Below are 72,089 nucleotides of genomic sequence, written 5' to 3'. Positions count from 1 at the left end.
ACCAAATTTTTAACAAAAATTAAACATTTGCCGCTTTTCTTAGCTCCGATTTAAAACTATTCTTCCCTACACTCACAAGTGCACATAAACCCATACATATATGCTCACACTTATATGTGCATGCATGTATTCATACATGTCTACTATGCATATCTAAATATCTCTATATATATTTACATATATGCCTCTGCATTTGTGTGACTCAAATATGTTTTGCATATATGTGCGTGCATGAGTGTACACATATATGTTATTATAAGAGATTAAAAAAACTGTGACTGTAAAATAAGAATAGTAAGAAATTGCTGAAAAGGTGTCTCAGCAGTTAAAAACTCTTGCCCCACTCACATGGAAGCTCACAAGCATCTATAACTCTAGTTTCAGAGTATCTGACACCCTCTTCTGGCCTCTGAGTGCACCAAGTGTGCACATAGTACACACAGTACACTTACACACATGCAGGCTAAACACTCACACATATAAATGAAATAAACAAATCTTTTTTTTAAAAAAAGATTAGTGCAAAAGGGAAGTTCTTGATGCCATAAAGCATAACAAAAAATTAACTTCAATTGGAGGACATTGTAAAAAGCAAAACCAAAAATAATTTCCTAAATTAGGCCAACCCCTCCTCCCCCCAAAAAAGAAGACATGAAATTCCATGGAAACTAGAAAAATTTAAGAAATCCAAAATTTAGTACGTCTTAGCTTAGAAGAAAAATAGAGAAAAACAGAAAATCAGAAACTGCCAAAGAAATACTAGAATAAAGACTCACTCTTAGGACTGACAGAAAGACCCTGCCGGTTAAAAGCATTCCAGGAGTATCCATTGCTAAAAGTGGGATTTTCTGTGATTTTCAGATTAGGAATAAGGAAAAGATTTTTTTTAATTTCACCACAGGAAGCACAGAAGAGCCTGAAGGCAGGATAGTAGCCGATGTCTGAAGGCTAGCAGAACCCTGGGTAGCTAAGGCATGCTTCCAACTCTCACTTCCGAGTAAAAGAAATCCTGACTGCATTCTGTAGTCCCCTGGGATGTCGAGAATGAGGGCCTGGCACGTGACTGAGGGGTTGATGGAGTGTGGAGCATGCGCTCATAAAATCAGGCATGATGGCACATGTCCATAATCCCCGTACTTGGTGGGGGGTTGATGCAGGAAGATTATTGAGTTTGGAGTCCTTCTTGGTTATAAAGTGCATGGTCAGCTTGGGCTACATGAGACTGTGTATCAAAAAAAACAAGTAAAACAACCAATCAGGATGAGAATGAAGTGTCCATGATCATAGATGATATCAGAACCTATCTGTCTCAACACAGCTCTGTCCCACTTTCTAAGTAGTTATGGAGGTTTTAGCTAGGGCGGGAATCATGGAAGCGGATAAAAGAGTTTCTCTGTGAATAGTCACTAACCAGACAGCAGCTGGTATTGGCTGACTGAGGACAGAGAAGCCTCCTAGAGCAGCACTTCCTCCTGCTGGTCTTGAGAGAGTGAAGTGCCCTTTTGAGGAGAAACCACTTGTCTGGGAACAGCAGGTGTCCCTCAGGAGCTCAGAATTGCCAATAACAGCTCCCAGGGGGGAAGCCCATAAGAGGGGGGACCATAGGCCTAAAACTGCACATCCTACAGGAGGTGCTGTAGCCCCAGATGGGATTGGAGCCACAGAGAATACCAATAATCTCCTGTGCAAAAGACACAGCAGCCAGTGTTCCTAACCCACGGGGACCATGACGGAAAGTTAGTGGCATTATAGTGGCTGAGGTGGTAATTTAATATGCAGAAATAGGAAAGGGCGCATGGCCACTTTCCAGTGTCACCTGGAAGAATCTACTTGTCATGGAGACACAGTTAAAACGTCTGTCTTCTTCAGGCTCGCGCTGACATCCCAGTACAAAAATGACCTCTTTACATTTCTGCAGGATTTTCTTTCATGATTCTCCCTGTTTTCATCACAGCTGTTAGAGTCTATGTATTTCTCCTCCTGGATCATAAATTCCTTGAAAGCGGAGGTGGCATTGCTTATGAACTTGTGGAGACATTTCAATAAACCACTGAACCAAGAGTGTACTTCTGTCAGCCGGTAACGCTTCCCCCGGCATCTAGGAGTTAAGCATCATCTGAATTCAGCTTCACCCTGGCTTGCCTTGTGCTTGTGAGTAGCTAGGGCTAACTTAGCGCAGTACAGATCTGGAGAGCTGGTGGCCCCTGTCACCCAAAGGGAAATTCCTTAAGGATGAGCAACATACATGCTCATCGTCATTGAGATCCACCTTTGCAGGCCATTAGAGACAGACATCCACCTTTGGGAATTTGCAGACAAGCCAGACAGCATCTCTAGTCGCTTTGGGCACTGTACAGGGTCTGATGTTGGTTCACACTGCACAGTGGCTGTCCGGATTAGTCAGTTCATACAACATCCCTGTGTCTCACACTTGTGAGCACTCAGGTGGGTTTAAATAGTAAATAAATACCCCCGGAGCCCAGGCTTAGAAAAGAGCCTCTGGCAGTAGCAGTAGTGCAGACATTCCAGCCAGATTTGGTTAATTGAAATCATGCATTGAACTAAGTCGTCAGTCTGATGCGATCTGACAAAAATGATCATAGGATGAAATTGCCTCTCTGCTGATCCCTACCTATCTTACATTTCAACTTACAGCAAGATTGAAGCAAACTGCTCCAATTTACTGCTCCCGACCTGCTGATAATGGACACTTTGCTGTGCTCTCTCTCCCTTCATTACCGCTCAGGTCAGGCCTGTTAACAGGGACTCTTGCCACTTTTGACAGATAGTCACTACCAAGATGAATGGCGGCAGCCACATGACCACTTAGGACCAGGCCTCCCCTCTTCAGCACCTTCAAAATGCCTTTAGAAAAAAAATAAATAAAGATAAAAGGCCACACTGCTCTGTTTAACTCTTTATTAACTATGAATCGATAGACACCAGGCATCTGTGACCCTGTGAGTCCTTCACTGCTCAGAGCTGAGACTATTTCAAAGCCACCACTTAACAGTATCTTTAAAAGAAACTTTTCTAGCAAGGCTGCCTGGGTCACTTTGTCCCCATAGGGGTGGAAATTGGGCTATAGATTGAGGAAGGGTACCGGCCAAATGTCTCAACTGTGCTAATGACTGTGAAACAGCAGTTGGTGGTCAAAAGCTTAAGTGGGGTTATTTAAGAACCCAAATCGTTTATTAGGAAAACCACGTCATGTTCAATACCAGTGGAAGGAAGCCCAAGAATTGACTCATTTCTTCCTATGTTCATGATAGCCTTTCCGGAAAATCCTTTTTTTTCATCATCGGAACTTCCATATTTATCTTACTTATGTTTAGAAGAGGCAGATATACGTATGCTTCCATGCTGTTGTCTTGAGTGGACAGGCTCTGCTTTAGAGGGTGCTGTAACAAAGGCATTTTAAATGGAAGGGCAAAGAGGTGGCTCAGCAGAAAAAGGCGCCTGTCTTCACTTCTGACAGCCTGGACTTGATCATGTGGCCACTTGGTGGAAGGAGGGAGCTGACCCTTACCGGCCATCCTCTCACCTCTTTCCATCCTCTCACCTCTTTCCATGTTCACACACACAATGCAAAAGTGTAGCAAACATTCTTAACAAAGGATTTAAAAGCAAGGCAAAGACTGGGTCCATGCCCTTACATTTCCTCAAGGCTATGTTACTTTGTATATGAACTAGCCACAGCTTATATAATGGGTTTTGTTTTGTTTTGTTTTGTAACAGACTCCTGATATGTAACATGAACTAAAGACAGTTTATATAACTTTTTTTTTGTAACTGACTCCTGATAGGTCCGTTCGCTTTTCCTTTCGACAAACAGTCGAATGGGCCCCCACAGCTCTTATTAGATTTACATCACATTGTCTTGTTCATTTTACCTCACGAAATCGGAAGAACTATTAAATACTGTAATCTGTTAACCACCATTAAAATTAATTGATTTTTCATGTCACTTTAGAAGGAATGAATTGTCTGGCAGGAGTCTCAGAAACAGCACACCTTCGTGGGAAAGCTGTTTTATTCTCCATCATTTCTAGTGAGGTTCAGCAAGGTGCTGGCTCTGCTGGTTTTTCTTTCCACAGAAGTCTCAAAAATGTAATTATTCTAACACCATTATTTTTATTGCTTTATGATTATGCTTGCAAATGGCATGGCCATATTCAATAATTAGACAAGTTTGGATAAAAGCCATATTCATGAAAAAGGATCTAAAGATGTGTAGAATGCTTCCTGCTGTCCAGGGAGAGAGAGGTTCATCTGCCACCTAAGTACTTTCCCAGGTACAGTATGGTCCTGCCACCAGGTTACTACAATTTCAATGGGCCTGTCACTAAAAAGACATAAAGTACCACGAAATAGCAATATTCACAACTGAAATGCATGCACAGCAGTTTATTGTGTTTCCTGGGAAAAAAGAAAATATCTTATTTTCCATTTTGCTTCCAACATTACAGAGCTAGGTGGCAACGATATTGAATATTTACTGGAAAATTCTTAGGTTCCAGGCACGGCACAAATACATCCAGCAAGCATCATTTTCGCAGAATCTGCAAAATGCTGCCAGGAAGCAGGCTTTAGTTTTAGCCTTCATCTCCCAGATAGGGAAACTGAGGCATAAAGAGACCGTGCAGCTTGTCCAAGTTCACACAGGTAGTGATAAAGCTGTTGGTGTCTGAAGCATCGCAGTCATACACCCATGCCAGGCTCCTGACAGTTGCACACCACGGCCATTTGGTCATCTTAAAGAAAAAGAGTCACTGTGTCACTTAGCATGAACCATACACAGGCTTAATTAATGGTTCACTGTTTCATCATTTTAATGTTTACTGACAAACGGTTCTGGAGCTGGGGCTATGACTGTGTGGTAGAGCCTGGGTTTGCATACATGAGCCCAGAGTTCAACCTCCAAAGCAAACAAGAATTATACCTCTACTTATGTACTACTGGTCCATGCAAGGTAGATAGATCATTGCTGGTTTAAAAACTGTCTGCCAACATCAATGAAGTAGCTCCAGAAAATTATGCATGTTATGTGTGCTTTGTGTTTATGTACATGCATGTGCGTATGTTGTGTGGGCTTGCGCATGGAGCCCAAAAGTCAGATGTCTGTGTCTTCCTCAAAGGATCTCCACCCTATTTTTAAATTTTTATTTTTTGTATATTGTGGATGCATATATATATTTGGATGTCTTTCTCAGTCTTAGTAGTGCTCCCCTTTGGTTTTTTTGTTTGTTTTGCTTGTTTTTTTTTAATTTTAGGATGCATCCTTCTCTGTCCCACATAGAGTTAGAGCTACACATGTCTTGTGGCACCTGGCTTTTTACATCTGTGTGGGCCAGTGGTGTTATACTCCTTTAATCCCAGCACTCAGGAAGCAGAAGCAGGTGACTCTGTGAGTTTGAAGCCAGTCAGGTCTATAGAGCTAGTTCCAGGCCAGCCAGGGTTACACAGAAAAACCCTGTCTCAAACATGCAAACAAACACATAAAAATTTACACCTGGGATCATGGAGATGGCTCAGTGGTGTAAAACCCTTGCTACATAAACCTGGAGACCTGAGTTTGAGTCCTACTCACATCTCTCTCTCTCTCTCTCTCTCTCTCTCTCTCTCTCTCTCTCTCTCTCTCTCTCTCTCTCTCTCTCTCTGTCTCTGTGTGTGTGTGTGTGTCTGTCTGTCTCTCTCCCCCTCATACATACATACACAAATAAATAAATAGATATATATTTTTAAAATTATACCTGGGGGCTGAAAAGATGGCTAGGTAGGTAAGAGAATTTAACTGTGAAAGCAAACCAACCCCAGTTGGAATCCCCACCATTCTTGTAGAAAGTAGCATACAATCTCAGTGTTTGGGAGTGAAGACAGACTGTGCCAGCTTGCCGGCCAGCCATCCAAGCTCTTGAAAGGGCAAGCTTCATGTTTGGTGACAGACTCTGCCTCAGACCATAAGGTGGGTAGTGATAGAGAAAAATGCTCTCCTCTGGCCTTTGCATGTGTGTCCATGGGTGTGTGCACCCGTACACACACTTCTGCATACCCCATTCACACATCCAATGCACACACTATGCACAAGAAATGCTGTTCTAATTATGACTGGCTAGGTGAAGTGATGCCTATTTATAATCTCAGCATGCAAATGGAAGGAAATCACAAGTTCAGGGCCAACCTTGGCTTGATGGTGAGATCTTGTTTCAAAAAACAATAACAAAATTTCATCAACATGTGTACAGGTTTCTTCATCATTAATCTCTAAAGTTTTGTTCTTTTGCATGGCATTTACATTAGATATAATAAACACAGAGGTGGTAAGACGGTGTTTGATTTAGGTTTTATGAGATATTTTATGTGAGGAGATGAGGATCTGGGGATCTTGGTGTCTATGGAGAGTCCTAAACCACTCCCCAATACTGTGTGGTAGCTAGTATATTGAATGGATGGGTGAAGCACAATTATAACTAATTCATTTATCCCGACAATTGAAATTGATACAATTTGTCATTGTTTTTTTTTTCCAGCCAGCAGTACAGAGTATCTGAGTAGAGGACTCTCAGTAACTATGTACTGGGTGGATGGGTGGAGGACGGCTCAGAGTCAGAGACCAGGGTCTGGTCATCTTCTCTCCAGCCAGCCTGCACAACCCGTGTTATTGATTCCCCAGAACACAGAACCGTTGAGCCTGAAGGGTAGGACCTACTTTCCATAGCAAATAGAAAACCATAATAAAAATGCCACCCCTTTGTGTGCTTTATCTGCGTGGAACTGTTTCTTATCCAGCACATCTTCCTGCAGTTGCAGCTGACTGAGAACAAAAATAAATACCAAGAAAATTGACTGGGAGGGGGGCACAGCTCTGTTGCAATAGTTACTACCAGATACACCCAAGACACTCGGTTCTGTGCCCAGCACTGCATCAAACGTGTGTGGTGATATAATGTCTGTCATCCCAGAATGAAGAGGATCAGAAGTTCTAGACCATCATTGACTACATAGTGAACTGAGGCCATTCTGAGCTGCGTGGATGATGGGGGGACGCCCTTCTGTATGTATGTTTCTCTCGTTGGTTGATGAATAAAACACTGTGGCCAATAGAGTCAGGGAGATAGGCGGGCCTAGGAGGTGAGGAGAATTCTGGGAAATGTAGTCAGATGCATAGGAGGTGAGGAGAATTCTGGGAAATGTAGGCAGATGCAGTCACCATGTAGGCAGCCAGAGGAGTTAGTAGGTCTAGACCCATCTCTCCAGTAAGGTAAGACCACGTGGAAATACTTAGATTAATAGAAATGGTTTAATAATTAAGACGGAGCTAGCCACTAAGAAGCCCAAGCCATGGACGGGCCAACAGTTTCATATTTAGAATGTCTTTGTGTGTTTATTTGGGGCTGACCGCGGCTGTGGGACCAGGCTGGGGGAAAAGAAGTTCCAGCAACACATGGAATCCTGTCTAAAAAAAAATAATTCTTTCTATGTAACAATAACACATCTGAACATATAGTACACTTCTCTAAAGTCTAACGAGAGGTGCATGACACCCTGCTCTGTTGAGTGTAGTCTTCCTTGTCAGTCACTTTGGTTCCCCCCACACCCTCAACAGCTGCTTGGGCTCTGCCACAGTTGCAGTCCCCCAAATAACACACAGGACGCTATATTAATTATTAAGCCTGTGCCTGGCTGCCTGGCTTCTACCCAGCAGGTAGTAGTGTGGTAACAACGCTCTTCCACCATTTGATAACCAAAGCTATCCTCAGGGTTTGAGGATGTAGCTCAAATCTTAGGCTGTCTGCTTAGCAAGCCTAAAGTCCAGAGGTCCCTCAGAAAATGGGGAGGGGGTGGAGGGAGCAATGATTTCTACAACTTGCCAGAGATGACTTGGTAACTGAAGTCGCACTTTGCTGAGGATTTGGTACTTTGTGCAGAAGTCTTGCTGTAGTGGTATAAGGACCTCAGTTCAGATCCCCAGTATTTATGTGAAAATTTAGCACGGTCATGTTGTGCCTTTAATCCTAGTACTAGGGAGGCAGAGCCAGGTGCATCCCCTTGGTACACAACCTGGTGTAACTGAAAAAGGAAGCCCCAGGTTTAGTGAGATAACAGGTCTCAAGAAAAAAATTAATGTAGAAGACACCTGAAGCAGACTCATGGCACACCTGCACACACACCTAACACACCTGCCTGTACACCTGCTTGAACACCTGCGTGCATGTGTGCACACTACCATGTCTGTTACTTGCACAATTGTGCTTGGTTAACAATCATCATCCTACCTGCTCAAGGTCAAGATTCTGGGTGACCGACTAAACGGTGGCCAGAAACTGAAACAACCAACACTGTTGCCCTCTTACTACTCAAAGGCATTACGCATTTCTTCTTGTCCTATGAGGTCAGACTCAATGTGCTCATTCAAAATCCAGTTAACGTGACAGCAAACACTGTTGTTTTTGTTTTTCCCATCATCGAAGACAACCTGGGGTGCCCCCACCCCCTCCCTCTCTGCATCGGATGATCCGTAACTCTACAGATCATAGGAGTTTGGGTTTACTTTTGAAGGTCTCGTTAAGCTTTGTGCACCTTCAGTTTTGACTCAGAATGGACTCAGTGGTGTGAAGGGGGTCTTGACAGCTTAGTGGGGAGGCGGCCCGCACAATGGCTGCAGAGGCTTGCCCGGTTTTCAGATGGCAGACAGACGAACACGAGTTGTGCCTTTGTGGCTTTTTCTTCTCCAGTTCCGCAGCAAATGTCCAGTGTCACTTAGTGAAGGGGCTCTTCCAGTCAGGTTTCCTCTAACAGCATGCATCACTAACCTGAAGGCAATGTGTGGGGGGGGAGGGGGAACTCAGCAAACACATCCTCTGTGTCAGCACAACCCAGACTGTCCTTCTTTATCTTTTAAGAGAGACCAGTCACACTGACTGTCTCCATCTCCCTCTAAAAAACACATGCTTTTTTTGTTGTTGTTGTCTGGGGAGCGTCCTACTGAAGTGGCTGCTTCTACACCCTTCTCCACCCCACGTGAGTACACTGATTCCTCAGAATCTCTAGGGCAACTCAGCAGCTTACGCTTTTCCTAGTTACCAGGAGACTAGGTGACAGCACAGATTGAGCACAGAGTGAAGAGTTCTAATGCTGACAACCCTTGCTGCTTCCCCGCCAGTACCAGGAGCATCCAGGAAAAGACCTACCTGTGTCCACCACCACAGCACCTGAAGAAGCAGGAGGTTCTTGGTGGGGATGTCCCCAGCTGGATTAAAGTGGTCCATGACTTCATAGATTCCCTGATGGGGGAAAACACTGGAGTTAAGTCCTCAGCCTCTGCACCAATGCCAGAATTCTCCATAGCTGGCACATGTGGGGAATGGCCTGACTGATGGTGCTGGGCACAGCCACATGGCAAGAGTATCTGCAGACCCATACCGACATATATGCAAGGGAGCTCCCTTGGGGGAGCTGGGTCACAGTGCAAGTAGGCTAAGTCAACACTAAGCATTTCTTCCCCCTTCTAAAGCCAGCACAGCTGCAGCTCCCCCTCCCGGGGAGCTGGCTGTGCAGAGGAACACAAGGGGTCAAGTTATGCATGAACTCATCCAGTTGTCTAAAGCAACCGCGAAGCTAAGCGTGCGTGCGTGCGCGGATCCCTAGGGACGTCAAACTATAGGCTGAGAAAATTACGCATGCACCTGCCACCTGTTGCTTGGTGCCTTTAGGGCATCTGCTGAAATGGATTCAGAAAAAGAACCATGCTGCCATTATTGCCTATTAACACAATAAGGAGAAACCAGGTTCTAAAATGTCTTTGAAAAGCCAAGGAACCTGGCTTCCTTAAGTTTCTTGGGGGGGAAAAAAAGTGTTCTGTTCCTACTGGTTTCAGTACATTGGACACAAGCAGGTCTTAGGTGTTTATAGATTTCTGCACTAAGAGGCTGTAGTAGACACCCCCGACCATGCTGAGGAGGAAAGACAAAAAACAGCTTCAGGCAAAGCAAGCAAGCAAGCAGGCCTGTGTGGATGCAGGCTGGGGGGCACTCGCTTTTCAGTGAGGACCAAAGAAAGCAAAACTGGACCATGTGAGTTGTGTGCTCTATTATGCACAGTTGTGGACAATATTTGGAGGGGAAGCACCTCCACGTCCTTCCTGCTAATTCCTCTACAGATGGCTTCATAACAGGACTCCAGGTCCTGTGGAAGGCTTATGGCTTCCTTAGGCTTGGACCAAGTTTCTTTGGTTAACTAGTGCCGAATGCCTGCAGTAAATACTGCTCAGCACCGGATGACTTCTGAATGTTTAGAAGTAGAACCTGTGTGGAGCTGACAGTCCAGCAGGGGACTAACAAGATGTTCTGGGCTCTTCCCCTGGGCTTTAAGCCTCTGTGCTGTTACATTATTTCAATCCAGTCCACCAACCTTGTCATGAAAATACTGTTGGTCCCATTTCACAGGTGTGGAAACTGAGGCCAAAGCAAGATGCCTGGGGAGCCTGGACTCTGGAGCCGGCTGTCACAGACATGGTCTTTCTTCTAGAGGACTGAGGACTCCAGCATCTACGAAGGCAAGGCAGACTTCGGTGTGCATTTGGAGACACTGGTGCCAAAAAAAAAAACAAAAAAAAACGGTAACATCTAAGGGTGGTCACTGAACACCTCTCCTCCCCCTGCACAGCACCTGTGTCCGCTGGCCAAGGAGACTGTGTTCCCTCGTTATGCCCTCTGATATAAATCTGACACTCTACCAGGGAACATAATCTGTTCACTCTGTGCCTAGGGAGGGGAGTTTTGTTCCCAAGGCCCAGTCCCTGTAGGAGTCCCTTCCTCAGGGGAACCTGTTTATCAGGAAACAAGGCAGACAGAGTTTTACATGCTGTCCCTGCTGCAAGGGAGAGTGTCAAGGAGCCAGGGAACTTTGCAAAGGGCTGAAACCGAAGAGCCTGTGCTGAGGGTGCCACCCAAACATCAACACAGGCTATCTATTTCATGTCCAATAACAACAACGAAAACAACAGAAATGACCACACACAGCCAGAGGTATATGTTTGCAGTGAGAACAAAGGCAGCCATAAATATTCCAGGGAGCCAATAAAAGACGATGAAGAAGGAGGAAAGAAAAGGAAAAGAAAAAAAGAAAAGAAAAGAAAGAAAACAGCCCAGAAGAGGTTAGCTCTCCAGCGTAATGGGCTCCATAAAAGCTTTCATTGTTAAGGGAGTGCTTTAGTAAGAGGTATATGAAGCAAGCCGAATGAATGTGAAAAATTGCATGCAATAACCAGAGCCCAAAGATGATTATCAACCTCTGAATCCTGTATTTTGGAGGCAGTCAGTGCCGCTATTAGAAGATTGCCATTGTAAGTTAAAGAAAAAGCTTCTGTGGTCCTTCCTCCTCCTTCTGGGGAAGCAGAAAGTCAATACAGGCTTCTCCCCTGCACTACGTCCATTTGTGTGAGCAATTATTGTGAAGATGTCATCCAGTGTCACCGTGCTTCCCAAAGTCTGACTTCCGTAAACTTCCCAGCAGAATCCTGGGAAGCTCTTGCCCAACCAAGAGCTGACCGGATTCCAGAGGAACCTCTTCCTTCCCTTGCCTACCCTCCAGCCCAATCTTCAGCCTTCTCTTTGCTTTGTCCCTGGCTGTTGACAGGACAGTGGGTGACATTTAAGAAAGCTGACCCTGTCTGCATCTCAATCACTCAGAGATTAGTCAACTAGGATTGGAAAAAAAAAGAGAAACACAAACAAACAATCCTGGAAAACTGTTTTTGTTTTTGTTTTTTTCTTCTTAAATATCAGGCTTTTAGCATGTTTCTCTTGTATTCGACGGGAAGAAAGCTTCCCTCTGCTTTTCTCAGCAGATGGTGGCAGCAAGGTCTTGTAGAATGTTTGTGTGTGAGGACTGGGTAGATGGTTGGGAGGCGACACAGCTGAGCAGGAAGTTCCTGAAGTTCTGTTGGATGCAAATGAAATGTCCCAGGAAAACAGTCGCCTTTTCTCACGTAGCCCAAGCTGGCCTTGAGGTTAGGCCTTGACGACCTTGGAATCCAGATCTTCCTCCCTCCAGCTCCATCTGCCCACGCTGTGGTTCAGGTTTGTGTCCCACACCTGGTCTGTGTCTGTGCGTGGGACAAAGCTAGGCTTCCTCCACACTAGGCAAACTCTGCCTCTACAGTTGTTTCATTCCCCACTGAAGTTGCCCCTGACTGGGAGTCTCTCAGTACCAGAGACCTGAAGGCCCTGTCACAACACGGCTGGAAGCCTGATTGGTCCATGTGAAATCGCGATGAAACGTATTTGCTCAGATAACCCTGGGATGGATTGTTTTCAAATCTCTAACAGCTCAAAACAGCCAGGTGGCTCAGTGGTTACCATGCTTCTGGGCGAGACAGATATGTCTGGAGTCTCCTGATACAGCGGAGGGAGAGAACCACTGTCGGCAGTGTCCTCTTACCTACACAGATGTTTGTGCACACACATGCACACCACACACATACCACACATGCACACAACACATACACATGCCACACACACACCCTACACATACACCACGCACACGCACACACATACACCACACACATGCACACCACACACATACCACATATACATACAACACATACACACGCACACCATGCATACACACACACATAAACCACACACAAATATACCACACACACAACGAACACCACACACACACATACACCACACACACACACCACACACACACCACACCACAAACACACACACACACACACACACACCACACCACAAACACACACACACCACACACACATACACATGCACTATACACAAATATACACACACCACAAACACCACATACACACACATACCATACACACACACACATACACCACACACAAATATACCACACACACCACACACATACACATATACCACACACCACACACACACATATACCACACACACCTTACACATACACCACACACACACACCACACATACACACACACTACATACACATATACCACACACACCGTACACACACACATACACCACACACATGTATACCACATACACCACAAATACCGCACATACACACACCACACACACATATACCACACACACACCACACACATATACCCCCCACACACACACATACACCACACACATCACACACACACCACACACACACGTGTAATTAAAACTTTCTTGATTAAACAATGAAAGCACTTGTGCGGCTTCCCCACCACAGATCCCCATGTGGGACTCCCGACCTCTCCAGCACCCTATAAGCCTGAGCGAAGGAAGGACTCTGAGGCCTGAGGGCTCTTGGCTTCACCTGAAGTCTGCACTTGACTAGTTCTTAAGTGGTGGGAACCCAAGACAGCGATGCAAAGGAAGACTTTATTGATGCTGAGGAGGGATGGAAAGAAGTTAATCAGGGGTACTTGATTTCCCAAAAGGGGCAAGAAAGGTCTGGGTGATACAGCCTTGTGGGGGTATCAATAACAATTATTATACTGTGCATTTCAGAAAGCTAGAAATGCACATTCTTAATGCTTTCCCCACAAATATATGATAAATGAGGTTGGAGAAGTGTGGACCCCAGTCAGTAGACTTTCTGTTTAGCATGCATGAAACCCAGCTTCAGTCTCCAACACCACGTAAAACCCAGAGCTCACACCTGTAATCCCTGCAACCCAAGAGACAGGAGGATTCAAGGCCATCCTCATCTACATAGCAAGTTCAAGACCAACCTAGGCACATGGACAAAACAAGAGAGAGAAAGAGAGAGAGGCTAGTTTTGCCCTGGCCTAAACATTACACGTGTATACATGTACTAAAGCAGTGTTGGGTAACTGATAAATATATACAACGGTTATAATTTTACTGTCAGCTAAAAGCTAGCTATGAGATGAAGTTTCAGCTATAGAAATGAAGGTAATACGCTAGGGAAAGGCCCCAATAAAAGTGACCTGGCTGTGGATTCCCTTGTGAAATGTGGCATGGAGAGGGTAGGTGGGCAATGGGAGCTTACTTTAAAGGGGATAATGACACAGGCTCTTGATGGTGGTCCACTGGGAGGAGGCAGACTTAGGAGAAGAACGAGGGATGGCTGCTGGGAAACACAGTGCCTCATTTCCTTCCTCTCTTGGATGTCAGGTTAAGCCTATGTGGCAGACATGTAAGTCTACGAATCCTAAGGAGTAGGTGCTTCAAGTACCTCAGGTGTGTGCATGTCTGTCTGTCTGTCTGTCTGTCTGTCTGTCTGTGTGTGCCTGCCTGTTTGTGTATATGTAGAATCGAGGGCTGTCCACACGTTAGACAAGTGACTTGAGCTATATTTTGAAGGCAAAATAAGTAAGATTTGCTAATGGGTTGGATACATGTGGTGATATCTCTTGCTTGTACAAATAAAGCCTGTGGGAGGGTCAGAGAATGGAGCTTGCCACTAGCTAACCATAGAGGTCTCGAGGTCTGTACGGACAGGCAGGAAGTGAGGTAGCTGGGCAGAGACAGGATATAAGCAGGGAGAAAGAGGAAATCGCTCTCTTGTCTGCCGAGACGCTAAGGAGGTAAGATGTGGTTGTGGCTTGCTCCGGCCTCCACCTCCTCCAGCAGACACATGCTTTGGAAATAAGATGTGGAGTCCAAGGAGAACACTTGAAACTTCTGTTGATGGTTATTGACAATTCAGTACACCCATCCCCTATGTCTCCCTGTTAACTCCCTCTGAATCCCCTCCCAACAGCATTTCCCCTCTCCCACTACCCTCCTGTTTGATTTGATAACCCACTAAGTCAATTAGTGATGCCCACATGTGCATGGGTGTGGGGACGTCCATTGGAGCCTGGCAACCTACAAGCGGCCACACCCTCAAAAAACAATGATTCTTTCTCCTCCAGCGGCTATCAATTATCAGTAACTCCTGAGCGAGGGGTGGGGCCTGAAGATCACTCCACCCCCCCACCACACATACACACACACACACACACACACACACACACACACACACACACACACTAATGCTGGAATTTTGGCTGGCTTGATCCTGTACAGGTAATCACAGTTGCTTTGACTTCATGAGCGTCACAGTCATGTCAAATCTAGAAGACAGCATCTCACTGCACTCCTCCACGTCCTATGACTCTTACATTACTTTTTTTTTAACCTGAAGCCACAAAAATATGGGGGTGCCATTTGCAGGAATAAGGGAGTTGGGAACATAGCTAGGGTGGGGTGGGTTGAGATAAACCTCTAAAAGGGAGCCACCAAGGAGGTGTTTGTATGCACGCATCTGGAGCACAGTAGGAAAAAAATCCAGAAAGAAGAGCATGCTGGGTAACAACGGGCTCCAGGAACTGGAGGCAGGGCCTAGGATGAAGTTTGCGTCTTTGTTGCAAAAATGCTCTACCCTGGCTGCCGTGTGGTCCCCAATATGAAATCGCTGTCATGGTGAAGAACGCGTCCACTCTGCTCCGGTGGCCAGCACTAGATGGTGGCATGTACGAAATGGAGAAACTAAGAGAAGACATTCTAACCCTGAACCATGGGCGGTCCTTGTGGGAAAACTAAGCCTCGATGGGCCTGAGAGCTGGCCTAGAGCATGCGCAGTAGATATTTCCTGGCAGCCAGCCTAAGTCAGCCGGAGAGCCTTAAAGACGGCAGAGGAGAGATGATCTAGAGACCTATGATTGATGGACCTAGGGACCTAGGGTCCTACGGACAGTGACCACGTCAACTCAGCATCTGCCAGCTCAGTGGATCTCCTCGCCTGGATCAGGGTTGGGGCGTATACAAGGCTTACCCCTTCCTGGAATAAACTGAGTTTGTTGTTTCAACTTGTTCCCGATGCCTGCTTCGTTGGTGTTGCGCCTACTTTCCCCCACCCCCCAAGGGACACCGTCGTCGGAATCCTGCAACAGGTCCTGTGTTGAGAGTTTGGGAGACGAGAAGCCAAAGAGCAGGGTTTCAGGAAGGAGGGAGTTGTCTCTGGCAAAAGCTACTAGCATTGAGTTTGGCCATTTGTGAGCCTTGTGACCTGGCGGAAGCAACTCGGGGTGGTGCGGAGGAAGAAAAAAAAAAAACAGCCTAGAGTGCGTCAGAACCACCCTGGCCCCTCCAAATAGCCGCACCTGGAGGCAGGCTGGCTCTGGCAGCTGAAACCCCCGTATTAGAACTTTTAGAATGCGCTTGGAGCCTTTGAATTAAGTACCTTTCAGGTTCGATTGGTGTCAGCACTAGAAAAGAATCAGATGGGTCTTTTGGCTCAAAGGCCTTGGAGGAACAGAGAGGAAACCAACCTACCTCCATCATTTGAAAAGGTGCTTAATGCTCTATACAAATCCTCCCTGTCCTGCTAATTGCCTGTTTCCTGTGGTTTAGGAATAAAAGCCAGAGCCTTTCATCCAGAGTCAGTGACCGACCGCCCTTCATTTTGTGTACAAAGTCGTGGAGGATGTTTTCTGGTTAGTATCTGGACTCGAGGGTTGCTTCTCACTGCTCTATGTAATAGCAGAAAGGGACATCCGCTGTGAGATAAATTCCATCAGGGTTCTCCATTTTTAGAGCCTCATTTCTAGGCAAACACGTCAGTGTAATATTTCCGCAGAGGCAGAACTAACTGGTTTTTGCTATGATGGGTCAGTCACTCATCCAATTAAAAAACTGGCAGAGGGGCTGAGGGGTGGGACTCAGTTGATAGAGTTCCTTCCATCCTCAGCATCTCGTGAACTGGGTGTGGTGCTATAGGCCTGTAAATTGAGCATCGGAGTGGCGGTTGGTGGCTGGGGGAACGCAAAGGCATCCGTGTGTGTGTGTGTGTGTGTGTGTGTGTGTGTGTGTGTATAGCAACTTTGAGATCAACCTGGGTTACTCGAGACCCCCGTTTCAAAAGAAAATCCAGACAACAATAACGGCAAAGAAGTCATGGGAGGTGAGGGAAGTATTTCCAGCAATACAGCACCAGAGAACACGACATGGTCTGAAAACAATTTATGTAACTAAGGTTTACGAGGCTGGCAGCACAGGCGGGGCCTACATCTCTAAGGGCTTTAGAGGTGACGTTGAAAGAATAGGTTTTATCCTGAAGCCACAAAGGAGTTTAAACTTAAGGGACATCTTGGCATGATTTTTTTTTTTTTTTAATGCTTGAGACAGAAGGCCAAGTTCAGGGAGTAATTACTGACTTTAATGGTGCAGGTGGCTAGGTCAGGGCAGGGTGGTTTTTGAGATATCACAGAGGAGAACTGGCCAGGCTTGGTGAACAACCAGACGGAGGCAAAGGAGGCAAGGACTCTAGCTCCCTTGGTCGCCCTCCCAAGGGATCACTGAGTCTCACTCCTTTCCAGTCAGCTCCTGTCACCAAACACTCCAGCAGTATGGTGCTATCAACAAAAGGGACTTGGTTCTTAAGCGCTAAACGCTGGCTTCCAATTAATGACCCTGCTGATTCCATGTTTGCTTACAGTCACTTTCTGGTCCAAAGGTTGCACCGTCCTGCTGGGACTTTACCTGGTCAAAGTAGCAAGGGATCCCTGTGGGGTTCTTTCAATAATGTCGGGGAGTGCAGTCCATAGAGGGCTCTGTGAGGATTCAGGCATGAAGCTGGCCTGCCCCTGTCACCTGGCAGAACGCACTCAGGCAGTACCCTGGTCAGCCCAGGGTTCCGTGATTGCGTAGTCTTGCATGCAGGTGCAAAGGACCCCTTTAAAAGACAGACCCCCCCCCCGCCCGCCCACTTATGCGTTCTCTTTTCCCTGCTCTCTTTCCTGCTGTTTCCCTGGGGCAGACAGGGCCTTTCCTGTCTCCCTCTTCTCTTCTGTCCTCTCTCTCTCTCTCTGCGTGTCTCTGTGTCTCTTTACCTCTTTTCTCCCCACGCCCCCTTCTAATAAAACTTCTTAAGCTCTGTCTGCCTGGCACGTTTGTCCCCCGCCTAGGCCACCCCTCGCCTGCCATGGAATCCGCCAAGGATCCTCTCGCACGCTTTACACAGGCTCTCACTTTCATGACCCATAGCGCCGCCCAAAGGCCCTGCTGTAAAGACCATCACACAGGAGTTCCTGTCTGAATTTGAGGGAATACGAGCACCCCAGCCCATAGCTGCACACTCCCAATTCCCTGCAGTGTTCGTGCAAAGTTTCTCCCCCCACCACGCACGGTCTTCTCTGTCAGACCAGGTGCAGCCCTTTCTTCTGCTCAAACATTTACCATCCCCTCTGCATGGTCATGCCGCTGCTGCGCTTGAGATGCTGTTTCAGGACTTTTCGTTCCTTCTTCCCTGCTCTTTCTGTCAATCATGTCCTGTACCGTTGCTCTATTGACCCTTTCCAGCAGCTAGTGCCCTTTGCAGACCTCTCCAGGGACCCGCTCCCTCTTGCACCTGGCCAGAGAGCTCTTCTGGGTGTCTGCATTTGGCTGTTAGAGTTCCCAGCCCCTTTGGTAACCAAGAGCGTTCATTCATCTTCCAAGGGACAGGTGCTTGTGTCCAGCTCCTACGCCATGCCTGCACCAGTGACTTAAACCTGGGTTTGCAGACAGTCTGTTGCATTTTTTTTTATCAACCTGACACAAACCCAGACATACTTAGGAAGGTAAAAAAAAATCTCAATAAAGAATTGTCTCCATCAGACTGACCTGTGGGGCACTTTCTGGATGGCTGACCTATGTGGGAAGGACCAGACCAATGTGAACAGGCCCATCCCCAGGTCATCGGGCCTGGGGTGTATAAGAGAGCAAGTGGAGTAAGACATGGGGTGCAAGCCTGTAAATAGCTCTCCTCCGTGACCTCTGCTTCACATTCCCACCTTGAGTTTAATGTCCTAACATTTCTCAGTGATGGACTGTTGGCTGGAAGTATAAGATGAAATAAACTCTTCCCTCCTCAAGTTTTTTTATTTATTTATTTTTTTGTGGAGTGTTTTTATCACCGCAGCAGAACCTAACTAGAGCAGACCGTGGTCACAAAGCAGCCAGGCAGGCACAGATGTCTGGTTTTTCAAAGGCTGGTTAGTTAGCATTGTGTGTGTTCTTAAGTCAACCTGCCTACATAAAATGCCCAGTTATCTTTTAGGATTTCATTATTTCTAGTAAATCAGACCACCCCTTGGCCTTCCCAAAGAAAGCAATTCAACAAGCCTTTGATGAATTAAAAAACGGGGAAAATGAGTCATTGAAACATAGTTTTTCTTTTTAAATCCAACTTTTAATTTTGGGGTCACTGTAGGTTCTCATACAGTTGTCCTTTACCCATACCTGCCTGGGGTGACACCTTAGAATATGTACTAGCATAGTTTGGATATGACTGTCTATATGAGTTACTTTTCTGAAACGGTGACCAGGCTCTTAAAGGAGCAGAGATACATTCTGCCTCATAGTCTATGAGTATCATGGAGGTGGGAGCATGGGGTGGCTTGTTCACATCTTGCTGGGTCAGGGCTCAGCTCTGCTTCCTGCTGTGACAAGGTGAACTCAGGCCACAGTCCCTAGCTCTTCAGTGACATCCTCACTGATGGAAATTTGGGAACCATGCATTCCTTGCATCTTCAAATGCTTAATTTTAATTTTTGTCTAAAAGTCTCCTCTTCCCTTCTCTCCATAAAGAAGCCATTGGTCCTTATGCGGTCCCCTGATTAACAATTGATAACACCGGAAGACAGTGGAGTAGCTGGTCTCCAAGATGAAACCTCAGCATGGGGCTTGATTTTCTAGAATTTAGCCATGGGTGAAAAAAGGAGCCTTTCTGTTTCCCTTATGCCGGATCAAAAATGTGATCTCGGGGGCTGGAGAGATGGCTCAGTGGTTAAGAACAGTGACTGCTCTTCCGGAGATACTGAGTTCAATTTCCAGCACCCGCATGGCGGCTCATAACTGTCTTTAACTGTATCACATGGGAATCCTCTTCTGGTGTGCATACATACGGACAAAACATCCACACATACGAAATACATAAATAAGTAAATGTGAAAAATGAGATTTCTGTCCTGGATCTTTGGAGCTCAGTCCCTGCCTGGTTAAAGGCAGAGGCACATCTTACAAGGTCCCTGTTGAAAGGTTCAGGCATTACTCTGGCCTGCCCTGTTACCTGGCAGGATGTGTTCAGGCAACACTCTGGCCAGCCCAGAGTTCCATGAGAACCAGGCAGGTGCAAAGGACCCCTTTAAAGGACTGACCCCTGCCCGTTTACGCTCTCTTACTCTCTTGCTCCTCTCTTGCTCTTGCTCTCTTGTTACTCTCTCTCTCTCTCTCTCTCTCTCTCTCTCTCTCTCTCTCTCTCTCTCTCTCTCTCTCTCTCTCTCTCATCTCTCTGCTCGTGCAGGGTTGGTTACCTCTCACCCCCCTTTTCCCTCCCCGTCCACCAATAAACTCCACGTGGGATCGTTGAGTCGCGGTCTGTGTCTCCTTACTAAATAAACCTAAACATTTTAACAACACCTGTAGTCACAGCCTTTGCTCTGAGGAGCCCAGTGTGACCTCCCACGAGCTTCACAGTAGATTAATGTAGGGGAGGGAGGGGAGGAATAGTCATTGAGTTCAGCATCCACTCAAGGCTTGGCTTTTAAAAATGAAACTAATTATTAGATGTGGCTCAGTTGACAGAGTGCTATCTAGCATGCACAAAACCCCGGGTTCCATGCCTAATACTCCGTAAACTAGACATGGTGGTGTGCACCAGTAACCCAGCACTTAGGAGGCTGAGGCAGAGGAATTCAGATGGTCAAGGGCATCTGTGTTACAGAGAAAGTTCCAGGGTAGTTGGGGCTAGCAGACAACTTTCCTCCTCCTCCTCCTCCTCCTCCTCCTCCTCCTCCTCCTCCTCCTCCTCCTCCTCATCATCATCATCATCATCATCATCATCATCATCCAGGAAGGTTGTCCTACTTGGGACCAAAATTTATCTAAAGAGGGTCTCAGGGTGAGGGGGGACGCTGGCCCAGTAGGACATCAAGGCTTGGAAGTCAAAACCCTCAAAGCTGAGACGGGATTTAAGGGATGCTGCCGGCAGCCTTTCCGGGGGTTTACGCTGATTGATAGACTTCATTGTGTCCTAGAGATTAGAGAAATAAGAGAAATACCACGTGACAATTAGCAAACAGTCAGGAACCCGAAGAAACACATGACAGATCAGTAGATTTATGAAAAACAGTGCTGACAGGCCCATTTTTCAGAGTTCAGCGTCTCACCTGCAGAATTTAAAATAAAGAAGGAAAAAAACTCCCAAGATTCTCCCTCACATTTGAGATGCTTCAGTTGAATGAGACCGAAACACAGTCAGGCAGGTTCTCCCCTGTAGCTGTTTCCTGGACTAGCTGTTGATGCCGAAACACATTTCACTTTGCCCCACCTGATACTCCCAAGGTTACTGACAACATGGAAATGGGCAGAGATGTACCAAGCATGAGGTTCACGTTAGCAACAGCCCCAGGTAAAACTTAAAAGAAACAAAAGGGGTTGATTTGATAATATTTCTTAGGTTTTCTTGGGGTTATTTTTTTCTTCCAAACTTCAGCATTTTTGTCCTCCCCTTCTCATTTGCCTTCATCCTCTTTGTCTATACAGAGAGAGAGGTGTATGTGTGTGTGTGTGTGTATGTCTGAGAGAGAGAGAGAGAGAGAGAGAGAGAGAGAGAGAGAGAGAGAGAGAGAGAGATCGTGTGTTTACCTACACTTAGATGAAATGACTAGCACTTGCTATGTTCTGTGTCTCACAAGACTTCACATTCGGTTATAGTTCTTGAATCAACTATTTATATCATCTCTTGGCCCACCATCACCTCAGTCACAAAAAATCCCCGCCTCCCCTCATTTTCTAAAGGACAACCGAGAACCGTTCCTGGTGTGTGTGTGCAGAGGTGCTTTCGCACCTTTCTCCACAGGAAGATGAAAACTGCACAAAGGAATCAGAGAACAGTTAGAGCGCAACCATGACCCAGATTCTAAAACCTGGGTGGGGTTGCTGAGTAAAACGCCTCCACAGAAGACCAGCTGCCCAGCTGTGGGTGGGTGGGGTCACTGCCTCACTCCGCAGGCTTAACTTGGGTCACTTGTTGAATCCTAGGAGGAAATGTTTGCTCATTGGGAGAACCTGACTCGATTTAGTGCTGGAAGCTTTTCAGCTTCTAATTACGGTGCTTAGAAGACAATGGAGACAGCTTAAAATAATAAGAATGCTTCTAAAAGGGGTTTAGATGGTAGCTGTGTGACAAAAAGAAGTGTTGGTTCTGGGTACAGTGTACATTTAGCCTGTCTGCAAACACACAGGCTTTCCGCAGGTACCACGGGAGATGCACTTAGGAGAGGAAGCCGTGAACCCCGGAGGAGGTTGTGAGTTTTGCTTTCACAAGCGGCTGCTGAAGTTAGAATAGAGGCTTAATGGAAATTAAGAGTTTATCCTTTTGAATCCCCAGGCAATTTGCCTCTGTTGGGCCGCAGGTCATTATGAAGCAAAGAGAAAGGCTCCCGGAACAGGGTGTGATTCAGGCCTGCATTCTTGTTGCCTTGTCCAATTCAGCTGAAAGCCAGAAGTACAGTGAGTGCACTTCCTGGTCTTTGACCCTTCCTGGGAGCCTTTGAGAAGCAGAGTTTGTGCAGAACACTGGCCTCCTTCTCCATATTCCCTGCCCACTAAAGTTAGTAAACCCACTCAGAGGCCTGCAGAAAACCCGCTTTTTAAAAAAGAAATGAGCCTCTGCCTCCCTCCTAGCTTAAAAACAGGGCCTGTGAAACACGTGTTAAATGTCCCAAAGCATCTTTTGCTCTTTGGCACAGATGGGCCAGTGACACAGAGGACAGTTGTTTTAAAATCTCTAAGCTCGACTGGCCAAAGAGAGATAAAATAAATACAGAAAAGTGAGATGATCCAAGTCGAGAGTATGTTTCATAGATCAACTCTGTCTAAGACTTTAATCTGTACCTTAGCCTCCTGCAGCACCCCAAGCTACAGACAGCAAGTCGGAGCAGAGAAATTAAGCAACTTGCATAAGGCCACACGGCCACTGGGCAGAGTGAGGGTGATCTGAGCCCAGGAAACATGAATCCAAGGTCCCACATTTGCCTCTCAAAAGGGCTAGACTCTGGGGAGACTCATAAAAGAAACCAGTAAAGCAAATTCCAAAGTAGATGAGTTACAAAAGAAAAATAAGTAAAAACAACTGATTCTTCCACTCACTTTAAGGGCCATTTAAAGTCAAGGTCAGAATTCATAAAATTGAATTAAAACATACATGCACACTGAGTGGTTCATGTGTAAAGCTATGTAGGGCCAGTAGGAGCCAAAGGCTCACTACCTGAGTGCAATGTTTAGAAATTATTTGTCTATACTTCTAAGTCCTGGAGCTGTGGTTTCAGCAGCCGATCCACAGATTGAAGTCCACATTGGAAGGATGGATGGATGGATCTGGATAGATTAAAACCATCCCCCTAATATACTGTAAAAACAAAAATTGCATAGCAGAACTGAACTCAAGAACTCAATCCAAATAACAGGCCCCCAGGAACCTTTAGTTCCCCAAACACTTGCCCTGGAGCAAAGCAAAGAAGCTAATTGATGTGCACTGAGCTTGCCAATCACAGAGGATTTCCAGGGTAAAATGGAAATTACCCCCACCCACCCCTAGGGCTGTGGAAGCAGTAGGGATTCTAGGCAGTGAATAAGCCCCCAAAGGAATTGCCCAGGAGCACAAAGGAGTGTTTCTGCTCTGCGGTCTCTAGCCTGAGCCTCTAGGCATCCAGGGGGAATTTAGGGAGTACAAACTCAATAAAAGAACTGGAGAACCCTCCTCAGGCCTGTTAGAATTGTTGCAGGTGCCGGCCGGTGACTCTGTGCTTAGGTCCTTGGTCATTTTCCTTTAGCAAAACCCTGCCCTCTGCAAGAGCAAGGAGATGGCAACATTAACTCTGATGAGATCATCTTTGAAACAAGACACTCAGGTTTGAGCATCGAGGTGGCATGGCCAGTGAGGTCTGTGCCAGCTGTGATTGCAGCAAACTGAGAGCTTTCCACACTGTACTCTGACGCCGGGTAGGCACTGATAGATTTTGACAGTCTCTGTGGACTGGCCAGCCAGCCCTTGAGAAGGAGGCGCTCAGCAGAGTCAGCCACCAATGAGCAATCTATAGCTCCTCTCCCAACACGCCGCACAATGGGGCCCCAAGACTATAGAGCAAATTTTTGTTAGCAACTGTGGTAGTTTGAATAAAAACCACCCCACAGGCCCATAGGGAGTGGCGATATTAGGAGACTAGGCCTTGTTGGAGTAGGTGTGGTTTTGCTGGAGGAGGTGTATCCCTGGGGGTGGGCTTTGAGGTCTCACATGTTCGAGCCAGGCCCAAGATGTCACAGTCTCTTCCTGCTGCCCATGGATCCAGATGTAGAGTTCTCAGCTCCGACAGCACCATGACGTGTGCTTCCCACCATGACGATAATGGATAATGGACTAAACCTCTGAACCATAAGCCAGCCTGTATTAAATGTTTTACCTTAATAAGACTTGGCATTGGTCAGGGCTGAAGAGGTGGCTCAGCCGGCCATTAAGAACACTGACTGCTCTTCCAGAAGACCTGGGGTCAATTCCTAGCACCCACACGGCAGCTCACAACCGTCTGTAACTCCAGTTCCAGGGAATCTGACACCTTCGCACTAATGCACATTAAAAGAAATTTTTTAAAAAGAGTTTTAGTGGTCCTGGTGTCTCTTCAAGCAGTTAAATCCTAAGATAGCAGCCATGGGTGGAAATGAATGGTGAAGGTAAGATAACAAAAAGGAAAAGCCTTATGAGTAATATATTTCGGTAATGTAGCTGAAGTTTGAGGTCAGAAGGTCCAGCTCCTGTAGCCTGATACGTCACACTCAGCCACCCAATTAAAGAGATGACTGGTGATGAGCAGCAGGGAAGAGACGTACTCAGTATGACACAATCAGGAGGAATAAAAGGATCCAGTGACTCCAACTCACTCCATTTCCCTTTCTAAAGTTTTTTTTTTCAAATTTTAGTTGTATGTGTATATGTGTGCGTGTGTACTCGTGTGTGTGTGTGTGTGTGTGTGTGTGTGTGTGTGTGTGTGTTGTTAGAATACAAACAATGACAACAAAAAGTGTTTGCACCCTTTCCCCATGGGGGTCTGCTAACCAGCTTGTGACTAGGAGGTTCTAGCAAAACACCTCTTGTCCTCTCCTCCCAGTAAGGCCTCATGCAAGTTCCTGTTTTCTGTCCATCCTTATTGTCTAAATGCTAATTCCTGTTTTTGACCCATCCTTATTGTTGGAGGGTCCTGGAACATGGGCTTCTGGCCTTGGTGGTTTTCCACTGTGCTTGACTGGTATTTAAAGCTCCGCTCTTGTAAAAATAAATGACATTCTCCTTGTAAGAATGAGTTGCTGTCTTTGTCTTCATTTATATCCTTATCCCTTCGCTTTGGATCGTTGTGAAGTGTTGTAGCCCTGTAACTGCCAACAGCTCGCTACAAAAAAAAAAAAAAAAAAAAAAAAAAAGCTCAGAAAAGCCCTGCCCAAGAGAGTGGACTACTGGAAGCTGTGTTTGTGGGGTCACAGTGGGAACCAGCCAACCTGCCCATGGTTCATACCTGAGAGGGGGAGTGTGGATTAAGAAAAGACGTTAAATGAAAGACAGAGACAAAGAACAAAATCAGGAGAGCAGTTCAATCAACACTGAATTCCACGAGTTTATTTTTCACCCATTCTTAAATACCTTTTTCACTATTCTTAAATACCTTAACCAAAAAGGGGAACATGGTATCATGTGTGTGGAACAGACAGATTTTTCTTCCTCAACTCTCCAAGGATTTGGTAACCACACCTTACATTTAATTTCTTGTTATCTGGCCTTGAGGGGTCAGGAGTAACCACACCTTATACCAAGTCTGCTGTTATATAAATGAGACACCCAAGGCCAAGATCAAGCATCCTACTGTAGCCACGCCTTTGACCGTCAGGTCTTATGACTTGCTAAGGACACTTTTGAACTCTCTGTGCTTTAGTCAAGATGGAGTGGAGCCCATCTTTATGGGGTCAGTGGACCTCTGGCTTGGGTGGAGACTGAACACTCCAGTCCTGTGTCCGTCACTTTGACTACGGGATCATCCCTAAGAAGGCATGCTAAAGAGAAATGGGTGGAATAGTTAGTTGTAGGAGGAAACTTAGGACTCCGCCCTTAGTCACGTGGCGCTCTAAAGATGCATACGGATGTGTTAACGAAAGGGCGGAACCGTGCCGGTACCACACCCACTTTGGGCACAACTAGAGACGGGGAGGCGGAGCTACACCACTAGCCCGGCCCACTTTTGGGCGTGGCTAGGGGCGTGTACGGAGGAAGGAATAAAAGATGGAACAGCAGAGCGCTGGCTCTCCTTTTGGCTTTCAATTTGGTAGCGGAAGACTTGACTCATCTGGGTTGCCCGTTTTCTCTTGTGAGTAATTTCTACAGTAAACAGTTAGCTATACCCTCAACAAGTGTGCCGTTTGTGGTTGCAGCATCAGTTAGTCCTTTAATGAGATACTGTCCTTTCCCTCCCCAGAATTCCTGCCACTAGGGCAGTAGCTTACATACTGAATGAAGCCTTTTAAGGGTCCATCACTTCTTTCCATCCACCTCTTTTCCAAGGGTGATTTACTTAAGGCTTTGGGCTCCCCATCCCCACCATGGGCACCATTTGGGCTTCCTAGTTTTCTCTCTGAAGCTTCTCTTCCAGCCATGCAGAAGCTTGCCCCCTTTATCTCTGCTCCACACCAGCTTCAATGACATGGCTTTTCCTTCTCTGGGCAGCCGCCGAAGTTCCCAACTTGCCTGCCCTCGGCTCTTTTATTAGAGTTTAAAACCATAAGGACTGATTCTAACAAGATAATGATTTCTTCTTCAGGGAATGGCATAGCCAACACAGATGATTGCCCATACAAGGAAGTGACCTGGCCCTCATGAATTATACCTGGCCTGATTTTCTTTTTCCTAGAATCCAGGGTGACTACAGATTTAGGACAATGACATCTCTGTACTTTCAGCCTTGCAGGAAGTGAGCTAGGTCAGACAAAGAGAGACTCTGAGTGGTCATCACGCCTTGCAGAATCAGTCAGGCATCTGATCCAAAGTACAGGACACAGACACAAAACAAAGGCGGAGATGCTACACTTTCAACCTACTTTTAGTTGATGCGAGGGCCCAAACGAAGACTCAGTGTTGTCTGGCAGACAGCCCGATAAAGGAAGTATTGCATATGGATACCAATATGCCTCCTGCTTGCTGTGGATTAAGAGCCTTGGGTCAGTTGTCAGCAGAGAGTAAGTCGCAGGCGCAGCACTTTCCTGACAAGTGCACCCAAGCCGCTACCTCACCTTCTTGAGACCATAGAGCACCTACCCCAAAGCTGCATTTTAAATGGTGGCACATTTTACAAAGCTGAGTCCAGTCTGGGAAAGGATCCTCAGGATGGAATCTTTCAAGCAGGAAGTTTATGGGCTAGGCTCTCTGGAACTCTGCCTTTGGGGGTATATAGACAAGGCAAGCTAGGTAGGCAGGGGACAAGGAGACAAACTTCATGACTGGTGCCCAAAGATGGTGCAACAAACACTCCTTTGCTGAAATATACGGGTACCCCCCCATTCCCATCTGATATGATGACACACCCAAAGAAACTGTTATAAGGACAGGTGGGGAAATATGCCTTAGGCCTGAAATTATCCAATAGATGTTTCTGAAAAGAACACTCCAAGCTATGTTGTCAGCAACATTGAGCCACATCCCTAGGGTTTCTAACAAAAGAACATTAAGTGAACAGAAGATTCAAACTGCAGAGCAAGACCAAGACCAAGAAAGGCCCTAGGCAGTCCCAGAGAGACCCGTGGACCTGAGGAGACTTCATGTTGCTTGAGTGGAGACAAGAGACCCGAGCTCCATGGAAGGGAAAAGGAAGGAGTCTAGTGTCTGGGAGATTCAGATGTCAAGGTATTGATAGGTTAAACTTGGATCCGTTCATGGATGGGACCAACCTAAGCCTTTCCCTGTGGCTTCTGCTTCCTGTCTAGCCAAAATTCAAATGCAAACTTGGTTCTTCCCCTTTGCTGTGTCATTCCTTGTGACATTAACTGGCCCCTCACCACTCTCCCATGCCCTGCAATGGAGAAATAAGAGAGTAAGAAATAAGGACTCACACTCCTTTATCACCACCTGTATAGAGGGCGAAAACTCCCACTGGGAGAGGGCCCTCACCTTGAGGGAGGCCTGTCTCTGGAGAGGTCCTCATCAACAGAAATCCTGCAGCAGCTTGATAAATGCCCAGGTCTTGACAGGCAGCTGCAAGGGGCTAGCACTACACTGTCCGCCACAGAAGGCACCATTAATAAGACCACTACTACTAAGTATTTCCTGTGCAACGAACCCACCACAATCCCTCGTACCCATCACAGGGACACGATTTCCACTGTTGGTCTGGGGACAACCCCAAATAGAAGTCCAGTTCTTGAAACACTAGACGCTGACTTCCCAGGGGTTACAGGATTTGGCTGGAGTCCCTACGATGCGTGCTTCTTTAAGAGCCCTCGTGTTTTTGAGACAGTGTCTCTTGTAGCTTGAGCTGGCCTCTAACTTATCACATGATGCAGGACCTACTCTCAAGCTCCTGATCCTCCCGCCTCTGCCTCTCACTGGTTTGTGTTTACAACTATTACTTGCTATTCCGAAAGTATGCATTGTAAATCACCAGCCCATGCCTGGTGCTACACCTAAAGGAAATGTTTCCCCCATCCCGGTCCCCCCATATCTACTTGGAACTGCCCCCCCATATCTACTTGGAACAGATAAGGGCTTTGATTGTTTTCATGTTAAGGCCACATTGCTGCTGATATCTATCCTTGAGGTGAGAGAGTGGAATTATGGTTGAAAGATGAAAGATTGTTTAAGGTCACGTGATTGACACAATCAGGCTGAAGTCTTAGAATTTATCAGTTCAGATATTGCTGCATGGCAGTCACTCTGAGGGAGAGAAGGATCTGTTCGAAGTGATCTCTAAGAACTTGGGTGCTTTGGGTTTGTTTGTCTGTTTTGTCATTTAAAGACATAAAAATGTGTCCTGCCAAATCTTCCAAATCTTTTCTCCCCCCTTTAAACTGAAGCCATGGGAGGGAGAGGGAAAGGGAGAGAGGGAGGGACAGGGAGACAGGCAGGGAGACAGGCAGGGAGACAGGCAGGGAGGGAGGGAGAGAGAGAGAGAGAGAGAGAGAGAGAGAGAGAGAGAGAGAGAGAGAGAGAGAGAACATGGTGTTCGGCCAGGTGACTAACTCTCTAGCGCTTTCTATCTTCTTGGGCACGGGATTTCTGAAAACACCGGCTCAATACTTCAAAAGTATTGCGTGTATTGACTTAAAGTTACCTTTGGAGTTCTGGGGGGAGGATTAGTTATCTTTCATGTCTCCAAGATTCCTGGGAACTTGATTCAGACTGAGCAGTGCCCACTGCCAAGGTGGGAACAGAGAACGGAAGCAGCTATGATGTCCCTGTGGGACGGAGGAGGAAAGGCATGGAACTGTGCAGAACACTGCACAGCACATTGCCCATTTCCTCAGCAGGTCTCCTCTGGCGTAGCCTAACAAAGACGCTTCCAGCTCGAGTAAGTGCAGTAGCTGCCTACCTAGAAGCCACATACAATCTGGGGTTAAACCACCAGTTACCCTCCTGGTCCCACATTGCTTCTGCCAACTGTATAAAAGAGAAACGGGATATGAGAAGACTCTAGAAATAAAAGCCTTACCGCAACCCTGGCAACACCTGTTTCCTGGTGACATGTGTTCTCAGAGACCCTAATGGGACAGTGCACAAAGACCCTCACAGCAAGTCCCAGGCCACCCGTGCTGTCCAGCGGGCACCAAACAGGCTCACCCTACCGACAGCGATGGGCGTTTGAAAATTGTCTGCTGGCTGCTTGGAGATATTTTCATTTCTGATGGGCCTGTAATCTGCGAGAAATGAACTTCAATTGCTTTTTCTGCGAGTACTAAAAAGTTAAACTCTTACATCTTGGAGGGCTCCGGCGCGCGGCACATGTCAAGGACTGGTAGGTCAGTCGGACTGAAATCACAGCTCTGAAATGAACACTTGATACTGTATATAAATTGAATGATCAGCTGGGTGGTTTTTTTTTTTTTTAGAACTACCTGGGTGGAATTTATGTGTCTTCTGGATGAGATGATGGTTCTAGGCCAATGGGAGTACCTGACACTCAGCCCTGCAATCAGCAGGTGAGGGGAGGAGAGCTGGGCGGGAGGGGGTGGGTGAGTGGCTTGACCTCTAGTCTTTTCACCCCTCTCCTTCTGATTGTCCTTCAGCGAGAGTGCAGCTATTTAACTTTGACAGAGCAGTTGTGCCTCCCGCTGCTAGCTGTGTGAGCCTGTGCAGGGTGGCTCAGCAGTGTCTGCTGGCTCTGTGAGAGCCAACCAGCCAAGTGCAGGCCTTGACCTCCATGTCCCCAGCAGATTGGTAACTTCTGTGAACAAGCCTAACAACTTGCAGCCTTGGCTTGGAGAAGTGAACCATTACTGATGGATGATTTCTCTTCATTTTTAGAAGATGGCTAATACTCATACGCTAGACTCTGATCTTTTCATTTAGACCCTGGAAGAGATTGAGAGGAAGGAAGAGTTTATGGAGGGGGAGAAAGAGTGTGTGAGCGAGACTGATGACATTGTAGGAGAGTGAAATGACAATTAAAACAAGCTAGCAGGGGGAGAGGAAGGAGAGACACATGGAAGGTGGATGAGGTGTGGCAGAACAAAAGAGAAAGAGAGAGGAGGGGAACGGTGTTAGTGAAGGAATAATTCTGAGTGTTATTCAAAATGTTGATCATTCCAGATCTCATAACTCTTTCCTAATTATTCCCTTTCCTTTCTCTTTTTCAAATGTGTGTGTGTGTGTGTGTGTATATATATAATTTTATTTTTTAAATGCATCAGTGTTTCGCTTCCACATATGTCTGTGTGAGTGTGTTGGGTCCCCTGGAACTGGAGTTACGGACAGTTGTGAGCGGCCATGTGGATGCTGGGAATTGAACTCAGTCCTTTGGGAGAGCAGCTAGTAACTCTTAACTGCTGAGCCATCTCTCTAGGCCCTCAATAGCTCTTGGTGGGAATAACCTATTCCCTTCTTGTCTTCTAAATTGTGATTAAACCCCTCCTGACAAACACAACTGGAATTCCTTTAAAGGAAGTATTGGGGGAAAATGCAAAGAGAAAAGAAGAAAAGATGGAGAAAAAGCTGTCCCGTTGTTGCCAGCCTACTCAGGATGCAGGACGCCTAGGATGGAGCTCGGTGTGTGTTCTCCACAGAATTCTCCAGAAGGATCAGAGCTCCACAAACAGTCTTAGCCTTCAGATTTGCCCACTGCACACAGAGAAGACCGGTTGCGGAGAAGGACAAGTACGTTCAGAGCCCAAGACTGAACCTCCGTTTTCTGCATAGGACCTATTGGGGTTTCCACACGTGATAGCTCTTCAATTGCCACATTAGCCGCCTGTACCCTGTTTCTCATTTCCCTCATAGCATCTTCATTTGGCTAGTTGCCAGTTCCCAACTGCTGCCATTCTTGGCCCGGGAGAGGAAGCTTCGGTTCCAGGTTAATTTTAACAAGTCATCTAACAAGGGCCGAATATGAACAACACATCCACTTTGATTAAGACTGGAGGTTCCGCTCCTCACAGCAGAAGTTATTGAAGCACATGAGCAAGTTGTTTGATTTCTCAGTACAGTCAAGACATAGAAGGAAAAGTTCTAAAGAGGTCTGTTCTGCTTTGGTGGCTGAAGATATTCAGGTGTGTCTCGACAGGTTAACCTGAAACAGACTCCAAAGGCCGAGGGCCGCATCTTTGCACAAGCAAACTGGGATTCAGGCTCAGAATTACTTGGTTTGCGTGGGCTAATATGTAATGGCACCATCTTTCGCATCACACTACCAAAAGAGAGATCCCAGAGAAACCAGATTAATGTGCCCTGACCTGTAAACACGTTTGGATCCATCCCCTAGCTGTGCTTTGCCTCCCTGTCTCCAGAAAGAGCACAATGCCGCCATGCTGCCCGAGTTTGCTCTGCTCTCCTATGAACCTGCATTGCAGGGACTCCCCAGACTAACTGTCCTCGGCCTATTCCCTCCCAGTTCTAGTTTGGACCATCCAATGCATAAGCAGCATGGCGGTTCTTAGACTACTAATCCATCCCCGATTCTGTAACTGAGAATAATATGATGCTTTTCGCAAGGGGCTGCGGCAGCTAAAATAAAAACGCATCGAAGAGTCGAAGAAGACTCAAATTTATGGAAAGATTGGGTCGTGCAGTGAGTGCTTCTGTCTTGGTGCAGGGACCAGGTAGCATCCAGTCTCGAAGTAATCTTCTCGGTGACCGCATAAGCCTCATTAGCAGGTATGTAAGAAACGGGACATGGTTTATACATATGTCAAAGGTGACTCCCACTTAAAACTTTTCCTTTCTGGAGTACAAAGCTGTCTGGGCCAGGATAACATTGTCAATCACCTTGCCTCCACAGAAAGGGGAACGAACAGATTCTCAAGATAGTGGCTCCGGTGGGCAGCGCGGGGCAGCAAGGGCGTTAATCCCCACAAAAGCTGGCATTTGGAAGAGGCTGCCTCAGCTTTCCTCGGATAAACTGTGGATTGCTAAAGGCTGTGGCCGGGCTTTGCGCCCCCGGGAGTAATGAACACGCCACACCAACAGTTCTCAGTCTGTACATACCTTTCTCTGAGCAATTTTTAACTTTTCCCATGTCCATTAGGCCTTCCAGCCTAATCTCGCTCTGCCAATTGCTCCCATGGTGAGATCATTAAGTAAATTATTTTAAGATCAAACACCCTGCAGTGACAATGGCGTCCCGTGTAAGGTAAATGCTTCAAAGGCCCCCCTTTCAAATTACAGCTCTCGGGAGTTCCTCCTAGTCGCCTCTCCTAGGGCCTGCCCCGCCATCTCCTGCACCGCTTGGCTTGTTGCCCCAGGCAAAGGTAGCTCTGCTAATTGGCCTCTGTAACAAAACTGACCTGTGGACAGGATAAGGCTTGTTTGGAGCTTAGAGACAAAAATTATTCAAGGTTAAAAACACATGAATGCCCCAACTACGTCATCAAGAAAGCAGACTGAAAGAACGTCTTCCCCCGCCGTTCCTGGAGTGAAAGAATGCGCTCCCGGCGCCCGGGCGGAACAAAGGCGCCTTCAGGTAGCCCGCTCCCGCACCCTCTCCACGGGGCTCCTCGCCATCCTCTTAAACCCCGAGCCCAGGAGACCCATCCTCGCCGGGGTTCCCGGCCCCCTCCTGGGGAGGGCCTTTGATCTCCCGGGCTAGTGGCAGATGGGACAATTTAACTGCTTGGAACAGGTGCAGCGAGTTTGCTTGACAGGTCGGGGCTTTTATTTCTAGCACATTAGCCGGGCGCATACAAATGGGTTTTTGACAGATTCAAGCAGGTAAAATAGCACCGAGGCTCTGCGAAAGCGCGGTCACACCTGCCGAGGTGGCACAATTGCAAAAACGCGGCATAAATTAAAAACAGGTAAAATCTCGGAGCTCCCTGCTGCAGGAGGCTCTGGGTTTGGGTTTTTGTTGTTGTTTTGCTTTTTACTACTTGCAAAGGTGGTGTATTGGGGTGGGAGGGTATTCTCCGTCGAGTAAACACCAAACTACTTGATCTCTTCGGGCTCAAAAGAAGCAGGGCTTGGTCGGGGTGGTTCCCAGCTATCCTCATGTGGAGGTGGCTTGTCACACTTCACTGATACTCGCTGTGACTGAGAAGAGGGGAATAAAGCGAGCCCCCCGCAGCCCCCGCCCCTCGTTTCCCTCCCGCCGCCATTCTTCTTCTCCAGGTGAAGATTAGGATCTACAAATTGTGCTTAGCTAATGAAATAGTTCGCCTATTGAGCAAAGTTTGGTAAATAGCGGCCTTCTGAGGACAGTCCATAGAATTAAGAAGTAGCTGGTCACACTAGTCAGTCTTCTCCGATGGGGAAAAAACGATTTTGGACACTCGACCCTTGGTCAGTTAACTCCTATTTTTCTCGATTCCTTTTGTGAAAGGGCACATTGAAAAAAGACTAAAGTTGCGAAACATTATTTGGCAGTAGTTTTTCTTCTGTTTTACGCATGTGTTCGTGGTAAAAAAAAAAGTCTTAATGATTTAAGCTTGTTCCCTTTCCCTATTTCCATTTCCATCTTGATTTTTTTTTTCTTCTGAAGGTTTTGAGAATGCTTTTTCATGGGCAAGAACCTTAGGCATCATAGTTAAAAGCCTCGGCTCCTTGAGAAGGAGGCTGCTTGCTCCTTCCTTGACTTGTGTTTCTAGACCAAGAAAAATTAAACATCATCTCCTGCCTTTTTCTTGGCCTTGCTGCTCACTAATGGACTGGGAGAGACAGCACTTACAAGTCAGAGCAGCACTCAAGAGTCCAACCCGCAAAGGAGGATGCCTCCTGACAATGACACCTCTCTCGAGGCCCCGGCATTCTCTGTGTTGAGATCACAATCCTGGGCCAGCATTGTGTAGAATGACCGCCGAGGACGCTGAAGTCTGCCCCACGGTTTTATAGAGGAAGGGACTCTAAAGGAGGGAAACCAAGGACCAGCTACTCAAAGTGAGTTGTGTTGTCAATCCTTTCTATTTGTTTGCTCCTTGGATGAACTCATCCAGCACCATTGAGAGTGAGAGCTGTGGTGTGGGAGGCCATATGAAGACATGATGGCTGTTCAGAACGGGGCCCAAGAAGACCTCTGTGGGACAAGGATGTGTGCGTGTGCGCACACAAAGAGAGATTATGGAGTTAATGAACAGTTAGTTGGGTAGCACACGAAACACTAATACTTTACAGGGCACCGAGTGAAAGGTTCAGGCATTACGCTGGCCTGCCCTGCTACCTGGCAGGATGCACTCAGGCAACACTCTGGCCAGCTCAGAGTTCTGTGAGAACCATGTAGGTGCAAAGGACCCTTTTAAGGGACTGACCCCTGCCTGCTTACGATCTCTTACTCTCATCTTCCTCTCCATCTCCTCTCCTCTCTGTCTCTCTGTCTCTCATATCTTATCTCTCTCTCAGCTCTGCATGGGTGGGTTACCTCTCACCCCCCTTTCCCTCCCTGTCTACCAATAAAACTCCACTACCAAAAACTTCTCTGTGTAGCCCTCGCTGTCCTGGGACTTGTTCAGTAGAACAGGCTGGCCTCACGATCACAGAGATCCACCTGCCTCTGCCTCTTGGGTGCTGGGATTAAAGGCATGTACCACCACACTGGGCCCAGGAAGAAGGTTTTAAGCAAAATATGTATTAATAAATGGATGTTTACCTGGCCATGGAAGAGAACATGAATATATAAAGCATAGATCAAAGATGATAAGGGATTCAAACTGTTTGGACAGTGCGAAAATGCATAGTATAGGTGTCAAAAGGATGAGCCTAGGAAGAAAGTGCCTGGTTCTTGGTGGTCGTGGTATGCTGCAGAGCCCGCACAGCAACTCTGTGAAGACTGGACAGCTGTCTGAGGGTGTCTGGGTGACAGAAAAGAGGAAGCCTGTGTCCCGGTGTGAGATTTCCTTCTACACCAGTCCTGGAATACTAATTCTGAGACAGGTTCGTAGGAGAGAAGCAACTTCTATACTGTCCCGGTCCCCAAATTTCTGGTCACCATCATGGCTGCTTGAACCTGGTCAAATGAAGCAGAGTATATATGCATGTTCAGATGACTACGGTCGTCACCACCCCCACCCCCACCCCCCCCACCCCCCGTGAATACAAGAGAAAGGCTCTGCTCTCAGGTAGACAGGTTGGTGCCATCATTGCAAGATGCCAAACTGTCAGTCACCTGTGCTATCCTGTGGTGCAAAGTAAAATTGCAATACTGCCTTTGTCTTTTTTTTTAATCTGGGGCTTTCTAAATTTAATTTTTGCATTTATTTTCTATGTATGTGCATGCATGCATACGTGCGTGCATGCATGCGTGTGTGTGTGTGTGTGTGTGTGTGTGTGTGTGTGTGTGTGTGAAAACTAGAGAGAAACTTTGGAGAGTTAGTTCTTTCCTTCCACCAAGTGGTTTTCCACAGAGCTCAGGCCACCAGGCATAGCAGCAAGCACTCTTACCCACTAAGTATCTCATAAGTCTCCTCTTCCTGCTTTTAAATGGTTGAAACATGTACAAGCAATCTCTGACTGTGATGTCTTAAATTTATGAACTTAGAAATGACGTGGTTTCAGAAGTTCCCAGGCTTTGGGATTATGAATTTTCTAATGCATGACTTTAGAGGTATCTATTACGATTATTCCAGATACCCTGTGTGTAGTGACCAGCCTCCCTTAGCAGCCGTGACAGGCTAACATGTGCTCTTCTGACCTTGCTGCTCCTGTCCTGGTCACTAGGAGGTCAGATGCCCTCCTCGTGGCAAGGAGCCAATCAGGAGTTAGCTGGCGGGGCTGTGCTTTATGTCTCTGGGTGAGCTTTATGGACAAGTGCACAACAGTGACATGCAAGAGCATAGCAACTGCCTTGGGAGGGCCTATGGGCCGTAACAACCAGTTGACCAATCAACATAGGGCAGGTTGTCCAAGCATGGAAGTGCACCAATCCTGAGACTGTTTCATATCCCTAGACACTCCCCTTACGCTGCCCTATAAGATCCCTGCCTCAAGGTTGCTCAGGGTCTTTTCTCCAGCCATCCGCCATGGCGGGGTGAAGGGCCCAAGCTAATAGGGTTAGCTTGTTAAATAACTTTAATAAAAAACTCTTTGCTTTTGCATTGAAATGGGCTTCTTGGTGATTTCGGGGTTCAGATTTGGGCACAACACTGCATAATGTATCTGGCGCTCTAGCTGAAAGGGCTAACTAAAACTTGGTTGAGCAGTTGGTCAAACTCTGGGACATCAGAGACTTTAGACACCCTGCCTGAGAACCTCTGCCTAGCATGTAGTCAGTGGGAAGTTCTGCCCATTCTACCTTGGGTGGGACCTGCTGCTGAGGCACTGTCTTCCCTCAGTGCTTGCTTTTATCAGGGAACGATCTAATCAGACCTTAACCCATGAGTTAGCCGTTTTCACTGGTGTCACCTGGTTTTATTTTCCTCTCAGCCCCGTCCTTTGTCTGTCTACCACTAGAATGTAACCTTCATGTCCTCCACCCGCAGGTCCCAGGATGGCCACTTGTTTGATTTTACTCCTTCCGGGAGTCAGACGGCATTATCTTGCAGCCATCCGGCACACTGCATTCAACAGGGATACAGGTAATGGCATTCGCCTTAGTGATGCATCTTGTTGACTTCAAATGAAGTAAGTGCCTGCCTGGCACTCTTGCTGATTCAGGTGTGCTCCTGAGTCCTCCCTGTTGAGTAGCCCCGAGGAAGCTCCTTCCCAAACCTCCCAGGGAGGGAGAAAGATGCCTGACCTTGTCAACAGAGGAAGGCCTTCTTTTCAAGAGCTTCTGGGCCGGTGGCTCAACCCCACAGGTGCACTTAACCTGCTGATTTCTGTTGGAAATATCTGGCACTGTTGGAAGCTAAGAAGCCATGACACAATTCTTTTCAGAAAGGTACATTAGAAATGGAGTTAAAAAAATGTTAGGATTTTTTTACAGTGGGTTAAGATAACTAAATTAAACTCTGTAGCCTTAAGGACTCCAGTCAGGTTCTCAAATCCTCTTAACCATTGCCACACTGGCTTCTTTCCCTGGGCCTGGCTGTGTCACATTGAGCTTCCTCAGGATCTAAGCATTTTTGATGGCTGCTTTCACTCTACAGCAACTGTATGCAGGATCCTATTTGCCCTCTCTTGTATGGGTGGGTGAGCTGAGTTGGAGTGTCTCTAAAAGATGTGTGTTACAATGCTTGGTAACCAACCAGGTGCTATTGGCAGGTGGTGGAAACTTTGTGAGCATACACTTGAGAAGCAGGTTAGGACTCACTCAACTCAGCCCCTTCCATAATATGCTGCTGTACTGTAGTGACCAGCCTCCCCATTTCAGCAGCCATGACAGGCTACCATGTGCTCATCTGACCTTGCTGCTCCGGTCCTGTCCTGGTCACTAGGAGGTCGGATACCTCCTCGTGGCAAGGAGCCAATCAGAAGTTAGCTGGCGGGGCTGTGCTTTACGGCTCTGGGTGTGCTTTACAGTACAAGTGCACAACAGTGACGTGCAGAGCATAGTAACCACCATGGGAGGGCCTGTGGGCCATAACAACCTGTTGACCAATCAACACAGGGAAGGTCGTCCAAACTTAGAAGCGCACCAATCCTGAGACTGTTTCATACCCCTAGACACTCCCTTTACGCTGCCCTTTAAGATCCCTGACTCGAGGTTGCTTGGGGTCTTTCTCCAACCATCAGCCTTGGTGGCGGGGTGAAGGGCCCAAGCTAATGGGTTTAGCTCGTTAAACATCTACAAGAAAAGACTCTTTGCTTTTGCATTGAAATGGGCCTCTTGGTGATTTGGGGGGGGTTAGAATTTGGGCACAACAGTACCACATGTCCAAAAGCAACAGGGCCATTGACTACAGACTAAATAAAGAAGCATCTTGAATCCTGGCTGCAGAAACTTTTCTTCTCCTATGCCGTCACAAATAAGGCTCTCAAACTCAACACCCCTCCCTTCTATTTCCTGTGCATCTCTATCCATCTGCCTCGATCTTATTCTCTAAGGTATTTTTTTTTCTATGTTCATTTCCTGTCATCTGGTTGCTTGCTCTGCCTCTTGACCTATAGTTGATGTCATTTAATCCTGTTTGCAATATTCAGGTAGAGAGCCCTTGGATTAAAGGTATGTTCTAGGGCTGATCCATATCACACCCAGACGCAGGTTTTTCCAGTGGATAGCACAATCTCAGGGTTCTGAGTGTGATAAAATATTCCCACAGCAATTAGGAGGTGTGGCCTTGTTGGAGTCGAAGTGTGCATCACTGGGGGGGGGGTGTTGAGTGTAGTTTTTTCCTTTCCTGCCACTTTGGTTCCTCCCCCCCTCCCCGCTAGCCGCCTAGACTCTGCCATAGTTGCAGTCCCCAAATAACCACAAGACACTGTATTAATTATGAAGACTTTTGGCTGTTTGCTTGGTTTCTGACTGGCTATCTCTGACTTAGTATTTACCCCATAATTGTTAATCTAAGTATGTCTCTTACCGGAGAAAGGGTCCGGGCCTCTTACTCGTCTGGCAGCTACATCGTGTCTGACTCTGCCTCTCTTTCTCAGAATCCTCCTTGACTCCTAGTCCCACCTATCTTGCTTCCCTATTGGCCAACAGTGCTTTATTCAACAACCAATAAGAGACAGATTTCAGAATGACATCTTCCATCAGGGGCAGGCTTTGAGGTTTCAGATGCTCAAGCCAGGCCCAGTCTCACTCTCTCTTCCTGCTGCCTGCTGATCCAGATGTAGACCTCTCAACTCCTCTTTAGTACCATGTCTGCCTGCCTGCCACCATGCTTCCTACCATGGTGACAATGGACTAAGCCTCTGAACTGTAAGCCTGCCCATGATAGGGAAGTCTTTCTGTGTATATGTAAATAAAGCTCTGTTCTTCAATAGGGAAGCAAGATAGGTGGGACTAGAAGTCTAGGAGGGCTCTGGGAAATGTAGAGAGTTGTCGCAATGTGATCCCCAGAGGAGACAACGCAAGTCTGGAGTTCTCGGAAAGATAAGTCCCTATAAAAACATATATTGGTGATTATGGGTTAATGATTAAGTCAGAGCTAGCCAATAGAAACCATAGCAAACAGCCAACAGCTTCATAATTAATATAGCATCTTGTGTGTTATTTGGGGGCTAAAGCAGCAGCAGGACCCAGGTGGGTTTCCACAACAAGCCCCAATTAGATGTTTTCCTTTACAAGAGTTGCCACGATCTCTTCACAGCAATAGGAACGTAACTAAGACATTAATCCATACAATATTACTTGTATATACGTGTTTTCAGGGTTGGCCATTTGGTGTTGGACAACTCATTGGTGTGTTTTTTTCCTGAAGAAGACTATTGCATCTGCGCTCAGCACTCCTCAGTTGCCTGCAGTTCTACATCTAGGGTTGAGGCCTCAGTGAGCTTTCTCCCTTCCCTGGTAGTTTGACTCTTGGTGTCATCCTCATTCAGGTCTTGTTCAGGCAGTCACATTGATGAGGCTGCCCGGGTATGGCCTCTCTGACACCCTATGATACAGTCTCACAGCAAAACTCCCTGTTCTACCAGCTCTTACAGTCTTAATCACCCCCTCTTCCGAAATGATGGCTGAGACTTGGGTGCAGGAGTTGTGTTTTAGGTGTATTAGTTAAACAGGTTCTCTCCTAACTTAGAGGCACGTTTAAGATTAAAGCCTTAATGAAAACTTTCCTTGTTTCTCAATGCTTCTAAGAGAAAATGCAAAATCTTCAGGTGTGATCCAAATGCCTGCAGCTTTGCTTCCTCTGTCTTCTGTATAAAACCCCATTCAGAGCCATTCCTTAGACTGGAATGTAGGGAGCTCCACTCTCCAAATGTTCTTCCCCAACCTGTTTTCGTGCTCAAATATTGCATTCCCCATTTGAAGTGTTGTTTTCTGAGGGGAGACTTATGTGGCCCAAGCTACACTTCAGTCTTGTGTTCCTCCTAGTCATAGCTTACCCAACTTGTCACCATCACTGCGTCCTGGCTCAGTGTGCAGATATAGAAGGATCCTGATGATGCATGATGAATGAATGCAAGATGGGACAGGCTGAGCCTTCAGTAAGTCAGACCATTACTATAGGGGGTTTATAATGAAAATAAGGAAAAGTAGCTCGAATTAGAGGGATATGTTTATGCAAGTGCTTGATGTAGCTATCTCAGTCTGGCAGGATGCCACCAGATACGGTTTGGAAATAAAAAAAAAATCAGTAGGGTAAACTAGTTTAAAAAATCCACTCTGCACATGAACATGTATTCACTCAAAACAATGAAATACTTAAAACCAAATCTAATAAAGATGTGCATGACTAGTGAACAAAGAAAACGTTGCAAAATTGGAAACCTGAAGGATGCATGTGATAGGATAAGTTCTTCTGTATACTGTGAATACATGTTTTTCTTATTGGTTGATGAATAAAAGCTGTTTTGGCTAATGGACAGGCAGGATGTAGCCAGAAAGGAAGGATAGGTGTGGATATCAGACTAAGAGAATTCTGGGAAGAGGAATGAGGGGGAATGTCCTTCTGCGTATACACTTCTCTTATTGGCTGATGAATAAAACACTGATTGGTCAGTAGCCAGGCAGGAAGGGTATGTGGGGTGATTAGACAAGGAGAATTCTGTGGAGAGGATGCAGAGAGTGAGTCAGCAGAGGGACACCATGTAGCTACCAGGAATGTATAACTCCCAAGCATTCTCCAGTAAGCCAAGACCATGTGCAGATTCATAGATTAATAGAAATGGGTTAATAAGAGAGAGCTACCAAATAGAAGCATAAGCCATCGGCCAAACAGTTTATAATTAATATAAGCCTCTGTGTGATTATTTGGGACTAAATGGCTGTGGGACCGGGTGGGCCAGAAAGTTTTGCCAACATACACAAGAATATTTGAATAAATGGAGAGATGTACCAAGCTCCTGGATGGACATCAGTCTTGTAAAATGTAATCTTTGTTAAACTGATGTGTCTCGTAAATCATGTGCAATCAAAGTCCATTGGATTTGGGGGGATGGGGACTTTACAGCATGCCTTTGATATTTGCCTGGAAAAAGGAAGAATAACATCATTTAAGAAGAAGTTGGCAGGAAGATATGGTACTTGGTGTTAACTGTCCTTCGGATAGGCTGTAGGCTTGCCTGGGAGGTGGGCCTCTGGACAGGCCTGTGGCAGATGATATTGACTGCTTTAATGAATGTGGGAAGACTCCCCCATTGTGGGTGGAGTCATTCCTCATTTGGGATCCTGGACTGTAGGGAGGAGGGGAAGCCAAGCAGCAGCATGCAATCCTGGCCAGCTTTTGAATGACCAGCTGCTACAAACTCCTGCTGCCTCAGTTTCCCCACTGTGATGCACTTGGAACCTTGAGCTGTGAGTTAAAACAAACGCTTTCTCCCTTAGGTTGCTTTTTGTCAGACATAGAAACATAGGTAACACCCAGGGAGTTTGGCAAGGACGGATTACAAAAAAAAAGGCAAGACAAGGAGTATGGTTGGAATTGCTGAAACAGATCTGCAGGACCAGAGGCCCACCATAGCTAAGGGGGACATTTCCAAATCAATGTCAAAAGTGTGGCTTCTTTTCAGTAAATGTTGCTGGGTAATAACTGTTACAGATCATCAGGATAAGTTCTCAGCCCCCCTTCTATATCAGATGTGGCTGTCACAAATTGTTAATGAGCTGTAAGGTGTTGGAGAGATGGCTCAAGGGGTTTAGGGTACTTGCTGCTCTTTCAGGTGACCAGGGTTTGGTTCTCCAGCAACCATATGGTGACTCACAACCATCTGAAACTCTAGTTCCAAGTAATGCCCTCTTCTGATTTCTTAGAACAGCATATATGCACAAGGTGCAGAAGTATACATGCAGGCAAAATATTCATATGCATAAAAACTTTAAAAGTCTGAAAATATTTTTTTAATTTTTTTAAAATTTAGGTTAGGGACAATCTTGTTTCACATGTCAATCCCAGCTCCCTCTCCCTCACCAGGTCCCCCAGTCCTCCACCCAATCTCCACTCCAGAACCTGAAAATATTTTTTAAAAAGTAAATCAAAGTGAGAAATTTAAGAAAAGATGACCAGATTGGAAATATAGGTTTTAGTTCATCAAAGCTTGCCATAACCAAATTTTTGAAGAATCAATATTAGCCACAATAACCTTTAAAGATCTCTGATAACGAAATGAGCAAAAGACCAAATAAAGACAAATTCAAGCAAAATATCTGTAGGATCCAATGAGACATTAATACTTGTAGCATTACGTGTGTTTAGGATGCCTATAACTCCTGGCATTCATGAGACAGGAACTCAAATATTACTCACTCTACATTGAGCAGATGTTCCATAAATATTTTAAAAACAAATATGCCTTTTCAATATTGATACGGATTTCAGGTACTTAGAAAAAAACACACTATCGATGTGCTTCGTGTGGGGTTTTTTTGAGCAACATTTAGGTAATTACTACCAACGTGTCTTAAAAGTTTTAACTGGGGAGAAATGGCTCAGCAATTAAGAGAATTGTGACAGGAGATGCCATTCTGTAAATCTGTCTCATATTGATTATTGAATACAGCACTGTTGGCCAATAGGGAAGCAAGATAGGTGGGACTAGGAGTCAAGGAGGATTCTGAGAAAGAGAGGCAGAGTCAGACACGATGTAGCCGCCAGACGAGTAAGAGGCCTGGACCCTTTCTCCGGTAAGAGAAATACTTATATTAACAATTATGGGTTAATTACTTAAGTCAGAGCTAGCCAGTATGAAATAAGCAAACGGCCAACACCTTCATAATTAATATAGTGTCTTGTGTGTTATTTGGGGACTGCAGCTATGGCAGGACCTAGGTGGCTGGCAAGGAAAACTACACTCTACAGAACTGGCTGCTCTTGATAAGAAAGAACCCGAGTTCAGTGACCGACACCCACATGAAGGCTCACCATTGCCATCACTCCGGTTCCAGGAATCCAATACTTTCTTCTACTCTCCTCAGGCACCAGGCAAACACATGGTATACATTATATACACACAGCCAAAACACTCACACACATAAAAAAATAGATAAATCTTTTTCCAAAAGATGACAAAATAAGTTTGAATGGATATTTTATAATGTTGACCATAGATGGCCCAGTTTGCTGGGAATAAGCTGGTTCCCACGTCTGTGGCCATGGCATACTGAGTGACAGTGGTAGCCCCCAGTCACTCTCAGGACTGTGCTGGGTGAGGTGGCAGCCTTCATTCATGGCCCTAATGCTCAACGGTAGGTACACAGCTACGGAGCTACGCCACAAAATCCTGTTGAACTTATCCTTTCCAAAACTGCATGCAACTGTAAAATATCAGAACTGACTCATCGAAGAAAGAATAAGCCGGTGTTTAAGGTTGTTGACAGAGTACCAGAATCGCCTGGGAAACGTTCAAAAAGTATTGATGCTCAAGTTCCTCCTAGACCCACTGAGCCCGATTTTTATGAGGGGGGGGATCTGGTCCTCTGCCTTTTGTAACCTTTTCTAGTGACTGCAATGTGTAGCCGAGTGGGGATCTATTTAAATAATGCAAAACCTAGAACCGCAAAGTGGGCCACCACATTGAAGGGGACTGCATCTAGATCTCGCTGACTGACGAGGAGAGAGGGCGCCTCACTTAATTTTAAACATTGGCTTTTATTTTTGTGTATGTATCTGTGTGTGTGTGTGTGTGTGTGTGTGTGTGAGTGAGTGAGTGAGTAAGAGAAAGAGAGAGAGAGAAGGAGAGAGGGAGAAAGGAGAGAGGGAGAGGGAGATGAGAGAGGGAGAGGGAGAGAGAGAGAGCAAGAGACAGAGAGAGAGAGAGAGAGAGAGAGAGACAGAGAGAGAGAGACATAGAGGGAGAGAGAAAGAGAGAGACAGAGACAGAGGAGGGGGGTGGGGGAATGTGTGCTGGGCCCTGTAGAGGCCAGAAGAGGGTGTTGGCATATCAGGCAGTTGAAAGTCTCTCGATGTAGGTGTCAGAACTGAACTCAGGTCTGCTGGAAGACAGAGCTGATAGTAGCTGGTCCATCTCCTCTGCCCACCAAATCTCACTTCAGTTTCAAATTATATTTTTCACATGGTGGTGAAAATATGTAACGCTTGCCATTTCATTATTTTTAAGTATGTAGTTCAGCGGCTCTCAATATCCTCACAGCGTGTCTTGGTTACTATTCTATTGTTTCGAAGAGACATCATGATCAAGGCATTTTTTTTAAAGATGTATTTATTTATCACATGTACAGTGTTCTGACTGCATGTATGCCCACACACCAGAAGAGGGCAGCAGATCTCATTGTGGATGGTTGTGAACCGCCATGTGGTTGCTGGGAATTGAACTCAGGACCTGTGGAAGAGCAGTCAACGCTCTTAACCTCTCAGCCATCTCTCTAGCCCCCAAGGCAATTCTTATGCGAGAAAACATTTGATTGGGGGCTTGCTTACGGTTTCAGAGTGTTAGTCTGTGATCCTCATGGCAGGGAAGCCGGCAGGCCTGGCATTGGAGAAGGAGCTGAGAGTTTTACATCCTGATCCAGCATCAGCAGACAGAGAGACAGAGACACTGGGCCTGGTGTGGGCTTTTGAGTCCTCAAATCCACCCTTCTAAACACGGCCATAACTTCTAATCCTTCCTAAACAGTTTAACTAAAGGAGAGCAAACATTCAAACACTCTGGAGTGTGTGTGTGTGTGTGTGTGTGTGTGTGTGTGTGTGTATTCTCGCTCAAACCATCACACATTGTTGCTCAAATATTACCACTATTTGAACATGTGCATTTGAACTACATCCAAGTATATATTTCATTTCACTCAACATGTAGTGCAAGCATACATACACCAGTTCTGTATGATTAAGTTTCAAAAGGTAGATTAAATATAATAAAAATGGGTGTAGATTCCTTTTTAACCCCACCCTTCTACAGATATTAGTGCTGGATATTTGGGACTCCTTAGGCTTACTTCATTTCTAAGGTATTATCCAAAGAACCCAGAAGTCTCACCTTTGCAGTCCCCATGGGGTACTTAGAACGACTTCAACAAAACTTCGCAATGGTGTCACCTTATGCCCACTGTGGTGGTGGTGGGGTCCAGTCAAAAGCTGCTTTGGTGACATTTGCTATAGAGCAGAGCTCTGCCGATTTGGCCAAGTCTTGAATCTTGCTATGTAGTGGTCCTCCTGCCTCAGACTCCTGAGTGTCTAGACTACCCACGTGTACCATCATACCTGGCTTAATGCAGTGCTGGGGCTTGAACCCAGGGCTGCTTCTGTGCTAGGCAAGAGCTCTACACTCTCAGCCCCTTCCTCCCAACACGAAAAGTCAAGTGTGAGCTAACTGCTTCCAGGTTGGAGTCAGGGACTGTTTAAGACCACGAGACATTTCTATTCATTAGGTTTGCATGTTGAGGGATAAAATATGCCTGATGCAGCCGTATTTCTGTGAAAGCCGCTACAGGTTTATGGGGGTGCTAAAACGGTGCCACAAACATGGAAATTAGTGTCGGCATCTTATCAGATCATATTATATATGGCTCTTATTTTAGGGAAACATACGATGGCTATTTGGCACTTTCAGATAAGTAGGCTGGTTTTTCAAATTTCAATTCCTGTCAGATCCCCAGCCAATCTACCAGTCTGCTCCTCCACCAGCCTCTTTCCTAGACAAGCCGCGTTAAGCACCTCAGAAATATCAGATTAACATTAATGCCTCGTGGATTAGGGGCCAGACAAAAGTGGGCTTAGGAAAACACTGCAAGGGGAGTCAGAAGGTAGGTTTACCTCAGATCAGTTTCCTGCAGGCCAAGCTCTCAGGACTGTGAGGGACAAGAGGCCCACTTAAAAATGTCTGCCATTTTGAGCCTGGAGACTGTGAAACCCATGGAGGGGAAACCAGATAGCCTGGAGAGTGTTTGCAGCTCTCCTGGAAGGGGCTCCTGCATTCCAGCCGGAGGAGGATTTCCACTTTTCTTTTCTTTTCCTTTGTTCCCCACCCAGTTTCCCTTTTTTGTTTTTTGTTTTTTTTGTGTGTGTGTGTCTGCCCTCCCCCTCTGCATTAAGTCTGACTGTGAACTCTGAAGTTGTTCCTTTACCAGGGCCAGAACTCCAGAGTAGTGAAGTCATTATCTTCTGACAGGACGATGACTTTGGCTTATAGGTGTGAGGGGGGGAAAGCCCATCATATCAGCTATTCAACACACAAATGGAGACAAGGTGAAAAGCCAGCCAATACACGCTCTTGTCTTCAGTGTCATTTGCTGTGAGTTTATGACTTCCAACAGTTTTCGGGCATATGCAGATAGAAAAAAAATTGTAACCGTGGAGATGGCTGCATACATTTGCTCGTGTATAAAAATTCCTATGAGGAGGAGTGTTCATCTGCCTTCCTCGAAAGTTTCCTCTTTCCAGCCTCCTCAGAAGCACAAGGGATTCAATTCTTAGTGTCTATGATAGGCTGCTATTGAATTTAAATTTGCTCAAACTCATCACATTTTTCCAGGCACCTTTTCTGTATCTAGCTATCTTTGTCATCTTCTTGGTTTTTTTTTTTTCCCATTTGTTTTGTTTTTTCTTTTTAGGTTCTCAGGGCTTACTGAAGTTAGGCAATTAAAACTCCCTCAGGTCATTATTCTTACAGTCTAAAATCAAGCGTGTAATACTTCCATGCCTATAGGCTTTTAGAAACAAAGTCACTCATACGCCTGAGGTGGAAATTAATGACGCAATTGTTTATTTTCCTAAAAATTCAAGTGTGAGGCAGTAATATATTTTTAGATAAGATAAATGTCCACTCTATCACTGCAGATATATTTCTTATTCTGTGACTATGAAAACATGAACACGTTATGTAACTGGTGCCTCCCCTCTCACCCCATAAAGGAATTAATGGGGACAGGCACTGATAACTTCTTGGCTGTATTATATCATTTGTCTTTGCTGTTCATTCCTGGCTACCTTACTATTTCATGACCTTGTTTTCCCCTGTTATTCTGGTAGCTTCTCCTGTGATCTTCTGTAAAAAAGATAATGCATTTTAATGGCAAAAATCAAGAACAGAGAAGTTAGTGGGCCTGGAATAAATGTTTATACATCTATTTGGTTATCAGTTTGTTTCCTTGTGACTACTGGTCCAATCAGACCATCCTCATATGCCGCTCAATTATTCAATGCAACTGGGTCCTGTGGGTTGAGCTGAGATACTCATACGCTCGTTCTGAATCCGAAGTAGTTTCTAAGATCTACGCCCTGAAGTGCTGCTTTACTAGTAAATGGTTCCTCACTCACATTTTCTGTGGCCCAGGAGGGTTACTCTAACAAACAGGAGTGTAGTAAAAAGGTTAAGATTTTTACAAAGGGTTAAGATCACAAATTAAACTCTGTTATTTTCACTTCCCTGCTCAGATTCTCAAATCCTCTTCAAGTCTTAGCCATTGCCACACAGTCCTGGGCCTGACTGGGACCACATTAACTCCCTTAGGATCTAAACATTTTAAATGACTATTTTCACTCTATAGAAACTGTATTCACCTGTACAATCCTATCTCTGTATGGGTGATCTTTGAGCCAAGTTGAATTGGAGTGCTCCTCAGAGACATGTGTTGAAAGGTTTGATAAACAACTTGGAGCTATTGGCAGGTGGTGGAAGCTTTGGGGACATAGATTTGTGAATTGGGGCAACCGTTATCTCTTTTTTTATCAACATTTTTACATTGTGAGTGTCTTGATTAGTTGTATGAGCATTTGGTTCTATCAACTTGACACAAGCTAAAATTATCTGGGAAGAGGAACCTCACTCAGTTGAGAAAACACCCCTCCATCAGATTGTCTGTAGGCAAGTCTACAGGGCATATTCTTGACGAATGGTTGATGTGAAAGAGGCCAGCTCAGTGACCAGTCAACAAACCAACCAACCAACCTACTCACCCAAGAGGTTTCATGTCTTCCAGATAAAAGAGCAGGGAGTTCAGAGTTCAATTGCCTGTCTGTTATTGTTCTTTTACCTCCTTTCAAGTGATTTGTTAACTATTTTGGAGCAGAAACCCCTGTCTGTATTTCTTAATCATCTTCTTAATACATGCAAGAATCTTCAGTATCAGTACCCTGCAATCAGCCTAAACTCAAGATTTTCAAGACCAAGCAAGCTCTTCTTTCTGCAAGGATTTTGTCAAAATCTTCCATGTTTATTTCACCAAGTTAAGAATCTCCAAGTCATTTTATCATTCTTTTACTAAATACGGTTGAACTGACCTTAGAAATGTTTCCTGATCACTATCCTAGCCAAGGGCCCTATCAGCTTTTCCTGAATAATAGAGGTAGTCACCTGGTTGGTCTTCCCTGATCCCCGACTTTCTCTCTGGTCTCACCTTTTTTGCCACGGGACTAAGTTCTCTTAAGTGTTAACTTCTTCTGGTCACTTTCTCTTCAATAATCCTTTATCACATAACTATGAGTAGCAGGAAACCTCACAGTTCATTCCATCCAAAGTCCCATTTCACGGACAAGGAAACTGAGGTATAGTAAGGGTAGGTATTTAATAAAGGCATTGTTAAAATGCCTCATAAGTGGGATTCAAATCCAAGCTTCTTGCCATGGAAGCTAATAGAAACCCTCAACCTGCCACACACACACACACACACACACACACACACACACTCTCTCTCTCTCTCTCTCTCTCTCTCTCTCTCTCTCTCTCTCTCTCCTAACTTCCAGCATTTAAAGTTTCTGTTAGATCTGTATGTTGTGCATATCACTTACTTCTTATCTTGCTCTACTCCTTTAAAAAATATGGCTTCGAAGAAATGTATCATGGTAATCATAAGAAGATAATAGCTACCACAGAATGCAACCAGATGATAATGGAGAAATCACTACAAGGGAAGCAATAGTCCTAATTCAAAGGCGGACTATTTCATCTGCCAGTGGTTCTCTTCTTGAGGTCTATTTCTGCTTTTGGTACAAAGGTCAGTAGCAAAAAACGATAGGGGATGGAGAATTCTCATCAATACAGTCAAAAGCATCAAAAAGTGAATCACTTTTTAATAAAACGACTCAATGACCCATATTGTGGCAGTCACATACCAAAAACTGTTGTTGGGATCCCACCAAGGAAGACCACTCAGATACAGTTTATGAGCCAGCTGAAAACCTTTATTCCATCTGCTGGTGACTGACACCTGGTTATTCGGAACCCAAGATACTGGCCACGTTATCTGAGGTACCAAAACAGAGTCACCATTGTAGAGAGAAGACTTTTCCTTGCCAGCTGCTTTGGTTTTTCCCCACCAGTCGCCTGGGCTCTGCCTCGTTGTAGTCCCCAAATAACACACAAGACGCTGTATTAATTATGAAGCTGTTGGCCTTGCTTTTTTCTTACTGGCTAGCTCTGACTTAAGTATTTAACCCATCTAAGTATTTCTCTTACCAGACGGACATCTTACTTCTCTGGCGGGCTACATGATGACTCCCTATCTTTCTCCTACCCAGAGTCCTCCTGGACTCCTAGTCCCACCTATCTTACTTACCTATTGGCCAACAGTGCTTTATTGACATATACACAGGACTTCCCCATCATCTCCTCTTTTCTGTCTAAACAAAAGGACAGGTCTTAACTTTAACATGGTCAAATTATATATAACAGAACAGTTATAAAGTAAGAACACAGTTACAATATTTTGTCTATCAACAACCAGGCCCACTTTTGGGCATGGCTAGGGGCGTTACGGAGGAAGGTTTAAAAGACTGAACAGCGGAAGTCTCGCTCTCTTTTCCAGCTTCTAGTTCCGCGGTGGAAAACTACTCGGCTTATCTGAGTTACTTGTTTGTCTCTTGTGAGTATTTTCCATAATAAATACTTACTTATATTTTCAGTAAGTGTGCCGTTTATCGTTGCAGCATCATACCATAATCAACTTGCAACCCCTGTCACAACATCGCTTGTTTGGTTTTCTTACATTTGTGACCCACGACCTTGAGCACGCCCCCACGGAGAGTGTTCTGCACTGAGCTCTACCCTACCTACCACACTGTACACCGTACCACATGGCACAAGCATCTTTATGCTTGGCAGAACCAAAACTCTCAATGCTTCCTTTCTGGTGCCACACGGCGTTTATTATATTTTCTGTGCCTCGGCAGCTGATCTCACCTAGCTCCTGTGTAGACACGTGGGTCTCTGTGACAAGGATGCAGTGCCCCTTTCAACATGCCAAGCCTCGTGCCAGTGCTCTTGCGTAAAGATCTCGTTGCGCCCTATCCTAACCTAGCCAGGTCTTTTTACAGAGCCCAGCTCAGTTCTTGATCACGGCGGAGGCAGAGGGCACCACCTCAACCTGGGCCTGTCTGTTCTGGATGATCAGCTTCACTGTGATCCTCAGGCCCTTCCAGCCACGGGTCGCCTTGGCAATGTCGTCACCAACTTCCTTTGGGGACAGACCCAGGGGACCGATCTTGGGGGCCAAGGCGGACGTGGCGCCGACCTCACCTCCGGTGCACCTCAAGTACACGACTTTGATCTCGTTAGGGTCGAACTTGGGCGGCTTGGTGGAGGTGGATGGTGTCGGATGAACCCGGATTTGGGACAATCGAGGAAAGTTGCACCGTAGCCTCCTCCGAGCCGAAAGCCGAAAAAAAGCCTGTAGAGCAGTATTGATAACATTTATTTTATTTTGCAAATTATGTTTATGTGTGAATATTCCTACATGCGTGCAGGTGCCCACAGAGGCCACAGCGTCAGATTTCCCTGGAGTTGGAGCCACAGGCAGTTGTAAGGCCTCAGTGTCTGTGCGTGCTAGGGACTAAACTCGGGTCCTCTGCAGTATTTGCTCTTCATCACTGAGCTGTTTCTCTAGCTCACCAGAAAACCTTAAACAATCCATCCTTCCTGAGGAGTAGGATGGGGAGTGAGATGGGGAGATGGTGGTGGGAATGGGGGGATGGGAGGATGGGAGGAAGAGGCCACTGGGAGTGGTATGTCAAATTAGATAATTTTTAATTTAAATAAAAAAGTTAATTAAAACAAAGAGGAAAAATGAAACTAGTGGAGGAGTTTCTTAGACTCTGAAGTCACTTAGAGTCTTTGATCTGTCTACCTAACCCAGAATGCCCCCGGACTGGACCTTAGTTAGCTAAGCCTCTCCAACCTTCTTGTTATTGTTGCCTCTCTAGTCTCCTCCCAAGGTCCCTAGAAGAGAAGTGTCATCTACATGATTCTTCTCTCTTTTTTTTTTTTTTTTTGCATTCAAAGTAGGGGTGCATTTCTTTCTTTTTTTTTTTTTTTTTGAATTTTTATGTTACATAGGCTTCTTAACATAGGTTTTAGGCTACGCTTTTAAACTGCAACCAAACAGCCAACGTCAGAGAAACAAACAACCCTTTAAACGTAGTTTGAGACAAAACTCTCCATATTTTCCACTTCCAAAGAGAAAGCTTCACACACACACACACACACACACACACACACACACACACACACACACAGGTCCTCCTAGTAATTACACAGCCGTGAGCAAGGGAAGAAATTTCCACAACAAAGTTTGGTTATTTCCCTGGAAGCAGAGGTTTACCATGCCTTTCCTGTTACCAGAGAGGGCAAATGACTTATTACAACCAAGAAGAAAACTGTTGGCCAGAATTTATGGATTTTGTTCTTTTTAACCTAATGAGCATTGCAGCGTATTATCACTTATATCGCCCTAGATTGCCCAATCACCCTGCATAATATTACTTCAATCCATTTTGAAACAAGTCCAAATTGTCATTTTTTTTTGTTGTTGTTGGAGTAATGATCAAGTATTGACATGCCTTGAGTCTGTACAAATGGCTACAACCTCCTCGTATGCAGCCTAGTCAATAGAGTCTGATGCTCGCATTAGGGATTTGGAAATCAATGTCGTTTTCCTGTTATTCTTTTATGATTAAATCAATTGAAGTTATTTACTCATAGCAGAAAATATGGGTGATTGCCAACCCTCTGGCTTAGTGAATTGCTTTCTCACTACAGTTGCCCTGTAATGAGAAGGTACATGTACGCTTCAGGGGTTGACTAAAACCTGTTCATGTATAGCAGCAATTTGAGATGCAGAAAGTGTCTATTATTAAAGGCTAAGTTGAGTGCTGAATGCCAAGGGGCATCTTTATCATTTGGCATTGCATTAACATTGCCGACGGAGGGAAACGCACTCAGAACACTCACCATTGGTCAAATGGTGCTCAGTTACAGAAGCCAGGCCAGGCAGCAGCCAATGGGTGTTCTTGTTACCTCCTATCCCTGTGTGTACTGCTTCGCAGGGACCCGAGTCAAAGACAAAGGACATGTCAACCGAGCTGAACGAACGGGGCCTATTTGTTGATGGGTTTTCTTTCTTTAGCGTGTGGTGAGTGACCTGCAATGTTTGATGTGACCATAAATAACTGGCTTGTATAACTCGGACTGCATTTAATGTATTTGAATGCAAGATGGTAAGATAAAAGCTTTTAGAAGTGGCGGTAGAGATAGCTGTGGAGGCAGAAAGAGACCACATGGGCAGTTCCATGGAAGGAAAATGTACCTCCAGTGGACAATGTCTTTATTCCTGTGTTCTCTGTCTGAAGTGAGTGAGTAACGAATTTGACTTTAGGCTGGCTGTTTGATTTTAGAATGGGCCAAAGCTTTTAAAGACACTTGAGCTATTATTCTGTATTGATGAAAACGGCACAGAAATATTAAATCAAGTGACTTTGGCCAACTTCCCCTTAATTTTATAAATCACTCTTAATTTCTTTAACTGCTTTTCTCAGTAAAACCTGCTTAGAGGAGAAGAAAAATCAGGAAAATTGTAAAATCATCCCTAGTTTAAAGATGCTGGTCTTTCTTGGCTAGAGTTCCGTGAGGGTTGGGTGCACACGGATGGAGGAGGCAACCTTCCCTTGCACGTCGGGCGGCTCCTAAGGTTTCACACACCCCGCTCATGCTTGATGTTTCAGAACGTTGGCATGTGCTGTCACAGAAGACTGGAAAAGGAAACAGGTTTCTACTAAACTTAACTTCCCACCTTGATCCAAAGAAGATCAGATTGTATTCTCTCTCTCTCTCTGTCTCTTAGTTTGTGTTCTCTCTCTCTGTCTCTGTCTCTGTCTCTCTCTCTCTCCCTCCCTCCCCCCTCCCCCTTCCCCCCTCTCTCTCTCTCTCTCCCTTGAGGTCTTATGTATCCCTTGTGGGGCTCAAACTTACTTAGCAACTGAGAATGACCATTAAACTTTTGGTCATCCTGTCCCTGCCACCTGAATGCTAGGATTACAGGCAAGTGCTACCATGCTCGACTGAGGTGGTCACTGTCACAGACTGTAGGAGAGTGGGAATAAGCCTGCTCCTGCTCCCACCCCTGCAGGGGCTGAACCTTTCTGTGGAGAGGTCCTCTTAGCAGAGGATAACACACAAAGAGAAGGAGTGTGGCTCCTACTGGTGTCACTGAGTCAAAGCTGTGCTCAACGCTCAACAGTCTGGGATTAAAGCATTCATGTGGTTGTGGCTTTGATGGCAGTCTCCGTCTAAACCAAGGAGCATCCCGGGTATTACTAGTGACAACGGTGAGCTGTGGCCCTCGTCGCCGTGGCTCAGAGAGAGAGGCAGGGAAGATGGCTGTGAAGTCATGAATGCATGCAAGATGCCTTTGGGATGTCCCAAAAACCTTGCACAGGGGAGTAGGCAACTCAGAGGATGGGCTGGATCGAGGTTCTAAAATAACATAGATGTGAGCTAAAGATCGAGTTAAGTCTTGTGATTCAACGACAAGAGAACACATGGGAATCACCCACCGTGAGGTCCAGGGGTGGTTTAAGCTAAGTGTGCTGGTTCCTCAGGGATTATCTGAGTCCTGGATAGCATGCACACTCTTTACCAGGGTAAGCCACTGGCCCCAGCGTTTGAAGTAATTGATCTGTTAAAACTGCACCTTTGTCAGAATATTCAGGAGACAAGAAAGCATAAATGTAGTCTTCAGGGAGTGTCAATTTGTCTTCTGTTTCCAGGAAGAAATAAGGAAAGGGGCAAGGGATGGGGGGAGGTCCTAGAGAATCATCTTCAATTCTTATACAGTGGCTTGAGAATTTCCAAAAGTGTGGCCCTTTCCCTAGAAAAAGATGAGGTGGCTGTGGGCAGACAGGGCAGGATCCTTGTCCATAATGCCATAATCCTGGTCAAAGCTTAAACGTGTCTCTGGGACAAGGCAGTGAGGAATATCAACCAGCAAACAGGGGGGAAGGTGTGGTAGCTCTAGCTGGCCTAGGGCAGACGGCGAGTTACTAAAGACTAAAGAAGGGGATCTGTGGATAGTCTTGTCAACTAGACCAGATCTGGAGTCACCTGGGAGGAAAGCCTCCGGGCACACCTGTGAGGGGTTATCTAACCTCTGCGCATGCCTGCAAGGAATTATTTTTATTAGGTTAATTGAGTGAGGGGAAGACCCATCCACTGTGGGTGGCACCATTCCCTGGGCTGAGGTCTTGGCCTGTATAAAAAAAAGGGGAAAGTGGGCTGAGCACAGCAAGCATTTGCTCTCTGCATCTTGACTACAGATGCAATGTGAGACTATGACGTTCCCACCGTGATGGGCAATAACTTTAAACCGCGCGGCAAGATAAATCCCTCCTCCCTTCCGTCACTTATGCTGGGATGTTTTATCACAGGAACAGGAGAAAATGAACAATAGAGGTGTACTAACCGATATAAGAAGGGGAAGAGGTGGCAGATACTCAGGGATGTGGTGAGCCTTTAACAGATGTTGCCCTAAGGCTTAGGGAGTCAGGAAAACGAGTTTCCCCACAAGGAGATGAAAACTCCGTGCTACCCATGGGTGGGTCCTGTTTGTGATAGCTGAAGTAAGCTGTTCTTTTTTTTACAGGAGACAGTCGCTACCATTAAAGAGAGCTACAGGCTGTCTGGGAGGATCTCAGAAGTCCTTACCAGGCCTTCAGTGATTGCAATGGCCAGCCACTGCCATCTGCAGAGGGTAGGGCCATAGTATTTGGGAACCACAGTAATTAGAGGAAGCCCTCACTGCCCTCAGAGGCAAAAATATGAAGCAGGCCTCCTTCCAGATAGTTTTTTGTTGAAAAAAGGAGTAATCTCTTTGTAAAAGGCAACATTGGCCAGTGTATCAGTTACTTTTCTGTCGCTGTGATAAAACATCACTACCAGGGAAACTTAAAGAAACAGAGAGTGTATTTCGGTTTATAGTTCTAGAGGTTTAGAGACCACAGTAGCAGTACAGCATGGCAGCAGGCAGCAGGCAGTAGACAGCAGGTTCGGTGACTGGGTCAGGAAGCTAGAGCTGAGACCTCACATCTCAACGACAAACCATGAAGTGGAGAGATTGAACTGGAAATGGCAGGAGGTTTTTAATCTCAAGGACCACCAGATTTCCTGCAGCAAGACCATCCCTCCTAAGCATCTCCAAGCAGCACCACCAACTGGGGACCACGTATTCAGATACTGGAGCTTATTGGGGGGGGGACATTTGTCATTCAAACCATCACAGCCAAGAGTGAGTATTAAAACCCCTCTGGAAGGGTGGCAGATGCAAATAAAACTGCACATCGTAAAATGTCCCTAAGAGAAAGATGGCAAAGTTGAGGGTGCCCATTAACCAAAGAGGGAGAGTCAGAGGTCTCATTATACCAGGCAATCACCATAACTTAACACCTCACTTGATCGTTGCCCATTAACACCCAGGGTCCCTCAATAAGGAAGAAGGGCAAGGGAGCAAATAAGAGCAGAGGCTGCCCCATGGCTGTGTGGAGCCAAGAGAACCTCTGTGAAGTCCACTGAAGGGCATAGGTGTGTCTGCAGAAGCAAGATGTAAAACCCACATACCCCTTTAGCCAGGTACCTCTGTTTTTCTTGACAAAAAAAAAAAATCAGCTGCCAGCCAGAGTACTCAGACAAACAAGACTTTCCCTGCAACCAAAAGATGTTTTCCTCAAGACTCAAGAGTTAATAATTGTGTTCAGGGAGGAAGGGAGGAAAGAGGAACCTCAGTCAACTGCTCTCAGGGAGAGATCAAATGACAATCTGTTTCACAAGGCAGAGATTTCTTGGTAGAGGCAGTCACCCAGTGAAAATGGGTGGAAGTGAGTTACTACCTAGGAGACCCCAAGCTGAAAATTAGTAACAATTAAGTAACAGTTACTCAAGGGAGAAGTTACATGAGAACATGGCGGTAGAGAGAGCAAAGGACCATAGTGGTCCAGCATATTCATCAGAGGCAACACTCTATGGCAGGAGAGACGCTTGCTAACCTGCCTTTAAGAAAGTAGCTGCACCACCTCAGCCAGGATGACCAGGGAAACCGCAAACCCACCACTGAGCAGGCTTCCTTCTCATTTATTCTCCTCTTGTACCCCATGTACTGAAACCCTGGTGATTACAAAGCCAGAGATGATGATAAAAAAAAATCTGGGAGTACAAGCAGGGAATACATTTCCCGTTTCATCTCATGTTTTCTGTGGAAATGCATGAGGCATGTGGAAAGGGCTGGCTTGCTTGCCTCCCCCTTGGTCCATTTTCTGTCTCTCTTGCAGTAAATGCTTGCCATGCAGTGAGAGCTACCTGGTCAGGCACAGATTCCAGAGGCTTACAGCCCAGGCGTGGAGATTAGACACCTGCACAAATAATGTTCCAAGGCCCAAAGTGGTAAGAGCCACACATAAATGTCCAATTGGTGCCAAGGTTTTGAGCTTCAGGGTCCCTGTATGCATTCAGGTCAATTTTCAGCTCTTATTCGGCTACCCAGGAATCTGTTTCGTATAAAGACAGGTAAAATAATCTAATGGCCCCATTATGCCCTGACATTGTTGAGTCTCATTTGGTCACTTATAGAATCGAAAGGCATACAACAAAGCCATAGGAGTCGTAGATCTCCTTCTCGGAGAGCATGTTGTTTTCTGTTCAGGGTGGGGTGGTACCCATGATGCTCTTTCTTGTGTGTTTGGCTTTTTGTTTTTTGTTTTTTTCCTCTTGCACATAACCTGTTACCTGGATCTTTATCAATGCATGTGATCCAGGGTGCAGGATTTGGGGCTGAGGAATGGTGCATCCCTGCAGAGGCTTCAGTACCCAAAGAAGATCATCACTATCCTACAAGCCTCCTACCTCAGCTGGAGTGAAGGATCATTTACCACAACCTGTTTAGTGTTATTGCCAGCACAACATGCAAGGACTGGGAGCAGAACTGGGGAGCATGAGCATAAAGCTGATTTGGACACTTATAATTGGATGTTTTCTCTGTCTCACCCGGTTCCGCTGGACCAGTTTCTCTTCCATCCACTGGGTCCCTGCTGCCACTTATGAAATGACTACTCGGAAGCCAATATTAAAACCACAATTGTTTGGCCAATGACTCAGACTTCTTACTGGCTAGCTCTACCTATAAGTTAACCCATTTCTAATATTCTGTATTTTACTATGAGGCTCATGGCTTGTTATCTTGTCACATCTTGCTTACCTGGTGACTACATGACCTTCCTTCTCTCTGCATCTTTGTTTAGATTCCCGCCTAGCTATATATATATATTTTCTGGCTATTGGCTGAAACAGCTTTATTTATCAATCAATAAAAGCAAAGCAACGTATATTTGCAACACACAAAAGGACATCCCACATCAGACACTCCTCAGTTTTGTGTTCTGGTCAAAATCCAAATAAACATCTTGTTCCTTATTCTTAGTATGGCTTGATAAAGAAAGTGACTGTACCAACATGTTGTTTTCACATGACCTAAGCATTCCTGTTTTGTCTCTTATTTGTCAAAAAGAGGATTGAGGCTTTTCTCTTGGCTGAAGGAGAGACTTATAGAGACTGGGCTCTCTTGGTCTAATATATGCCTATTAGGAGGGTATGGGGAATCAGTATATATAATGCTTTTTTTCCACACAGTGTCTCATTATGTAGCTCTGGTTGACCTAGAACTCACTATGTAGATCAGGCTGGCCTCTAACTCACAGAGGTCTTCCTGCCCTAACCTCCCTAGTGTTGGCCACTCCTCTCAGCTGAAAATATACCATCAGGTTTCTAAGCCAATCAAATGGTATAAATTTTCTGTACCTCAAGTTTACCATATCCCTACTTTGAATTTTATTAAAACAACAAATGAACAATTTGAGGTAGGGATGTAATATCTTTGATCCTCTAGAAATGTGATATAATTTTATACTTTTTATGAAAAGCAGCGCTTGAGTCCTGTATCCAGTGATGTCAAGTTTCAGTCAAGAGTATGTTTTATGGCTGTGTGTCAGGTCCCTTAAAAAGGGTGTGTTGTGGAAATTGTGATAGGTGCTTAATTACAATGATGGTTCTTGGTGTGGATATAATAAATATGTGGATCTGGTTCATAAAACATTCTCAATTCCTCCCAGGAACTTGTGAGTAATATGAGAAATACTATGAGAAGTCATCAAATAGCCATGTCTTTGAGTTTGCCTGAAAAAACAACATAAAATAAGATGCCTCTGGCTGGGTCTGTGTGTTGGGAGCACTCTTTCATGCCAGCCTGGTCCCACAACCGTGTCAGCCCCAAATGAACACTCAAACTCTATATTAATCTATCATACTGTTGGCCAAAGACTAGGACTCCTTATTGGCTAGCTCTGCCTTAATTACTAACCCATTTCTATTAACCTAAGTATTTCCATTTGGTCTTATCATTACCAGAGAAAAGTCTGGGGACCTCTTATTCCTCTGGCGTCCTACAACTCTACTGACTCTACCTTCATTTCCCAGAATCCTCCTCATCTCCTAGTCCCACCTATCTTGCTACCCTATTGGCCAACAGTGTTTTTATTCATCAACCAATAAGATAAACATATATAGGAAGACAATCCCATCATCCTTGTTTCTTCTTGGCCCAGAAGCCATCTCCATGACACAGAGTCTCTTAAGTTCAAGGAGAAAGGCAGGAAAACATCACCCTTCAGCCGCGTGAAGTCTCAGTGTACCTTCTAGTGGTCCCCAGTCACTCCTAACCCATAACCAAACCAGTACCTTCAGAGGAGGAGATGCAGCTAGGGATCCAAACAGATGATGATCTTCATTGGCAGGGGCAGTTTGAGAGACAGATCTACAGAGGAGCAGCTGCAGTGCTGGTAGGTGGTGAAGGTATCCGAAAACACCAGGAAACTCCATGTATTGTCAGAGACACAAGCTCCTCTCCATGGCTCTGAGGACATGAGAAACAGGATAGCCCGATTCTGTCACAGAGTCCTATGTGTCACCTCACCTGCCAAAGAGACGAGTTCAGGTCAGGCTCAGAACTGGAGGGTTGCAAAGCTCCGTAGAAGTCATCTTTATTTAAAGGGAATAACCTAACTTTCTCAGTAGATAAGAGACTATGGGTCCACTCCGCAGTGTTAAGTTCCCTGTGTGCTGAGAGCAGAAAAGACGTTTGACGGAATGCCAGCATGGCGACAGGGAGAGCGCGTTCAGCTCCAACTTCAGGGGTTGCATGGGCAGGAGAAAATTTTCTCAGCGTGAAGATTTAGATACAGATTCTGGGTCTGGGTCCGGGGGATGTTGATGTGCTGAGTCACAGACCGGCTGTGGGGAGCAAGGCTTTGGAGAGCTCCGAGGACGATCACAGCCATGAGAGGAAGAGTAGGGATTTTTTTCACAGGTGCCTGACCTAGTAAGGAGGGGGCCCATTTAATGATTCTCTTCCTTCCTGAAAAGTTTAAATCCCCCAGTAGTAACGCTGCGCCCGGTGTAATAAGTCAAATCAGGCAGAATCAGGGATTCCAGGTTTAATCTGAGCAGAGCAAAGCATCTCCTGGGTGACCCCTGGGAAGGCAGGTGAGGACCAACACAGCAAAGATGGCTGCCAGGTCTTATATAGCCTGTAGGCATAGTCTTGAGCAGCCCCAGAGAGGGGCTGACTTTTGGCAGGCTTTCTCAGGAGGGGTGTTTGGAACAGAAGTGAGACCAGAGAGTAGAATGGGACCCCCAGCGGGAGATCCCCAATGCTTACCTCTCTTCTTTGGTTTGGAGTCCATTTTTTTCCTAATGTCTCAGATTAATCTTGGGTGATCACCACAGGATGGGCACTAATGGCCTGCTGGCTGTCTTCTTTTATATAATTTCCCATCTTCTCAAACTCACCATGATTTGAACTGGGTCCATCACATCCTTTACCACACCTGCTGCCAACATGGGCCCTTCGGATAACACCACAGCCTTTAAAGTGCCCTAAACGCAAGCTTAATTTACCTCAGAAATCTACCTCCCTCCAGACACTTGTCAATCAATGCCATGCTTTCCACAGCCATTTACCTTCTACACCCTCACAGTCTTGTCTAGTATTACATGTGATCACATTGGGCTATCTCCTTTGCCATCCTGATGCCCAGGCTAGCCCACATACCATGGTGAGGCATACATCTCAGCACATAGCTCTGGCTGTGTCCTTCTCTAGCCTGAAGATCTCAGGGATGGCTCTTCATCACACATCTGCTGCTCATTCAAGACTTCCTGGGGTCCCACATGAATCTTATCAACATATTTCGGTCAAATCCATTTATTTTTGATAACTTTTACTTTTCTGCGTATGAACTTTTCAAAGAAATGGTGGTGGGGGAACAGAACATAAAATTTGCCAATTTAAGCTGGGTGTGGTGGTGCACACCTTTAATCCCAGCACTCAGGAGGCAAAGGCAGATGGATTCCTGTGAGTTTGAGGCCAGCCTGATCTACAGAGCAAGCTCCAGGACAGCCAGAGCTGTTACACAAAGAAACCCATTCTCAAAAGACAAAAAACAAAAACAAAACAAAAATAAAAAAGAAAAAAGAAATTTTACTCAGATTATCATAGGAAGTTTTTTGTTTTTTTTTTTTGGTTTTTACGAGACAGGGTTTCTCTATATTGTTTTCGAGGCTGTCGGTCCGGCCTGGCCTCGAACTCACAGAGATCCGCATGCCTCTGCCTCCTGAGTGCTGGGATTAAAGGCGTGCACCGCTGCCACCGCCGCCACCGCTGCCACCACCACCACCACCCGGCAGGAAGTTTTAAAAGTAGAGAAAAACATGGAGAACTAATACCCTAACCCTTCCCATTATTTGTAAGTCAGAATGTCTGTTGATTCCAGAGCAACAATTCTCTCATTTATCCTTTTTTCTTTTTTAAAACTATCAGAACGTTTAAAACACACATCGTCACAGAATCGATAGCACGTAGAGTCCACACGTAGCATAAATAACCACTGGGCTCAGAAGTGGTCGCGTGAATTACCCAGTGTCACATAGCTTGTGAATGCTGAGCCCCGGACCAGAACAAGGTCTCTGTTTGTCTTCCAGTCCCCAGCTACTGAGAACCCATGTGGCTGGGGGCTGATGGAGGAGCCCGAAGAGCAATTCACTCGTTTCTCTGAATGCTCTCTTCTCACCTGTGTTATCGCTGTTTTATTCTCTCATGGATACACAAAACACAGAACCTCAAATCTAGCTTGAGAATTTAAATTGGTTTTGACAAGCTCATAATGAGGCTTAGAATAAAGCCAAATGAAAATTCAATATGGATGAGGATAGCTCAGCAAATTGCCGGAGAAAGCCGCAGAGAATAGAGAATATTACGCACAGCAGGGAAACATCCAGGAGCCTGCCGAACATGGCTGAACATGGGCTACAGCGTGGAAAGTTGAAGCAACAGTAGCAAATTGATTGTGATAGGGGATCATAAAGGAAATATAATATGAATGCCCTGTATTGTGATTCTTCGCCACTCAAACCAGCCAAAGTGAAATGAGCCGTTATCAGGAGGTTTTTTTTTCTCCTGATATTGGAGATTTATGATTTGTGGATGTGTGATGAAGACGATGACCACGAATTTATCCATTCATTTAGTTAAGGATGTGTTAAATATCCATCAACCCTGTATTGTGGCAGGGATAGAGAAAAGTACAGTTTCTATCTGAAGGGGAAAAAAATCTAAAACGAGACATTGGAAACAGGAGACAATTAAAAACTGAAATAGCCAGGCACGCAAGATACTCAAGAGAGAGTAAAGATATCTAGCCCCAGTTTAGCACCTAGAATTGGTCAGAGAAGCTGTCTGAGCTGAGAACTATCAGGAAGAAAAAGGGATAGGGCGGCATTTCGCGTAGAGAAAGCCACGTGAGCCGCCCGTGGAGAGAGGAGTAAACATGACTGAATGCAGTGGCTGAGAAGCACAGCTGCCACTCAGACAGAAATCCGGAAAGGGTGAGAAGGAGGGTGTGCTGTTCATTGTAAGTGGTGAGCCTATTGATGAGCCATGCGGTTTTTTTTTTTTAACCGATCTATTGATAAGCAGTTTGTGCTAGCTGTTAGGGCAAGTGAAGGAAGGGTTCTCAAAAGTATAACATGAAACAAAATAGAAGTCAAGATAACTTGAACTTGAGGGCAGCCAGCCTCCATATGTAATTTGATAAGAACACTTATGATGTATTATTGATTGTCCCTCACAGATCACCAGACACAATCAGGAGAAACTAAGGCAAGATTCTATGCAAGATTCTATGCAAGAGAAAACCTGCTGGCAGGGGACAAGCTATTCGCCAAACAGCTCGACGCTACCAACCAACCCCAGGAAGTTATCCATTCTTCCTGGGAAAGTCTACAAATAGGACCTCAGCCGGTTCTGGAGCTGGGTTAGGAATGGTGGTGTATAAGCCACGGATTGGTTAGAGCCTTGGCTCCAGCGTGGGGAGCAGCACCTTCTTACTGCCATGCCAGCACCATTCTGGATGCAAGTTCAGGGTTAACATAACTTATTTCTCCCTGCTGTATCCTGACGGGTGTGTGATTACAGTGTTACTCTTTTGACTGCTTTCAAGGTAACCTTTTCTGCCCTTTCTGTGTATTCAAGACAGTTGGCAAGTGGTGAGGTGATGCTTTGTAGTCGCCCTTGAGGAGGGCGGGAGAGTGGAAGGGAGGGACAGAAGACATTTAAAGAAAGAGCAGTTCACTGTGCTCCTTCCAAACACCCTACTGTTGAACCCCCCCCCACACACACACACACTTACCTTTACCAACATTCTGCTTCTCCCCTGGAGCTAGCTCTGCACTGGGAACTTGGTGGTAGTAGCCCTGCCAATCCACCCCTTGGAAGACCCTGGCAGGACTGGTCAGTGTTTCCCATTCACAAACCCTCAGCCCTCCTCAGGGAAGCCTTCCACTTTGTAGAAAGCCTCAGTGTCATAAAGCCAGTACCTAGAACGCACAATCTAATTTTCATGATCAAAGGCCATTTTGCATAGAGGAGTGTACCTCACACCTTTGCTAAGGCTGACATTTACCCAGAGCCATTCTGCCTGGCTTGGTGGCAGCCTCCTTTTGCTGAGTGGCAGCAGCAGGAGTCAGGAAGAAAAAAAGAAAAACCTTGTGCTAGGGCGACCGCAGCCAGGATTTGCTAATAGAGACAATACCTTGCCCCAGAGGCTGTTTCCAGCTGCAGCCTGAAGCACACACGTTGAGAATGTACCACACGGAACTGTCAGTCAGTACTGGAGCCAGAAAATTGTTGTTTCAAATGTTACAGTACAGGAAAATCGCCTCTCTGCACTTGCTGCCAAAAAAATGACAGCTTAATTTATGCCACACCGAAGCTACATTACAGAGCCATTCAGCTTGGCAGTTAAGTACGCTCCATGCTCACATCTTCCCCCTGCGCAAGTGTACTGGGGGGAAGTACACAGTGGCTATAATAAGGACAATTGGCTGCAGGGTTTGCCGTGTCAGTGGAACTAAATGCAGGTGAAACAGTATCAGCAATAAAATACATCACCCCTACCTCATTTGCAAAACCCACTGCTGCTCTGTACTTGCAAATCCCCAGGAAGACTCACTGCAACATTGTTATGCACGGGATAGATTAGGGAGTGAAGTGCTGGTGTCAACCCCTGGGGTTTTATGGAGAGGGGAGGTGCCACAGTATTACGGGTGACTTTGAAAATTATGTCAGTATCCTTGATACAGACCTTCAGAACTTGGCTGTGTTTGCCCTTCCTGAAATGAAAAACCTGGCAGCATTATACTGTAGCCAAGAACAACCTGTGTATCGTGAATGATACAGTAGTCTGTCTAAAAAAAATTGAGTAATTGTCATCAAAGTTTCATTCCACACCTATTTCCATTAATTTTCACACACACACACACACACACACACTTATATGAATATAAACAATACATTCTCTAAAAGTTGGAGATTAACTGGGGGTGCTCTTTTCTTCATGTTCTCAGCTGTGACAACTCCGTTTTAACACCTAAATTCTAACAGCCCCAAAGCCCAATTCATACTCGAATTTCAAAGGACATCCCAGAGTCTCCTGCACACACACACACATACTTAATGTGAAGGAGGCCACCTTTAAGAGCCTCTTTCATGAACACCCTCTTATGCGGAATGGCCACAGAGAACTGAACATTACTAACTGAGCCCCAGCGTATTTGCCAAGAAGAGATTTATGAGTAATTTACAAAATCTTTGTAAGGCAGTCCTTGTAAAATATCACAGCCCCGAGGAAGCAGGCGGGCTATGGCTGGCTTCTCGCACTCAGCAAGCCATTCATAGCAGAGCGAGCAGCTCTCAGAGGAGAGCAAATGCATTTGCAATGACTGCTGTTGTGCTGTAAATCACCCTCAATAAAACAATGGGCAGAAATAAATGATACATATCTGTTTAATAATCCATTACCCCCAAATAAATACTCCACCTCAAAATAAAGCAAACGTGCTCGCCCTGGCTGTTGACGTGGGAGAGCTGCTCTGCTAACGGTAAAGTGATTTGTAAAGCAGGGCACTGGCAATGAGCCTTGTGTCCTGCGTGCGCGTGATAAATTAATATCTCTCCATAACTCACCAGTAGGGGTGCCTTAAGGTCAAAGCACCAGCAGAAACCCTCCCAAGGGCCAGTGACCACGCTCATCCAAGCATCTCTGCGTGGCTTTGTCGGAGCATCGACCTAGCATGGATCTATATGTGGTGAGGTTTACACTAGGCTATGCAAATAAAGAGCCAAGTAGACAGATCTCTCAGCTTGGAAGATGGGCCACCATGAGGCACACCAGAATTTGTCTAGTAAGAAAAACACACACTTATGTGTGCTTGTTTGTAGTCTTCTTAGGGGTCGGGTCCGAGGCTCTGCACATGCTAGGCAAACTGTCTGTCACTGGACTACGTCCCCCCAACCCCCCAGCCTGTGCCTGATGCTTTAAACAGGAGAGAAGATAAGGACTCTGACAAGCTGACATTTTTTCCCAATTTACATAGATTTACCACACTGTTTCCCACCCAGACACCATAATTGGGGGTCTCTATTCCGACATCCCTTTCTGTTTAGCCCTTGGCTCAGCTATGGGTTCTGATGGTCACACCAGCCCTGTGCCGCCTGCCTGCTGGTCACACCTGCTGGCCACACCCTCTCTATTCCGCTTGTCTGTTGGTGAGTCTCCACAGGGGACAAAACCTTGAATAAAATCACGAAACCAGACTTCTGAACATTATGTTTTCTTTTACCATTTGGATGAATATTTTTTGTCTGTGTCTTTTTTGATTCCTCTTTCGTGCTTTTTGTTTATTTGTTTTTATTCCTAAAAAGTAAGGGTTTTCTTTCTAGTTCAGCCCAACACTTGGGCCCCATAGGTGGAAACTTAGAAGATGACTCTGATCCCAGTTTCAGGAATAGGCTACCTGATTTATTATCCCAATATTTCTAGTTCCCAGAGCAAGCCACAGCTTCTGTGTCCTTTTGCCATCGCCAACCCAGCAAAAGGGAATCAGCTTGGCGACAGACCTCTGGCCAACACCAGTCTGCCTCTCGAAGTCTTGCCTATAACCTCAGCCTGCCTGTCACTGAACTTCAGCCTGCAGCTGAATGACAAGTGAAGTCTGTCTGATTAACTGACAGCTCTATAAACCCTTTCCACACCCCTGTGTCATGTGAGGCCTTCCCAGTTTGTGTGCCCAGGTTCTCAATCCTCCCTAATTGGAACATGTCTGTTGTTATGACGTCTTAACAAGGGTGATTGAGAACCTTCCTAAAATCAATGTACAATCGACAGCCCTCCACCCTATACCAAGTCATTTTTCCCCCTTAAGCCTTTATCAATCTATGAAGGAGGAGGAGGAGGAGGAGAAGAAGAAGGAGGAGGAGGAGGGGGAGGAGGAGGAGGAGGAGGAGAAGAAGAAGAAGTCTTTATTGCAAAAGCAAATTATATTGCCCCATGAGAAAGCATTGCATTACTAACTGCCATGGGCCAAGTCCTCAATGAGCATCAGAAGCTGTAGTTTCTTCTGCTTCAAGGAATGTCTGTCACTGGCTTGATAGACACCTTTTCAGTTTTAGTAAGAGTGAGTTTTGATACATTTCTTTGAAACACAGCGTGTAATTCATTTTCTCCTCAACAATAAGAGCACATAAGTCTTTCAGTTTGTGCCTGCATCAGGCCTTGGTCCTCACAGAAGGTAACAGAGTATGGTTATCTCCCCATTAAAAATCTCAATTTCAGGTTTTCATTGAATGGTCCGGATATTAATGCAGGCCCCCATCTCTTTAAGATTGACAGTCCCCGAAACTACAGAGACAACAGGTGTGATCCCTATCAATTATCATGGCAAGACATGCAGCTCAGTGCCAGCTGGGCCACCTGCCCAACTGCCTGATGCCTCCCCTCCTGCTGGCCTCTGCATGGCTTCCCAATTTCACTCTGAAAAAAAAAAAAACACCTCCTTCCATGTCTACCTGAGCCATTTTTTTCTTTTTAACTTGAGAAGAGTTAACTTTTCGTTTTTTAACTTCTAAGGAGGAGAGCAATCCCACAAAGGCGTTCTTTCTAAAACATCTAGTATCTCGAGAAACAGAGAAGTGGAAAGTTGATGTTGAGGAATGACTGAGAAGTGGATCCTGACACGTGACAGTAAGAATTTAGCCCAAGTGACTGCCATGTTAGAGATGGAAGGTCCACTGACACGTCTGCAAACCAAGTCACAGTCCGTTGGAAAGAAGTTCACAGGTTCCCTATATGGGGGGGGGGTTCATTCAACTTGGTGTCCCAAGAGCCCCGTCGGAGTACATGTAAATTCTGAACATTCTTCGAGTCCCTACAGGAAAACCACTGCTCGCTAGAACAGCATAGAGACCTGTGAGAAACTGTGCTCCAGCAAGCGGTAGGACAAAGCCTGTCTGGGTTCTGACTCGATCCCATACGGCCATGCCAGCCCATGAGGAAGCATTCACTGGCACAAAGTTTGCTATAGTCCAACTCTGGCTTTTCCAGTTAGAGCAAAGCTAAGGACGCTTAGAAGATTTTAGGGTCTGAGCTGAGTGGCTTCCAAGTGGATTTTGCATAGGTGGATTTGTATAGAAATTGGAAGTTTGTGACATGTGATCGTTGAATTGACAGGCAGAGCTGGGAGAGGCTACACCTCCAATAATGCCACTCCCTATAAGTCTCTGGGGTCCATTTTCTTTCAGGATCACCACAATCCCTTCTCCGGTTCATCCCTCTCAGGTTCTTCCCTTCTCCGGTTCCACAGTCACGGACTAGTCACTCTCCACTTGCTTTGACTTCTCAAGAAACAAGTAGCCCAGCAGTCCCCAAATTCTTAAACTCACAATTAAAACAACCCTCCCTCTGCCCTCTTTCCTTTTTTTTTTTTTAAATTCTCTTGCCTGTGTCTTAGCTTCTAGGCACATAGGTCTTTAGGTTAGTTCTACAGTGGAAACCTTAAGCCCTACGTACCCTGATTCTTTCCATTGTAATTTGAAAGAAGCTTCAGTGTCAATATTGAGGGTTACATCTTCTTGAATTCCTTAGACCCAGAGCCAGCTGGTTTGGGGTACTTCGGTTATGTGAAAGTAGTTCCTAGCTCGAGATTAAGAAGAAGTTTTCTTCTTTCTTCCGGTCTCCTGTAAGAAACTTTCCCTACCTCATCTTCCTGCTTGTGTATGGCCCCTTGTCATTTTCTCCGTTTACTTACCTCTTTATCGCTGGTTTACTGTCTGAGTCTCGAAACTCAAATGTGTTTGTGTTTAGTCTCCACGTGCCAGGGTTTCTCGGTTCTGGCTATGTGCTCTCCCATCAGTGTTAGCTATTTCTTTTTGTGGCTCTTTGGTTTCACACGAAGAGGGTAATTCCTCCCCCTCTTTCTGACTTGCCTCTGTGGCCGCGTGTGACAACAGAGCAGTTGCTTCCTGGCAGTCTGGTTGACGTGGCGAATTAGGCTCCATTCTCCCAGAGATAACCACATGTTAAAGCATGTAACATACAAAAAACTATTGTAGCAATTTATAATTTTAATATTCCAATTCCTGTTTTAAAATGAGAAAGCTCCTGGGCTTGGATGTAGTTAGCAAGACAGTGAGAGGGTTGAACTTCGTTTCAAAAGTGAATTCAGTAAGTTGAACCCCCAAGCAACGATGGCCAACAGAAGTGAGCCGTAGAGACTGACCGTGAGTAATACCTCACTGAGTGAATTGGGCAATTACTGCATTTCCTTGGCTGCAGTTGAAGCCTTCCTTTGGGTTTCCTGTGAGTGTTGGCAAATGGTTGTTTCTCCATGGGCTAGTCTTGCTGGGAGCTGTGGAAAGTCTGTCTTCCTCAGAATCAGATTTTCTCTGGGCTGTGGTTTGGCGCAGGCAGCCTCCTACACTTAGGCGGGGTTTTTTTTTTTCAACGCATATCAGCAAGATGTCACTTTCTGCTTGTAAGTTTAGATATGTAACGGTCCAAGCCACTTGGGTTTCTATGACTGTTCATACACCCGCTTAGGAGCTGTGAAATACATGTTACTCAAAGGAATAGAATCTGAGCAATAAAAGTTCTAGTGCTGCTGTGAGGACTGGCTTCATGGCCTTCAGGACTGTAGGGACTGCCAGGTGTCACTGATAAATGATCAAAACTTTTGTGTATTCCTTGTGCCGGATCCTAATTTCAGTTTTAGGTAAATCTAGCATTAGTTTGCTGCTCTTCTCTCTTCTCTTCTCTTCTCTTCTCTTCTCTTCTCTTCTCTTCTCTTCTCTTCTCTTCTCTTCTCTTCCTTCCCCTCCTCTCCTCTCCTCTCCCCTCCCCTCCCCTTCCTTCTCCTCCCCTCCCCTCTCCTCTCCTCTTCTCCCTTTCCCTCCTCACCTCTCCCCTCCCCTCCCTTCCCTTCCCCTCCCCTCCCCTCCTCTTCTCTCCTTTATTACTAAACCAATACTATTTACTAACTTAGGTCCTGTTTCTGCATGGTCCTCAACTCCTATAAGGCCCTGTCAGGTAGGTAGCTGTGCAGCCCTTGGCTTGCAAAGGAAGAAACTGAAGGACATTGAGTCTGTTATCTTGGACAAATGGCTACTCAGTAACAAAGAGTGCTATTGGCGTCCCCACAATCTGTTCCACAATTGCCATAGATAAGCAGAAAGTGTTATATAAACAAGAGAGTATGAACATAGTAGAGAAGTTAAGACCAGCCAAGGCTTGGCTACACTCCTTGCCTGGAGCAGAGAAGTCCCCACACGACTTTTCTTGAGGTCCCTTTCATGGGCCAGCTTCTCCTCTTCTGTGTCCCCAGCCTAACATGGTGCCTGATAGAGTGGGAAGGGTTATCAGACAGTGTTGTGAAGTCAAAACAAGGCTGTAGGATGAGAGGCTGATCTTCTGGCCCATGTGTCTCTGTTCTACACGCAGACTCCCTTGGGATTCAAGTCTGCCTGTGGACTCGCATTGTGCTGTGTATAGCTAACCCAGCAAGTCCTGGTGGTTGGAGTCCTGAAATCTCTGTCAGCTACCTCCTTCCTAGTATTTAATAGGAGGAAAGTGCCTACTAACAGCTAACAGCTGTAAGGTGACTCCACCCAGCCCCTTCTGATCCCCAAGATCCCCTCCAGGTTCTACCACATTCTGTAATCCATACGATACTGATGGTGAACAAAATCATCTGTCTTAGTCTCTATTCTTGTATTTTAGGAATGGGAACTGCAGCAGCAATGAAATAAAATCATTACCTAAATCACTTGTGACAGTAGCCAACTAATAGCAAGCATATAGCAGATACTACTCAGTCTAGTTACCCCATAAGGGATTACTCAAGATTCACAAACCCATTATCATTACTTCACAGACATCAGTGAGTATTGCAGATTTATTCCTAGGGAAGTTGTTTAGACCTAAAGTTTAAATATGTTTGCTCTTGCTACTCTTAGTAATATTTATTATGCACCCTTCATTTTAAAAGTGGAGAAAAACAATTGCTGCATAATGTATTTTGACATATAAAAATTACCCAAGCATCCCAATTTTCATAGGCTTTAGCACTAAATGTTACTCACTCTGGTAATGGAATTTGACCTGGGGAGCTCAGTGAGTAAAGCGCTTGCCACAGAAACATGAAGACATGAGTTTGGACCCTTACTGTCATGTAAAAAGCCAGTCATGGTGTAACTGCAGCTCTGTGGAGAGGAAGCAGGGGCCAGGCAGATCTGAAGTTACCATCGGTTAGCCAGTCAGGTTTAAACCAGTGAGCTCCAGGTTCTGTGAGAGATTCTGTCACAAAAATACGGTGGAGAATGATTGAGGTAGACACCTTGTGGTGATCTCTGACCTCTGCACAGGCCAGCACTCTCCTCCTCCAAAATAATAAAATAGTAGCATTTTCCAGCATCTACTTACATGATGACTTCCTAAGCACCGTGCAGAAAGTCTGGTTAAGGTCTAGTCTGTGGCTTCATGGTGGTTGCAAGCACATCTATAAGGACAGGCACATTGAGATATTGATTTGTGTTTCTTTTAGTTACACTTTTATCCTTCTGTAGAGTTCCTTGTTCTGGAGACAGAGGTCATTGTTGCAGACAGAAAAAAAAAAGAAGAATCTACTCTGGGTCAGCAACATGTCTGTACTTCTGTGCAAGTCTAAAGTCACCAGCACCCCTTGGAAACAATTATCTCTTCTGCTGGCAGGGGAGAGAAGAGACTTGCTCCACACCGGAAGCGTTGAAGTCTGCTGGTTGCTGTAATGGTATAGATTACTCACTATGATCACACTGCTCTCCTTGCCATCACCACTATGAGAAGGCAGCTGGCTATCTGGCATCCTTCAGAAGACCACAGGTAGGCATCAGATCAGGCTTTCATTTCCAGGCAAAGGTTTCTGCCCACCAAAAAAATGATGGCAACAGATTGCTGCTAGAATTCAGAGTACACGGACTTGTGGATGGGTGGTGGCTTAATGACTCAGAGTTTCTGCTGGTTTAGGTACTAGTAAGCCTATTGGAGTATTGTCTGGTGGGAGAGGGATAGAGGTGCACCCAGTTGCTACTTTCTTAGGTATGAAGTACACAGCCAGGTTGGAGTTTTTAGATATTACAAGGAAAGAGATAATCTCGCAAGACTGAACAATTCATAGACCAAATTGTGCCCCTGCCATGCACACCTTAGCAGATACTTCCCCACATGTTAAGTGCTTAGTAAATATTTTCTGAAAGGGTGTGAAATTGCA

The 72,089-nt window shown here is 45.6% G+C and overlaps 1 long non-coding RNA gene across 2 annotated transcripts; it reads left to right on the top strand.

Annotated features, from left to right (window-relative positions):
• The first annotated feature begins 33,406 nt into the window (after positions 1-33,406).
• LOC110343615 lies at positions 33,407-66,101 on the top strand. Of its 2 annotated transcripts, XR_002385912.1 has the most exons (5): positions 33,407-33,517; positions 34,198-34,592; positions 37,127-37,222; positions 55,498-55,605; positions 57,659-57,993. It is a non-coding gene; the product is annotated as an uncharacterized LOC110343615 (long non-coding RNA). The 2 variants fall into 2 exon arrangements; XR_002385911.2 differs by lacking the exons at positions 55,498-55,605; positions 57,659-57,993 and adding an exon at positions 63,083-66,101.
• The last annotated feature ends 5,988 nt before the right edge of the window (positions 66,102-72,089 follow it).

This window comes from Mesocricetus auratus, unplaced genomic scaffold (genome assembly GCF_017639785.1).
Source record: "Mesocricetus auratus isolate SY011 unplaced genomic scaffold, BCM_Maur_2.0 Super-Scaffold_15014, whole genome shotgun sequence".
Lineage (NCBI taxonomy): Eukaryota > Metazoa > Chordata > Mammalia > Rodentia > Cricetidae > Mesocricetus > Mesocricetus auratus.
This window is presented reverse-complemented; position numbering and strand designations above follow the sequence as displayed.